Source organism: Electrona antarctica, assembly GCF_951216825.1.
Source record: "Electrona antarctica genome assembly, chromosome: 10".
Lineage (NCBI taxonomy): Eukaryota > Metazoa > Chordata > Actinopteri > Myctophiformes > Myctophidae > Electrona > Electrona antarctica.
The window spans coordinates 15945128-16006075 of NC_136791.1; the positions used below are offsets into that span (position 1 = coordinate 15945128).

At 43.2% G+C, this 60948-nt stretch overlaps 3 protein-coding genes across 4 annotated transcripts in view; 2 read left to right on the plus strand and 1 right to left on the minus strand.

Annotated features, from left to right (window-relative positions):
• LOC306930676 (uncharacterized protein) overlaps positions 1–26722 on the plus strand; it is a 42202-nt gene extending 15480 nt beyond the window's left edge. For both annotated transcript variants that reach the window (XM_079511766.1, XM_079511767.1), the window contains exons 13-26: positions 122–322; positions 1362–1487; positions 2827–3120; positions 4802–4906; positions 5531–5668; positions 6087–6194; positions 6365–6417; positions 6972–8992; positions 9406–9625; positions 11097–11435; positions 14023–14245; positions 18116–18379; positions 18621–18744; positions 25978–26722. In XM_079511766.1, the coding sequence (XP_079367892.1) occupies positions 122–322; positions 1362–1487; positions 2827–3120; positions 4802–4906; positions 5531–5668; positions 6087–6194; positions 6365–6417; positions 6972–8992; positions 9406–9625; positions 11097–11435; positions 14023–14245; positions 18116–18379; positions 18621–18744; positions 25978–26564 (4803 nt within the window). In that variant the 3' untranslated portion in view covers positions 26565–26722. The remainder of the gene's footprint in view (positions 1–121; positions 323–1361; positions 1488–2826; positions 3121–4801; positions 4907–5530; positions 5669–6086; positions 6195–6364; positions 6418–6971; positions 8993–9405; positions 9626–11096; positions 11436–14022; positions 14246–18115; positions 18380–18620; positions 18745–25977) is intronic.
• A 5110-nt stretch (positions 26723–31832) lies between these two features.
• LOC306931605 (glycogen phosphorylase, brain form) lies at positions 31833–55601 on the plus strand. The gene is made up of 21 exons (XM_079513048.1): positions 31833–32232; positions 34329–34430; positions 35052–35130; positions 35447–35550; positions 37545–37676; positions 37782–37893; positions 39388–39470; positions 40227–40370; positions 40987–41079; positions 41550–41696; positions 42496–42659; positions 43036–43150; positions 43495–43596; positions 44155–44302; positions 45177–45235; positions 45752–45893; positions 46259–46472; positions 47624–47758; positions 51286–51352; positions 52084–52267; positions 55050–55601. The coding sequence occupies exons 1-20, from the start codon at positions 31987–31989 to the stop codon at positions 52249–52251; spliced, it is 2556 nt and encodes an 851-aa protein (XP_079369174.1). The 5' UTR covers positions 31833–31986; the 3' UTR covers positions 52252–52267; positions 55050–55601.
• On the minus strand, positions 53473–59981 carry LOC306930726 (GTPase IMAP family member 7-like; the record flags this gene model as incomplete). The annotated part of the gene is made up of 3 exons (XM_079511821.1): positions 53473–53497; positions 59029–59862; positions 59944–59981. The coding sequence occupies 3 exons, from the start codon at positions 59979–59981 to the stop codon at positions 53473–53475; spliced, it is 897 nt and encodes a 298-aa protein (XP_079367947.1).
• Between the last annotated feature and the right edge of the window lie 967 nt (positions 59982–60948).

Here is a 60948-nt window from a genome sequence, read left to right on the forward strand (position 1 = left end):
GGTTCACTTTAAGAAAAAAGTATATTTAAAAGATTTGCACAAATGTTTCAAATTGTTTTACATTTGAGGCGCGGTGGAACCCCATTGTTCCTGGTTAATGTTACAATGTGTTGTCTTCCAGGTGAAGCAGAAGAAGAGAGCCATCAGGCTGCGGAGGATGGAGAAGGACAAGATCCAGGCGGAGCTGAAGAGACGAGAGGACGAGGCGAGGAAGGTGATAGAAGAGAAGGAGAGGCAGAGACAGGAGCAACTCAAACGGGAGGACGAGGAGAAACAGAAGAAGGCAGAGGTGGCTGCCGCACTGGCTGCTGCTAAGGTTAAGGTACGCATGGATGCATTTTAATTAATTAATGAATGTATTAATTCATTCATTTTTGATTATTTTTGTGTCTTGTCATAAAAACCCATCCCTTATGGGATTATAAAACGCTAAAAACATAAACAATATCACGTTCACTTCCTGAACACAGACTGCACAAAAAAAAATATTTGGTTAATAATACCCCAAAACCGACTTCAAATCAATATCACAACGTTTGCTTAGATTACGATTAATGAGCGATTAGCATATTTCTTTGTTAACCCATTTTGATAGATGGGGTGGCTGTAACCTGACTCCGCCAGATGGGGCAGCAGAGAGTACACTGGGTTCCCCCCTCCTGCTCCCATCTGGGAACTCTCAGGCAGACTTGATGCCCGGCCACAAAACGGCCTGGCCAATCAGCAGCAGCTATCCCGCCTCTAGCTGCTGCTGATTGGCCAGGCCGTTTTGGAAGGATGGATGGGTGGATGAATTGATGTTAGTCGTTTTAGATTTGAGCGTTGGCTATTCAAAAATAGCAGACATGCTGCAAGCTTATACACCTGTTATTTTTGAGCATTTTTGACAAATCTTGATAGTGTGAGAACTTTAAAATCGGGCTCGGGTCTTAATGTGTTAGAGATAATCAATGACAAAAATAGATGTCACACTATCCGGGTTCCCCAATAGGTGGCCCGTGGGCCATTTGCGGCCCGCGCAGCGCCCCCTTGCGGCCCGCGGGAGAATTTCCAAAAAATTTCCAAGAATTTTCAGGGCAAGACCTCGACCTCACGTGTGCGGACTCGGCCCCCAGCCTGGTACCCTAGTCAAAATATGGCCCTCGAGGAAAATTAATTGGGGAACCCTGCACTATCGTATTGATATTCATTACTTGTGTGTGTGTGTGTGTGTGTGTGTGTGTGTGTGTGTGTGTGTGTGTGTGTGTGTGTGTGTGTGTGTGTGTGTGTGTGTGTGTGTGTGTGTGTGTGTGTGTGTGTGTGTGTGTGTGTGTGTGTGTGTGTGTGTGTGTGTGTGCACGTGCGTGTGCGTGTGCGCGCAGTGGACTCCACTGGGTTTCAAGTTCACATGCCCAGACTCCATGGATGAAATCAGCAAGGAGAGGTTTGAGGGTACGGTGCTCAAAGCCATCCCCAAATCCTACGACAAAGACCCTGAGGAGCAAAAGGTTTGGAACGGAGCCCACCATGACACATTTGGATCCTTTGTCCTTTTTGTCGTGACACGCACCCCCCTCTGAAACTCAACATTACATTTCTCCCCTGAGCAAGCAAGCGAGGTGCTTATTGAGCCTGCTCACCTCAGTGGTTAGTAATAGGGATGTGACTAACTCAGTGTTTTGCTTGTCTACGTGTTGGGGCATTTATTGATGTTGTATCGATTTATTTATTTACAGCCTTCATGCTTAGAATTTGCGTCAAAGCCCTAATGAATGCAGACTTTATTTTGTATACATGTTTTTACTAACAATGAACATTTTGTTTAATCCGTAGGCTACAGAAGCCTATTACATTTTGTAACCGCAAACCAGCGACGCTTTAGTTATGAACTGTCAATAAAGCTTGTTTTGATCATAAACGCAATCTGGGAAAATAATCGGAGATACATGGATTAAAAAACATTGAAGCGGACGGAGGCAGTCTTTTTCACTCCTGGTTAATTTCCTGTTTATCGATCGCCTAGCAATTCATACAGTGGTGAAGAGCACAATCTGACTTATTTCAATAAAAACCTAAAAACATTTTAAGGCGGGCCATTGGAAAACAACATGTCTAACTCGTCCTTGGCAGTCAAGGAGTTTTAACATCCCTAGTTAGTAAACATAGGCTATTAACAATGCCACTATGTTACCATGTAAAGGTTCTGTATTACAAATTGTGCTGGATGAAATGGATTGCTTTTATTAAAAGAGAAGTCTGACCCCAAGTGGTCAAAGTTGCTTATTACCTATCAAATTGGTTTGGACTTAACCACTTTAAAAATAGGAAGTCCCTGCCCACCACTCTGTTTTTTAAATATATTTTTGGGGCGTTATTTGCCTTTATTGATAGGGTACAGTAATTAGACAGGAAAGGGGGATAGAGATGGGAGGACATGGGGGAAAGGGCGACGGGCTCGGGACTCGAACCCGCGACACGCCGTCAGGCTGGATTACTGGCCTAGGTGCCTGGACCACTCAGCCGCGGCCCAGGCTTGAAGCATCATATTTGAAAACAAAGTTAACTAAGTAAAGAACAACTCTGTACTTGAATCTGTACACTGCAGATTCAAGTACAGAGTTGGCGAGTGGAGGAGTCCTCCCGGTGGGGGCTCCTCACTGGTAGGTGAGTCAGTAGGATACAACAGCAGGGACAACACAAATGTGTGTGGGGACTGGGGAGGAATAAATTGGGGATAAAAAGGGGTAAATTGGCTGCTCTAAATTAATAAAAAGAAAAGTAAATGGCCAATCTACAAGCTTGCGAGCTTGTAGATTGTCTTTATAAATTTGTGTTTTCTTTTATCAGCCAGTTGAAGTGAAGCAAGAGAAGATGGAAGACAAAGGAGACGAGGAGAAAATGAAAGAGGCGGGAGGAGAGGAAAAGGTGGAGGTGAAACCAGATGTAGAGAAAATCCTTTTGGTGCAGGTGAAAAAGGAAAATGAAGAGGTCTCCATAGACGATAAGAAGCCAAACGTATCGGAGAAGAGCAAAGACGCAGACGTGGGTCGGCTGGTCATGACGGTTGCCGGGGAACAGAAGCAGCTGGCGTTTAGGCGACGTGACCTCCTCTGCATAGCAACCATGATGGTCGGAGACAAGGTGAACCGACTTATATTTCAGATTATCTACAAAATATAGATTTTCTATAAATATTGGTTTTTGATTGATATATATCATACTGATATTAATAAGGGTTGTAAGTGATATTTATTTGTTAAATAAGTGTTTAATAGCTCTATATTCTTTGGGGGGAGGGGGGGGGGGGGGGTATTAGCTGCCTAGGTGCCCAGACGGCTACGCCACCCGTCCGGGCCAATAGCTCTCTATTCTGATAGTAATCGATAGACCCTCCTGTCGGACCACATACACACTCATATGGCGCAGGCATGCGTGTGCAGGCTGGCTGCAAAATAACCTGAAAACGTGCAAACAAAAAACGTTTTGTTTTATCCAAAGGATATCACTTACAGCACCATATTCATTTATTTTTTTATGATGTCAATATTTGTATCGTTACATTTAATTATACAAGTATACAGGATAGAACAACCTTTTCCCCTGTTGTGTTCTGTTGGAATTGGGCCACACCCCCTATTTGACACCATTTGTTTATGCCTGGGAACACAATCCACACTGTAAAATCCTCTTAACTGCTGTATTTTGTTAAAAGTTTTCTTTATTTTGTCTGTTCATCATAAATATGTGAATTGGAGATAGTTATACTTTCAGTTTGGTATGCATGCGCCTTGGGGTTCTTTTTCATCTGTTTATTGTGATGAAAAACGAAAAGACTGACACAATAATTGCATTGTGGAGATTTCAATTTACCGTGAAAATTGTCCTCCATCATACACTAGAATGAATTAACTTTTATTTTGTTGAGCTGCAAATTCAGTACCACTTAAACCCTCTATACGGACAAGTAAAGAGCGCATTTGGTACACTCTTATTTCACACTACACAAATTGATTGGACAAAAATAGCAGATCTACAAGCGCACACATGTTGTAGCTTGTAGATCGGCTATTTTTTAAGGGTGTAGTGAAAGTTTTAAAGGTGTAGTGAAATGAAAAATACGGTTTTCACACTTTTAGACCATATCCGTGGTCATCATATAGGCAAATTCAATTTTTTTTGTGTTTTTATATCAAAAGTCAATTTTTTATTACTTCCTGAAAACGAAAACGTGCTGCGTGATGACGTGTCGAGGCCCACATCGATAAAAGCCAATAAAAATGAAGCTCACCCGTTTAATTCCCCATTTGTGCGCATCCGTGCAGCACAGCTGCTATTGATTACAGAAATCCTCCGTTTTTATTTCCATTCAAGATAACATCCAGACAGTGTATTACTCGGTTTCAACTTAATCATCACGCTAAAATATGTATCTGAAAACATTATAGGGTAGAAATAAGCCACATAACAGTAAACTGGTACAGCTGGCCGTCTATCGGATTTGTAAACAAACACACAGCATGCTGCTGCGTATAGCTTAGCAACCGTCCCTAGCTACCGTCCCATCGCCTGAAGGGATGCGACGCTCTGATTGGTTCAGAAACTTCAGACCGGTGTTGCAACTTGAAACCGTCCATTTCCGTTGCACTGCACCTTTAAGCATTTTTTAATTATCACGATATTATTGCTAATCGCAATTATTTTTTCCACAATAATCGTGGAAACATGTGATTTTCATGTCGTCGCATTCCTATTTATGCATTTTATCTGATCAGAATCACACAGTAAAGCAGTAAACTAACTGAGTTGATTTAACATACTGTAGGTGCGGTTCAACATCGCCACTCACCGGGGAAGCAAAGAGGAACGGGCGACGTACGTCGAGATTCTCCCTGACTCCTTTGAAGAATCCACAGAACAACGGAGACACGTACGTTTTTATGCAACTTTACAGAAAAACAAGCCCAAAGTTGCTTATAATAAGCAGATATGTCAACATCGAATGGGTACGATATACGACCTGGCAACTGATTGATCGATAACACACATCCCTTCACATGTACAGACGACCCCCGAACTGCTCTGTTAAGCTCTTAAACCCTATAGTGTCCCTATTAGAGTTGTACCGATACTGGTATCGGCTACTCGGTCCGATACCACCCTCAAGTACTCGGTACCGGCCCCGATACTTTGACTCGAGTACCAAAACATCAAATTGACACTAGGCTGAACGAATGCCTAGTGTCAATTTGACCCAATTTGACCCAACACTGCAGCAAATTGCCAAAAACAGCCGATCTACAAGCATAAATGACAACTGAGAAGTGTAGATCGGAGGTCCATCTGCATCTATGAGAAAAAGGGGGTAAAATAAGTGGTTACTCAACAACAGTACTCGTATCGGTACTCGTATCGGCGAGTACTGAAAATGAAGTACTCGGTCTGAAAAAAATGGTATTGGGACAACTAGTTCCTATTCCTATTCTAAAAAAACGTGGGGTATTGTAAACTGAAACGTCAAGCGTGTAAAATTAACAGCTGTTTTCTCTCAAAGGGTATCGTAATTGAGTTTGCTGAGGATTCCGGCTACATCAAGTGTACCCAGAATCCCCAGCTCTACTTCCACATGACGGAGGTGATTGAAAGGAAGAAACTAGAACTCAACGAGAAGGTGGAGTTCAGTGTTGTGCCGGTAAGATCGCTCAACACCATAATTGTGGGATCGCTAAGGCACATTAGATCACACTAATGGTATAATCCCCATTCCCCACACACTATTTCTTTATTCCACCCTATTTCTTGGCCCCTAACTAGTCCATACTTTTAGCAACAAGAACACCATCCTCCATTTAGCTACAGTGGAGCCTGGCTACTGCTTATTAAGACCCTAGCAACAACATATTTAACCCTAGCAACCCCATATTAGACCCTAGCAACCACCTACTAGACCCTAGCAGTCAATATATGTAATACTATCAACAGTCTCTTGATATTTTCCTGCTGTTATGGTTCTCTTCAGTATATATTTTTACTGTTTTATGTAACATCCATATTTGAGATAATTTAAATGGGCGTTTTATTTCTATATATTTTATCATGGTTTCCTCTAGCATGAAACAGCCGAGGGAGGACTCCAAGCCATCAGGATAAAACGTTTCACTGAGAAGGTGTTTCTCCCTGTTCGTAAACTGGGAGGAGTGGGAGCCACAAAAGCAAAGGTGACAATTAAAATAATAACTTTGATCACGTTTAGATGATGTGTTAAAAAATAAATAATAATAATGATCACTGATCTGTTTGTTGTAGCTAGCGGGGCTAAGTAAATGTAATCAAATATTAAAATTTAAATTAATGAATTGGATTTGACATAAATGTGTGTTCTTTAAAGATGACCATCAAGCTGTCTAAAGAGCCTGATACCAAGGACACTGCAGACTCTAGGTGAGTTGCTAAAACGTAATTGTACAAATATCTCTTGTGTGTTAAGCCATGGTAAATGGTGCATTTATATAGCGCCTTTATCCAAGGCGCTTTACATAGATTGTGCATTACATTCACCCATTCACACACCGATGGCGGCGGAAACCATGCAAGGCACCAACCAGCACATCAGGAGCAATTAGGGGTTCAGAGTCTTGCTCAAGGACACTTCGACACTAATTCTGGGGGAGCCCGGGTTCGAGCTGGCAACCTTGCGGTTACCATCCAGCCACTCTACCCCTGAGCCACCGCCGCCCCATTTATATGTATTGCTGTACAATACATCAAAAGCTCTTTACTTCTGTCTTTAACCAACAACTATTATATTGTCGCTGTCGGGCGGAAATGTCCAGAAAGTCATTATGCGAAAATCGCATACTGTTTTGAAAATAGCCATACAACAAAGATTCAAATAGGGCATTGATCTTATTTTTTTTAAATGAATAAAGAAAGAAAAACAAAGTGAAATAGGGAACCAATTAATAAACTTGCCGTTGTTTGTTTCAATTCTGCAGTAAGGACAAACCACAGAGTGACAAGCTGAAGGCAGTCGTTAAAAACCTGCGGGCACAGGACAGCAAAACGAGCGCTGTACACAGGGGCTACAGCTACACCGGGCGCTATCGAAGCAGCCGCAGCAAGAGTCCGCCCAGGGACAAGTTTGGACGTTACTTGGGCCCTGTCGGCCCCAGCCCCGACAGGGCCAGCAGCAGCAGGTACAAGAGCAGAGACCGGGACAGGTCTCACCGGAGGACCAGGAGTCGTAGCAGGAGCCGTAGCAGGAGTCGCGGGAGGACCAGGAGTCGTAGCAGGAGCGGTAGCAGGAGTCGCGGTAGGAGGAGCCGTAGCAGGAGCGGTAGCAGGAGTCGCGGTAGGAGGAGCCGCAGCAGGAGTCACAGCCGAAGCAGAAGTCGGAGCAAGGAGCGAAGCAAGGACTATGCCGACAAGAAGAAAAGACGCAACGGCAGCCCCGAGCGAGAGCCGAGCAGGAAGAGGCCCCGGGAGGAGCCGAGGCGGGGTAGTATGGTGGAGGATGAGCTGGCCAGGAAGAAGAGAGAACTGGACGAGCTGAACCAGATGATCGCCTACAAGAAGGCCTTGGTGGAGCCAGCAGACCCAAGCCGGGGGACCTGCATCGACTACGGCCATGGGCGGCTGCCTGTGCCGGTTACCGAATACAAGCCGCCTCGGTCTATTCTGAAGAAACGACCCGACAGTCCCGATTATGGCCGGTACCCCCCATCCACAATGGACCCTAGAAGACCCTACGACGAGCGGGACAGGCCAAATTATAACGATCCGTATGGCGGGCCCTATCGGGAACGGGAACGGCCGCACGACGATCCCTATGGTGACCGCTACAGAGACCGCCCCTACGGCGAACGTCCCTTTGACACCCGCTACTATGACGATCGTCCCTATAATGATGACCGTCCTTATGCCGAGCGCCCCTACAATGACCGCCCCTACGCCAGTGGCCCTGGCCCGTCCCCCAGTGGCCCAGGCCCGGCCCCCGGCCCCGTTCCTCCCCCTTACACCGATCGGTACGATGTTTACGACGACCCCTACGAAGACAGGCAGTACGATCGGCCGTACGGGGATCAACCAAAGTATGCCAGTCAGTATGACCCACCTCCGTCGGAGCGGCACCAAGATCCCTCACAGCCTCCTCCTCAGCATGCTCTTCCTCCTCAACCTACTCAGTCTTCTGTCCCCACCGCCGCCTCCTATCCTGCTGAACCTCCTTCCAGCACCTCCTACACTAATGCTCCTTCCAATAGCTCCTACACTCAGGCTCCTTCAAGCAGCTCCTACCCAAATGCTCCTTCCAATAGCTCCTACACTCAGGCTCCCTCAAGCAGCTCCTACCCCAATGCTCCTTCCAATAGCTCCTACACTCAGGCTCCCTCAAGCAGCTCCTACCCCGATACTCCCTCCAGCACCTCCTACACCAATGCTCCCTCCAGCACCTCCTACACCAATGCTCCCTCAAGCAGCTCCTACCCAGATGCTCCCTCTAGCACCTCCTACACCAATGCCCCCTCCAGCACCTCCTACACCAATGCCCCCTCGAGCACCTCCTACACCAATGCCCCCTCCAGCACCTCCTACACCAATGCTCCTTCCAGCACCTCCTACACCAATGCTCCTTCCAGCACGTCCTACACCCATGCTTCCTCCAGTAGCTCCTACACCCAGAGCTCCTACACCCATGCCGCCGCGCCTCACTTGCACCAGCAGTCCCCTCCCTTTAGGCCGCCTTCTCCAAAAGAACCTCCGCCTAGAAGCCCCTCCCCGAGACGTCCCAACAACCCCAATCCTTTTCAGATGACCTCAGATCGTCGGTCGTCGTCTGTCGGTCAGACAGCGCCGGAGTCCTATGATCCGCCGAGTCCCATGATCCCCGACGACGGCCTGTTGCCCCACGAGCGAGCCGTCCAGGACGGCAGCGGCTTCTCTCGACTCTTCTCGCAAGATCACTCGAACAGCAACACTCCATCCCGCGACGGGGACAGGAGGATGCCATTAAGCCCCAGTAGGCCTTTCACAGTTATTACATAATCGTCGAATTTCAATTATTTTAGATAATCGCAATTATTTTGTCAATCGTTTCAATGTTGAAAGATTTTCATGCATAAAAATAAAAAGCTGAAAGAGCTGATATACAAGCTTACAATGCGTCACGACACGTAAGCGTGTAGATCAGCTAATTCCGTATTTTGTTTACATTTCTTGAAGTATATTCATATTGAATGTCAGACTCAGTAATGTATTTGTATATTTCAGTTTTTCAATTTGTCATATCTGCCCTGTACATTTTTGGATATCCAGGCAAACAGAAATGTATTCTTCATTCATAATTATGTTCCAACGTTCAATGCCACAAACACAATTTAAATTCATTTGTGTGAAAATTAATCGTCAACTTAAATGTTTTAATCGTGACAGCCCGGAGCCCCAGGAGGTTCTCCGCAGAGCGGGCTGGCAGCGAGGAAGCTAAGACGGAGGAGCCTTACGACAAGATCCAGTCTCTGCTCAGGAGCATCGGGCTGAAACTGTCCACCGGGGACGTCTCCAAGCTGGCCAGCAAAGCCCAGGAGAAACACCACGCCAAGAGTGACCGCTCGTCTGTGTCGTCCGAACGGGAGCTGAGACATTCATCTCTTGGGTAAATAAGCCTGTCACAATAGGCTGTGTCCATGCACACAGAATAACTCTTTCTACTTCCAGGCCCCTTCCCTACTTCCTTCACCGATGGTGCTACCAATGATACTAATGAAGGCTGTTCCGTTCTGGTCAAACGGAGTCGGGGTGCTGCTATTGTGCTCACTGAAAACACTCTGCTACACCAGTGGGTCTCAAAGTGTCCTTGAGTGGGTTCCAAATGGCTAGTCTGGCTTTGGCCAGACACATAATGTGGATTCACCGACCTCCCCGCTATTATTCGGCCCATTGGCAGAAAGTATGCGGAAGCTGGAGAAATCAGAAAATGATCGGGGTCAACCAGTGACTGCGTTTCAGCTGATGTGCCGTAGAACAGTGAAAAGCAGCCTCTGATTAGTCCACGTGTATGTGGTGACGTAACATACATGCTGCGGTACTTTCAAAACAACAATGAATAATAACAATGAAGGAAGTGGGGAAGGGGCCCGGAAGTATGAATAGTTATTCTGTGCTGTGTACTTGCACTGCTGTATTGTTGTATTTTTTATGTATAGGACCCCCTCTAAAACGAGATGCGACATCTCAAGGGGCCATCCTCTCAATAAAGTTCAAAGTTCAAAGTGCATAGATCCTATTGTAATCATAAACGCCTGATTACATTCTGCGATAATTATTATTTTGCATAATTTTCAGAATAGTTTCTATTCCTCTAGTATGATTTTTTCTGTTGAGAAATAGTGGAAAATAGCTGATCTTTGAGCTAAAGTGTTGGCGATTCGACATGCTATTTTCACTATTTGTTTTTGAAAGTATGAAATTATTAAATGTGTGGCCTGTTTTGGCCATAGAACGTTATTTAATTAGTCCAGTCATTGTCAGTCATTTCTTTGTAGACAGTACTTAAAGGAGCATTCAGTGATTTGGGTGATTTGGAAAAAAACCCGGTCCACCCGGTAACAAGATGTGCACATGCACACGCTCTACAGTGGGGGAAGTACAACAGACCAACAGCACGTGCACCAATGCCCGCCCCACTCGATCATGATTGGAAGAAGGCCCCTCTCATCCTGATTGGATGAAGGCTTTGCCGCCCAAACCGAAACTAGGGTTATTGTGATTTAGAAGGAATATGTAGAATCGGCCTCAACTTGTTCACGATCGTGACCAGAGACCGAAATCTCTAGAGGACTACGATTCGATTATCGATTACACATGAATCACGATGCATCTCGATTCCAATACATGATTTATTTCCCCCCTCACTGTGTTACTAATGATCAAAGTGATTTGTAATGATCCATAACAAAAACAGATTAATTTTCTTCCATTATATTTTATTACACTACCAACAAACGCAAACATCAAGCAGCTTTCTAACAAACATACAAACAAAAAATTCCATTGATTCCTAATCGTCCATGTCCACATCGCAATTGATCTATGACATTTCTTTTCCACCCCTAATCGTGACACAGCCCTACCTTCGGGGACGAGCGGCGATCCAGCCGCTCCTCGGACCGCTTCCACTCCCCGTCGCCCTCCGTGCACTCCCCGTCCCCTGGCCTGGAGCCGCTCGGCAGGGGCCAGCAGGGCATGTCGGAGTACGAGGGCTTCCTGGACCAACTGGAGATGGAGGCCTTTAAGAGAGCCAGAGAGATGCAGCAGAGCCTCACCAGCTCCATGGGAGGAGGAGGAGGCACGCCGGAGCGCCGCGCCACTCCTCACACTGCCAGCACCCCTCCTCCAGACCACAACCAGCCCCAGCCCATAGCCGCACACTACGGCTGGGCTTCCCACTACTCATCTTCATCAAGGTTAGTCATAGTGTTTGACATTTTCTTCTTATTGTGGGCTTGAGTAGCGAGCCCACAATTGCTATCGTACATCTTTATCCCATTCTGGGCGGGAACCCCTTTTGGTGTTCTAACCCTTCTGGACGGGAACCCCTCTTGGGGTTCTGTACAGTATTAAAAAATTACAAAAAAAATATTCTGCTATATAAATATTTGAAGTATTTCAGAAAGCTTAGGTCAGGTTTTAGAAGGCATTTTTAGAATCGGCCTCAGTCCAAAATGGGTTATTCCCGGGCACGTTTTCCTGCATATGGGTCAACCAATAGATGAGGGCTCGTACTCTCATTGGCTCCCAGTCACTGCCCGCACAGAATACAAAACTCTGATGCTGGCATTCAAAGCAATCAAAGGTATTGCACACCCATATCTTGCAAGTCTGATCGAACCCTACAAACCCTCCCGTGCTCTCAGATCAGCCAACGCAGGGAAGCTGGAAGTACCTTCACTAAAAACGCCGGGACAACACTCCACACGTCCCAAACTCTTCTCCCTTCTGTCTCACCTAGACACAGGATCTGACACGAATTTTGACCTGATGGTCAAGATTCAGTTTATCCTGTGAGCAAGCAGGCAGGCTCTGTTAGCTCAATGGTAAAACCTGTCGGCACTTGCGCAGGAAACCGGGTTCAAATCCAGGGATAGAAGAGGAAAGTTACCATAATGCAGCTTTAACTGAAAACATTTTTTTTGAGTGGTGTAAACCACTCCTACAACTGGCTTTGTTAGTTTGTCTGTCTGTCTGTTCGTACCAAAAAATGAGCATGGTTGCTATGGTCACCCAGTTCACACGGGTGTGATTTCATTACGTCAGACATTACGTCAGACCACAGCTGATCAGTCTATATAAGACCTTACACCACTCAGTTCACACGGGTGTGATTTTTTGAGTGGTGTAAACCACTCCTACAACTGCCTTTGTTAGTTTGTCTGTCTGTCTGTTCGTACCAAAAAATGAGCATGGTTGCTATGGTCACCCAGTTCACACGGGTGTGATTTCATTACGTCAGACATTACGTCAGACCACAGCTGATCAGTCTATATAAGACCTTACACCACTCAGTTCACACGGGTGTGATTTTTTTGAGTATATCCAGCTTTTCATCACAACACGTGTCACATTTACCATTGACAATGAAAGGAGAATTTACGTCATATGTGTCTGAACAAATCATCTTTTTGTGGCAACACAAACATTATACAACAGGTTGTTTCGAGGAATCTGATTGGTTGAAACAGCTTCTAGCTGTTCCGCAAAGGAACACCTAATCAAAACAAAAAATTCAGCTGTGTTTTTCTCCCAGAGATCAGCAGACTCGGTGGCTAGGCTAGATAGTTTCTTGGGACATTTGTGGTCGTAGTGACTACATCTGTCATTAAAAAAATATCATTTTTACCACGATTAAGATATCTTAGGGTAACTTATCTTAAGGATGAAGGTCATTACACACTGGCGAATTAGCGACGCGATTTATTCGTGCGAATAATTCGCCTTTTTTTAAAACCAATTGAAGTCAATGCAAGCTTCCACATCAGTGGCGAATGTGCGAAAATGCGACCGTTTTCGCTCTTTTTTTTTTCGCTCCGGTGTTCGCTCCGGTGTCGAATTTTTAATTCGCGTCGCTAATTCGCCAGTGTGTAATGACCTTGACTGTTGCATAATTGCAATATTACACGCTAGGGCATTAAGCAACTAGTCGACTAGTTTACTAGTCGACTAGTAAATCCACTAGTCGACCTTGCTGGTACTAGTTGACTAGTTGATAAAAAAAAATATATATATTTTTTTCCCCCCGATTTTGTAGGCCTCAAGATCCGGTAGATTATAGTTATAGTCACCAATGTACACCGTTTTTAAATGCACAAATATTTTTTTTTTTGACATAATAGGTGGTTAAACAACTAGTCGACTAGTAAACTAGGCAACTAGTCAACTAGTCAACTAGTAAAAATGACTAGAAGTGAATGCCCTATTACACGCCTGTGGTGCCGTAGGAACTCACCCGGAGGGCGAGTTCCGAAAGTTATCGCAGAAGAACACCCCCTTGTGTAATATTGCTTAATTAAATGCCATTGACAATGAAAGGATTATGTATGTAATGTATGTGGGCGTATGGGCGGCTGTGGCTCAGGAGGTAGAGCAGGTCGTCCAATGATCCCTGGGTCGGCGGTTCGAATCCCGGCTCCTCCTGTCCACATGTCGTAGTGTCCTTGGGCAAGACACTGAACCCTACATTGCCTCCAATGAGTTGGTCGATGTGAGCTTGCCTCCATTGGTGTGTGAATGTGGGAAGTGAGGACGCTGGCGTCGACTGTTCGCCGCTTCACCTCCCAATGTATGAATGAATTAACCATTGGAAAGCACTTTAAGCACTTGGAAAAGCGCTATAAAAATGCAATTAATTATTATGTGTATGTTATGTATATATAACATAAATTCAGTTGTCATCTTACATTTCATATATCTTTATATAATATATGATTGATAAGAGCGCCCCTCACTTCACACGGGTGTGATTTTTAGTTAACTATGCCCTTGTTCTCTGCACAGCTCCACCAACAACGCCAACGTGGCTGCTGCTACAACCTCACCTCCTGCCGGTCAGGGGACCCCACGGTTTGTGACTCCCCCCGGTCCCCCTCCAGGACCCCCTCCGAGGCGAACCACTCCCGGGGTTCCACGTTTCGCTCCCCCGCCGACCTCCTCCGATGTAAACCTTCCCTTTTTAGGGCAGCCCGAGAATCCACTCCTCAGGCCGACTCCACCGCCTCAGGTCAGTGTTCATTCCGTCCAATAAAACTATGACAAATGTTTTGCCGACTGGCAGTTAAATGTTTTTTAACTGGCAAAAACGACATAAAAACTATGGTATGATGGCAAAAACCTATGACTAGATATATTGATACTTGTGTCAACAAATAACAATTAGACGAAGGTTTTAGGGAGAGACTAGTAGTTCAGGGATCCAGTAGAACTAAAACGGGTCAATCTGAATTTCACACAAAGGTGAGCACACAAGTTATTTTACATTAAACTTGAAATACAATGCAAGTAAAGAAACCACCTGATTTGAGTGAATGATCCACTGTTGCTTTAATATCTTTGTAGCAAAAGGCAGATGCACACATCAAAAGGCTAGTGACAGGTGTGTAGGGCAATAGAGCATATATTAACCCTCTTATGGCCCTTCACGCTATTGACGTAATGAATCATAACATCCCTCATTACCCTTGACGTAATTGTTTTATTCCCTATAATCTGGGGCTTAATGTAGCAAAATGTAGCAACTTTTGGCTAGTTTGGCTAACGGCCGAAATCCTTTTTGTGCATAGCTGCGTAACATGCGATATTCGGGGCTTGATTAGATTTGACTTAGATATTAAAATAAACGATGATCGCATAGCATCGGGGACAGATCACTGTAACACAGTTCAGAAAGCTAGCAGATGTTGTGATCCGTTTAACCGGAAATGACATCGCCAGATTCATTGGTCAAAATCGGCATAATGGTGAAGTTACCGCCACCATCAGGACTCTGTGTCTAATACTATAGTCTTGCCCCGTGAAAATGAGATATAGTGTGTATATCACAGATTTTTCTATTGGCATTAAAATTATGAATTCAAAATATGAATAGTGCAGGTAGAAGGCACAATCCACTGTTAGTTAGGGTGGCCATAAGGGGTTAAAAAGGGTATCTTTGAAGAAGTGTCTGACAGTGTGCGGGACCTCTTCTTTGTTTTTCAAAGCTACCCTTTTTAATATCCTTATGAAAAATAAATGTAATAACACGCTGAATGAGTGTAAAGTTTCATTGTCCTCAATTGAAACAAATATGTACTAAAAAGAAAAATGCACTTTTTGAGAATCCTTTAAAACAAGGCATTTCACTTTAACCGTTTCCGTCCGTAGGACGGCTCCACACGTCCTAGGGAACCCAATCGACGCGTTCATAGGACGTGTGTACACGTCCTAGCGCATCCTCAATGATATCAGGCGATTCTGAATTTTTGACTGAGACTCTAAGGCACCCGTAGCTTCGCTCTGCCTTCATATTAGCTTACCGTTCGTTTAGCTGTTAGCGCGGCAGAAAGAATGCCTCGTCTCTCCTAATCCAGGGCGCTCTCCGTGGTTTTGATCTGATGGATATACTACGCGCTTCATTTCTGACTTCAACATGCCTCTCGTTCAAAATATGAATGCTTTGGAGCTTCTAGCGATATAATAGACTCGAGACGAAGGTAAGCTAACAAAATATTTCTCCGGTTTTCTTCCGGATTGTTTCTGGGGGGGGAAGGGGGGCTTCAGAGTAAAATCGGCCATGTCTTTCCGGCACCCCAGAGCTCCTATTTTGAATGTGTTAACCCATTTAGACCTGTTGTAACCTATCTCAGTGGTTCCCAAACTGTGGTGTGTGCACCCCTTGTGGTGCGCGAGCGCCTTCTAGGGGGTGCGCGACATGAAAGGTCTAATGGTGGTGCTATGGTTTAATTTTAAATATATTAACATATTATGCCAATTATGGCAAGCAATGCAGAATATAGCCTATGCTGCATATATTATGCCATATTCTAGTTTAGTTTAGTTTATTTGATCATCCTTCAGTTTCAGATACAATATTTAAAGGAGCATTCAGTGATTTGGGTGATTTGAAAACCACCCAGTCTGCCCCGGTAACAAAATGTGCACATGCACACGTACTACAGTGAGGGGAAGTGCAACAGGCCAACAGCATGTGCACCAAGGCCACCCCACTCGATCATGATTGGAGGAAGGCCCCTCTCATCCTGATTGGATGAAGGCTTTGCCACCCGCCACCAATACTGAAACTAGGGTTTTTTGACCCCAGGGGCTCACTGGGGACAGGGAGGAACTCCTCATATGGTCAGCACACTCTATAGTAGGGAGGATTATCAAAAAAAGTGATATTTGAATGAAGTGAAATCACTGAATATACCTTTAAAGACAATGAATGGAAGCTGTTACAAAAACAAAACATGAAGACATTCATGTTCATATATGTGGATAAAAAGGAAATATATGTCTATATAGCTTATGCAATTTATATTTCCATGTGGGGGGTGCATCAGCTAGGTCGGGAGGTAACATGGGGTGCATCAGCTAGGTCGGGAGGTAACAGGGGGTGCATCAGCTAGGTCGGGAGGTAACAGGGGGTGCATCAGCTAGGTCGGGAGGTAACGGGGTGGATCAGCTAGGTCGGGAGGTAACGGGGTGGATCAGCTAGGTCGGGAGGTAACGGGGTGCATCAGCTAGGTCGGGAGGTAACAGGGGGTGCATCAGCTAGGTCGGGAGGTAACGGGGTGCATCAGCTAGGTCGGGAGGTAACAGGGGGTGCATCAGCTAGGTCGGGAGGTAACGGGGTGGATCAGCTAGGTCGGGAGGTAACAGGGGGTGGATCAGCTAGGTCGGGAGGTAACAGGGGGTGCATCAGCTAGGTCGGGAGGTACCGGGGTGCATCAGCTAGGTCGGGAGGTAACAGGGGGTGCATCAGCTAGGTCGGGAGGTAACAGGGGGTGCATCAGCTAGGTCGGGAGGTAACGGGGTGGATCAGCTAGGTCGGGAGGTAACAGGGGGTGCATCAGCTAGGTCGGGAGGTAACAGGGGGTGCATCAGCTAGGTCGGGAGGTAACAGGGGGTGCTGCATGCATGGCCAAAAAGGTTTGGGAACCACTGCTATATGTTATACCTTTCAATCCTGGATCTGCATCATTAGTTGTTGCTATGTTAGTCCAGTAATAATGTAATTTGACCTCAATCTAATTGCAAAAAAAAAAAACTCAGCTGATTTTGCATCTTCAATATATCCTGAATAACAGAAAAAAGGTTGCCTGGAATTGTCTGAGGGGAAAGTGTTGAAAATGACCTGTACAGTATAGCCACCATTGACATCCTATAAGGCAATATTTTCAAAATGTCCTTTAAGTAGCATGTGACATGTCAAACTAGAGGGTTTTCATGATGCTGAATCCATTCCAAGCATTAGTTTTGCACAAAAACACTCATTGGGCTAGGTTTGGCCATAGCAACTTGCCCAAATGTGCTGACATCATCACATCCAACACTTTCCCCTCAGACAAGTCCAGGCAACTTGTTTTCTGTTATTCAGGATATATTGAAGATGCTAAATCAGCTGTTGGTTTTTTTTGCAATTTGTTTGAGGTTGATCCTGTATTTTCCATAGATTTCCTGTACTATGTAGCAACATATATCTTTTGTTGACTGAATCAACTGTAGAAGTAGTCCAGGGGTTCTCAACCCGGGGGTTGCGACCCCTCGGTGGTCCCCAGATATTTTTTTTAAAGTGACTGATTGGCCGGAAATGGAAATTAAGAGTTTACATGGCACATGCATAACCTTTCCTCAACGATGTATCTGATTTCAGTATTTATGATGTATTTTCTCTATTAAGGTTATTGTAGCCATCAATCTGTATTGGGGGTGGGGGTGTCGAGACATGGCTGAAGCATTTCTGGGGGTTCCCAGCCAAAAAGGTTGAGAACCCCTGATGTAGTCGACTACAATGTATGATATTTCTTTAGGCAGCTAAACTGAATTATATTAAAAAAGACTATGATGTAAAAACTAAACCAAAATGTGCTGTCAACAATGGACGCCGCCTCAGGTGTCACAGAAGTCTCCTAGTGAGCCCATGAGCAATCCGGCCATCGCCACGACCGTGGCTCGGTGTCTGAAGGTGATCGAGACGGTGAAGACTCTGGCCGAAGCGCCAGCCACTGCAACGCCCGCGGCAACACCCGCTGCAACGCCCAGATCATTTACCAAATCAGTTCGGTTCAGTGGGTGTCCACTGAACTGGACTGAACCGGCATCCCGTTCTGACGGGAAGGACGACCCTGACGACGTCCAGACCAAACAGAAAGAAAAGGTACTTGGGACTAGATTCAATTTATTTTCTTTTTTTAGTAGCTTCAGTGTAGGAATGTGTGTGACTGGGTGAATGTAATGCACTTGGATAAAAGGTGCTGTATAAATGCACCATTTTCCATTTATAGAAATTCAAACATACTCCAGTAAAGCAAAAGTACAGTACTTGAGTACTTTCCGCCAAGGTGTAGACTAATGTGTGTGTGTGTGTGTGTGTGTGTGTGCGCGTGTGTGCTTTGCAGTTGGACCAGTACAACCAGCGCCAACTGGAAAAGAAAGAGCAGCGCACCCAGAAAATGAATTTTCGCATAGAAAAATACAGACAAGGCAAGAAAATACCAGCAGAGGACAACGCTACCCAAACAGGTATCAAAACATACTGAAATACAGCAGTTTAAATCAGTGAACCGTCTAGCAAGAAAATGTCATTAAGAAATAGGAAAAGTTCATAGGAGGATTTGGGCGTCAAGGGTTCAGTCATAGCTGGGATTTAGGCCAGTGTTTGCCAAACAGTGGGTCGGGGCCCATTTGCGGGTTGAGTAAATACCTATTTTTCTGCTACCTACATTTTGCTTTTAATTATTATTGACAATCGAAAGATTTGAAAACACTTTTCAAAAATAATCTCATAAATGAATTGAAAACAGATCTAAGAAATTAAGTACAGTGAAAATGGCAGATCTACAACCACAGAATGTGAGTGAGGGGACCCAAACTACAACATTTACACTAGTTTGGTTCCCGGGAAGCCACAGCATTACTCTTTTGGGTCTCGAGCCAACAAGATTGGGAAGCACTGATTTAGGATGCCAATTAAATACAGTTAGAATTAAAGACAAGGTGTTGCGCAGCCATGTAGACCAGGGTTTCTAAAAGTGGGTGCCGAGACACAAGTCCAGGGGTGTCTCAGAATAGTTATATTTGGAATTTATCAATATCATTTCAGTTTAACCACTTAGACTCTATATACTGAGTAAAACCGACCACATGTGTTTTTCAAACTTTGTGACCACGTCACACAATGAATAGGCAAGTCAAAGCTTGCCTACCTTTTTTGCATAAAGCAAATAGCAGATCTACAAGCGCATGGTGTGTTGTGTGAGGTCACGAAATAGCAAGGCAAACCTGGACCATGTCTCACGGCAACGTTTGGGAACCACTAGTTTAAACATTACATTTCAACTGAAAAAAAATATATTGTAAAACATGAAAGAATTATCCTTTAGAATCTTACATCAGCTGCTGTGGCCTAACGGTAGTCATGTGAAGGAGTTTGCGTGGGTGGTATCATGACATAACTCATCAAACCGTTTGTTTTTGTTTTTTTTACTGAAGAGGCTGAGGATTTAAGGCTAATTATTAAGCCCAGTCCATTGATTGATTGATTGTTTTAAATAGCCAGGCGATTTAAAAGGCTATACAGGGAGTTAAAATCAGCCTAAATAAGTTGCATTAGCTAGGTTTCCACTGCAGGGTCAAATGGCGGTTCTTGGTTTAACTCTGTTATTGAACTGCAAAAAGGATGAATTGTTGGTGGAATTAATGATTAGAAAGCCACATTGGTCCCCACAGTGGAATCCAGGCTATTGACTTGGCCAGGCTAACAGCAGCTAGTGCTCAGTCATACAGAACAGCAGGAGGTGTGTGAAATGTGTGCTTCAGAATGTGCCTTAGCCCAAGCAATAGAGGTCCATCTCATCTAAGAAGACAAGAAGACTGCTGCCAGTGACTACACAGTGTAACTTAACTTCTTTTCTTGTTCATGCCAGGTAGTCTTTGAGTTTGATCAATTAATTGAATACTTGTATTAGACGGTATGCAAACAGTATGTGGTACAGTCAGATATTAAGACTAAAAGGATAACACAACAATGTCCCCATGTATTCATAAACTCGATAGCAGCACCTCTGGTTTGCTCCATGAGGATGCTATGCAATGTATTCACTTTTCCCCAAGTAGTCAGACCTGTATAATGACATTAATCTATTTAGCATTGTGTATGGTGTATTCGCAGCTTAGTTACTCTTATTGCTATTACAGCTAGCTTACAAATAACCGCTATTGCCATTGTATAGCTTTCAAATCAGAGCTGAGCCGTTAGATCTTTCCAACCATAGTTGAGTCAGAAGAATGCCTCCATGAAGAATGTGCTGCCGAGCATTGTTGTGCTAAATAAAGCTAGCAGTTTCCAGGAGCCCAGGCATTGAGAATGAAGGCCCGAGACGTTGCTCACAGTAACATCTAGATGCCTACAGTCATTTACGGTCACGTCAAGATCACCATTTACTAGGTGGAGCGCCTGTAGTAACCTAGTTTCGATGTTGGGACGATAACGGGGCTTGGTTTGGACGCCTCCCTCCACAGATCTACGGTTGACATTAGACCTACAACAACAGCTGATTCTGATGTCCCAGAACCTCTCCTCTTCCACGTCCGACATTCCATCACTGACCTGTTCCACACTCGTCTTACGTTGCTTAATGAACAGGTTAATTTCACATAAGTCATACGAGATCGGAAGAAATTGCTGTTTTATTTTTTAGCTATTGTGCAATAGTGTAGGCCGCAGCCAAAGGCTATGGCTATATGGGGTCCTTGGCAGCCCCTCGGTTATCGTTTCCATCGGTGTCAGTACCTGTAGTTAAGGCTGTCACGATTATGACATTATAATACTGTACTTATAATATAATAATTGTGATTAACGATTTAATCGTGTTTCTGTTGTAATAATGGCATTTCTGTTCGGCCTTGTTCGTAAACAAAAGTTGCACAGGGTGGATATGACAAATAACTGACATAATTTTATACTTGAAAATAGATTGTGGAAATAGCTGATCTACAAGCTCAAAACATGTCTCATCACAACACATTTTGACTTTTGAGCTTGTAGATCTTCTATTTCCACAGTGTTCGAAAATGTGTGAAAAGTGTTCCGTATGGAAATGATTGACAATCTAATGTCATATAAATCGATTAGACGATTATGTAACAATTGCGATGGGCCTACTTTATACTTGCTACAGCCTAGAGCTTTTTATTAAAGGGTAATTTCTCCCTAACCCTTTTTTTACAAAAGTAAGTTGATAATGATGTATATTGGAAAAAAAAATGAAAAAAAGATATACTGGAGCTGGAGCTGCTCCTGGAGGGGTCTAACATCAGCTCACGTAGACCAGCAAGAGTGCAGTGTCAACAATTCATGGAGTGTTGCTCTCACATCATCTAGAACAGATGTAAACAAAAAACAATTGCGCGATTGAATAGGAGTTCTAGCGTTAGACCCCTCCAGAAGCAGCTGAAGGACCAGCTCCAGCTTCAGCTCCCCTAAATCTTTATTTATTTTTTAATATTTATTTTTGTCAATATACATAATTATCAACTTACTTTTGTAAAAAAAGGGTTAGGGAGAAATTCCCCTTTAAGTATACAGCAGGGCGTTGCTGAAAATGAGCACTTGTGCTCAGCTACTACCCTGGGTAAATAAAGTATAAGGAAAAAAAACAAACAGTAAGTGTATTACATTGTTCACATCACGTAGGTTAGGACTGATTGCACCACAATGGATCCAGTGTCCAATAGTCCATGACTGCCATTTCAAGTAGGATAAACCATAGATATAAAAACCTAGATACCTCAATCACCGCTGCAGTTCATTGGAGTGACCTGTATCGCAGGGAAGGCGGAAGAGCGTCAGAAGTGTGGTAGGCACGCTGCCAAATGACTTCTGGCCAATCACAACGCGGCTTTTCCGGGACTTATCACATTCAATTCAAAGGAGATGTATTGGCATGTGAAAACAAACGCTTACATTGCCAAAGCAAGTGTCTCTGATTGGCCTACCGAACGCCCCCTTCTGTGACGCACGCAGAAGGTGTCTACCTTTCTGTCTATGGGAGAAACTCCTATATAGCTTGAGGAACCGTTCAATAGAGTTCAATGGACAGGTGGCGCCATCTTGAGAGATTTTCAGCTATTACTTTGAATCGGGTGACGTCACGTTCTCTTTCTAAATTGGCTTTCACAGACATGGCTTACGATAGAAAATATTTATTGTAGTTAACATTGTTCCTTAGACGTTGAATAGGAATTAGTCTAGACAAAAGTTGGCATTAGTTTATTTTACAAAGAGTTTAAAGTTAATCCGTTTTAGAAATACTTAAAGCTGCAATCAGTAAGTTTCATCTACTAACTGGGATTTGAATGTGTTCCCTGTGCAAACTGCAACGTTTTTACTGTTTTGGCGTTAAGCATCCTTGGGTTTCTTGAAACGTGCTATACAAATCTAAGATTGTTATCATCATTGCTATTGTTACTGTTGAGCTATAATAGCAAGCATGTTGTTTTGATTTGAGCTCCATGCAGTTGTTAGCCAGTAGATGTCCTACCCAACCGCGGGACCCTCCAACCCCCTCAGATATGTGATATTGTATTAACATTCTCTACCATATTTTATTCACACAAAAAAAGGTTATGGATTGCAGCTTTAAATTGCCAACTAAAATAAATGTAACGTCATTTTTTTTGTGATAGTGATGTAATGCTCACTGCCACTATCATTCTGATATGTTTTTGTTAGAAACATCAAGCCTAGATTCAGTTATCTTTAGTAATGTATTTCATATTCCCTTAGCAAGATGACAAAATCTAAGCCATGTTCAAGAAAGCCATGTTAAGGCCTATTCCTGACTTGAATTCCCTGTTTTGTTCCCTGTTTGGCGAGGGAGAATGTACTCGATTGATTCATTTAATTGTGGGTAAGTCATTTTCTTTTAATGAGTATCTGCTGGAGGGACTGTCAGGCAGTGTTGCCAGATGTACGATAATTATCTTATTTGTACCCTTATTTGTTACCCTCTGTATGACGTGCGATCAATAAAAGTGCCCAAATGTACGACAATTTAGCCATATCACAAAAAGTCCTGGATGCTGATTCGAGATCCGGTTTGGCTTTTCAAAATCTGTAGATCTGTAGATCTGTAGATCTGTACTTGAAGGCATAGAAAACACCGGCCACGTCTTTACAGTCCAGATTCAGCCTTTTGTGTAAGATCCATGAAGTAGCCTACTTCCACGCAGCGTATGTGATGCATTTTTGTATCATAGCCAGGAGTCTCAAACAAGGTTGTTTCTTACACTAAATATGTATTGTTTTGCTAAAATTACTTATTTACATGTGACTTTTCTTTTTTGGCCGATAGTTTTCTTTCAAATACGATAATTGTAAGCCTCCGGTATGATAATTCAACATTTCCCATCTGGCAACACTGCCTTTATATCACACTGTCAGAGCTGCTATGTGGACTTCACGTCTGCTATACAATTGCAATATCGGTGGTTTGCAAACCTTTAATTTCAAGGACCACCATAACTCAGAGTTACACACCTGTAAGGGTCCATTTGGAACCCCCTATAGGAATCGTTAAATGGAACCGCTAAGGAATCGGATCGTTAAGAGGGGTTATAAGGAGTCCTACAGTAAAGGATCCCAACCCTAGACACCAAGTGATATTATGAATAACTAATGATGCAGTTGTCTGGTTTTCAAGGGCTTGGAGTTAAGAACCACTGCATCTGAATTATACTGTAAGCCTTTGAGCTTAGAAAATGATGTGGTTCGGCAGCCATTTTGATCTGCACTTATTGTGTAAGAGTAGCCGTTCATATCCCTGTTTCCATGAAAAGAGACCATTTATTGGAAGACCAAGAAGAGTAAAATAAAGCCTACTTTGGTGCTAGTTTGCATTGATAGACGGTATTTTGATTATTTGAATAATTCACAAGAAATCCTCGAATCCCAACAAATACTTTCCCTGTGCAATACACCTCTACAGTCAGGGTGATATCTGACTTAAGTTTATAATGTATTGAATGTTTTATTTTTAAACATCACATTAGCTAGGGATTATTCTACATTGCTGTATTCTCCTCAAAATGAAGTGAATTATATTTCATTCCAAAATTTGTTGTGTTCATAGAGTTTAAATATTGGACAATGTAAATTACCATGACTTGTAAAACGCTTATATTTAGTATAGTATATATTGTATGTATAGGTAGGTACGTACCAGCGTGGAAGATTGTTATATGTAGCTAGTTTATAATGGAAATCATTGCTTTTGGTCCAAAAAGGATTTGTAAAGGTCTGTATTAAAGTTACATTTTTACTCTTTTAAATTTGTATTTAGGCATTTAGCAGCATTTATCTAGAGCAACGTAATACCATTTCATAGCATTTTCTAGATTGAGAACAGACGTGTTTCTGCATGCTAAGATAAATAAGTAAATGTTAGCTAATAAGTCCTGATGTTGCTCTGCATACTGCACTCATGCAGTAGATTTCCTGTTGAACAGGGGTTCCCATTTGACTACTAGGGTTCCCATTTGACTACTTTCACTCAGCGAGCCTCATCTGTACACAGTTCTCTGGTTCAGGTAACCCACGTTAACATTGGCTAGTTACTATAATATTACTGGATGGATAAGCAGCCTAGACGAGCTCCACTCTGTAGTCGGAAAATAAATGGAAAAGAATGCATAAATAATCTGTTATTAATAATTGTGGGCCATGGATTGCCCTGCTTGCTGGTGGTAATTTACCAAATGATTAAATAGTGATGTTGTATAATTACAACATAACAAGTTAACGTTGGCTTACAATTTTATTTTCGGGTATGAACTTTGAATTCCATTTTATTTCTCCACACTACATGTTGGACTCTGAATGTATTTCAGTTTAGTCAAAGTATAAAGGAGCGCACAGCCGTACACGACCAGTTGAGAATATAATCATGTTTTTTTTTTAATTATTGAAATGAAATATTTGGATTTGAAATGTTGTATTCATTGCATCATGTTTAAACTGTGTAGTTAATGCTATGGTTGACACATGACATGGCATACTGTTAACAGCTAGGGATGTTTAAATGCATAACTTCAAATGTATAGCCCTATTTATCTGAGGAAGAAAAGCTTACAGCGATCAAATTCTAACCTTAATTTGGAAATATGTCATCAGTAGTTAAAAGTTTTGTTGTCAGTGTTGGTGGGCAGATTGAAGAATTGATAATTGCATTTATATGGCCATACTGATTTGAAGTAAATGGCGATATTAGGCCTTGAAGATAAAGGTAGGTCATTTTGATATTCCCACTGTTATATTGAGTACACAAACGTATAATTTGGGGAATGGTGTCAACGCGACGGGTAGACCCAGTTAAACCCAACTACATTTGAAATAAATATGCAATAATGTATAATAATGTATCGGCAGGACATTAGAATTGCTTATTAACCAGTAGTTCATATTGAAACAACACATGTACAACATATTTTACTTGCATTTAGTTACAACCAAGGTTCAGTAGATTGTAGAAAGAAACCTTTTCTGTCCTCTCCCCAAGCTGATCTCTTTAGCTTTAACTAAAGTTCTCTACCAAACCATTGTTTTGTGTGTTCGTTGGTGTATTCATGCAATGGGTCCTGATCGCAAGGACACACAAGCGTCGGTTTTGCAGGTTGAAACAGGTTAAGAGCCACTGTTGTGGACCAAAAATGAGGAGCATTGTAACTCAGACGTTGTCCTCTCAACTTCTCCTCCAGGGCCCAAGAACGTGTGGATCTGCGGCCACTCGCTCGTGTACTGGGCAGAGTCCAGGGCCAAGTCCCCCGAGGTAGGTATGCAGCTGGGCATGAACCCCAACAACGTGTTGATCTCGTGGAAGGGCACGCAGGGCATGACTTGGCCCCAGCTCCTGCCCCTGCTCCACCAGCAAAAAGTGAAGTGGCCCAACCCTGACGTGCTGATCATCCACCTGGGGGGCAACGACATGAGCACTGACAGCCCCACGGACCTCCTGGCCTCGGTCAAGAAGGACCTGACCTCCATGAGGAGCATCTTCCCGCAGTGTCTGCTGGTGTGGTCCAACATCCTGCCCCGCAGGGTGTGGCGCCACTCGCCTGACGCCCACGACGTGGACCTGGTCAGGACCACGGTGAACCGCCGCATCCACAGCATCATCACCGAGCTGGGCGGCACCTCCCTGACGCACGACAACATCCGCTGCGGCACCAACACGGGACTGTACCGCGCGGACGGAGTGCACTTGTCGTCGAAGGGGATCGACACGTTCAACTTGAACCTGCAGGATTTCCTGGAGAAGTGGGAGATGGAGGTTAACAAGGGGTAGAGTTAAAGGTCTGTCTTAGACTTCACAATTAAGTGTCCTTTTTTATTTTAAAATGCTGTCAGATAGTCTACTCTCCGCTGTACTTTTCTTTACTTAATTTTAGACGTGAAAGGTTTAACAGACAAAGATGGAATGAGCAAGGTAAGGAGGATGTGTAGGTCTAATCCAGTTGGCTGGTGAGGTGTAGAAAATGGATCTTAAACTTGTAGCGAGAATTCTTCTTTTATGTGTGCATATATCTCATTTAGTTATTTTTGTTGTTGTGATCGGTAGACTGCAATGAGCTGGTTTAATTTGTTGATGAGTAATGCCCCATAAATACAACATCAGTTCTATTAAAGTATTCCTGAATTGTCGGTCTTAGCTCATCATTCAGAGACATATGTAGTTCTGCAGTGAATCATGTCGCCATGATTTACTGTACTTAAATGTACTTAGTAAAAGTATGTGCTTCAATTTTGTCTCAATAAACTACATATAAATACTGTATTTGTTTTACTATAACAGCCTACAATTGATTTTGAAATGATGTACAAAGATGATGCCATGACTAACATACATGCATGTAACGTATTTATTCACTTTCGATTTTCATGTGATGTTTTATGAGAGAGTAAATAATCTAACATTATTTTTTTTCATGAAAAGATATACAGATGAATATTAATATTATAATTATTTGATAATGATTGTATATAATTGTACTTATAATGCATGCACTGGGCTGAAGGCAATTTGAAGTAGCAGTTCTAAACTCTGGTCCTGGGGAGTCTTAAACCTAACGCTAGATCTGTTATATTCTAACAGGCAGCAACATCAAAATAGTGGTTCTACAAGCTCACTGCAATGTGACACCTTGCGGGGGGTTCCTGGCACGAACTCTTTTCAGACAGAGGTCTGTGGCCGAATGCTGGTCCATTTTGCTTCCTTGACATGAAGATGTTTGAGAACCACTGGCGCCCCAGGACGAGAATTAACCCATTTAGACCTGGTGTTACCATATACGTCGTTTTACCTTAAACTTAAATGTAGGCTGCACCCTCTGTGTCACATACACCTCTGTCTCATATAGCAACATATTTTATTTTTTTAGTAAGAATTTGAAGGTTTTCAGAAAACCTTAGGTTAGGTTTTAGGAGGCGTTTTTAGAATTGGCCTCAGGTCGATTTTTTGTATCATGGGTACTGGTTTAGATAGACATTTTATACAGTACAAAGCACATTTTTTAGTGTCCGTTTTCATTAGATGACATTCTGTTGAAATGTTCTCCACTTGGATGTTTGGCCATGTTGTAGCCATCAGGTGGAAACAACGGGCTGAATGAAATGAACACAGGTGAGCAGTTTCTCTTGCAGGTTGGTGATCCTCCAGGATGAGTCCATGACTTCACAGGTATTGACGTCATTAAAAAAGTAATGTTATTAATTTAACAAACAAAACAAAAAAAATCTAGGTATGAAAACATTTTGGTTAACTCAAATGAAAATGCATCTACATGTAAAGGAAGAAACGCACAACTTGTATACAAAGAATGTTTTTGTCGTTATGGCGTAGTCTACAACATGACAGTCACCTGCCTTCACAAAGTGATTTATTGAAATTAGTATTGTATTACATATCGATATCGTCTGTCGCGTGGAAACCTTATATGTCAAACAAGCTCTCGACCTTGCAGATCTGTTACTTTTGATGCGTTTGTGTGAAGAAAAACGCAAAACTTTTGATGCGTTTGTGTGAAGAAAAACAGAAAACGTTTGAATATGGAGATAAGAGGTTTCTGCCTGACAACGATCAGCTGAACTGCTTGAATCTTGCCCCTGGCAAATAACCCTAAAACTAACCCTAATACTGGAATTAAAATAGGACTGCTTTTGATATAGCCCATTTGGTCATTCTATGTGCTCAGACTAAATTAAATTCATGCATTTTCATTTGGGAAATGTAGACAGATCTGACTATGTTTGGTATTTATACAGATAAATTACAATTTAATACTTGGAGTGGTTTCTAGCCAGTAGCCACTATCAATCGATGTGATGGAAGAACCATATGTTCATATTAAGCAAGACTGAAGAGGACTGGACTGGTTTGACTGTGTGTGTGTGTGTGTGTGTGTGTGCGTGTGCGTGTGCGCGCGTGCGCGCGCGCGCAGATCAAAAGATTAACTGTCTTGTCTATTTGTGTAACTTACATTTTTGTCCTGTGTTGTAACAGTTGTTTGGAGTCTTAAAACAGCATTGTTTAATTTGTTTATATACGCCTACAGTAGTTGAATCCCCTGCATTCAGGTGTGGTGTACAGTAGCCTATCTACGTGAGGCCCATAGGCTGATGGAGCTGTGACTGAGGCTGGATAATGCTGACTCAGGTTGATCATTTTGTTTACACACATGCATAAGCTTATTTATTAACAAAGTGAAGAGAATGGATAAAATCTCATTGCTGAATAAATAATGAACATTGCCACCCACTGTGATGTCCCACAGTATGTAGCCGCTGTTGGTAAAATATGACAGGTGTTGCTCACGTCTGGCCATGGACATTTTAATTTGCCTCCCCTTTTGAAAGAAACCAACACATCCTTTATGGATGATGATGTAGTAGGGCATTCACATTTTAGTGGCAGAGAGAGCAGTAGAATGAGAACTTTCCCATGTATGTTCCGTAATAATATATACCATAGCATTTATTTATATATTATAGATTGTCCATCAAACCTGATTTGGAGATCTTTAAGTGCATTTTCATACTACATGCAATAAGCCTATCTCACAATCTCCCCGCCCCCCTTAATACGCCCCCTTTTGGGGTTAGTGGTGATAGCGTGACGTCACTCCATAGACGCTACATGTTAACAGAGGTAATTTAAGAAGTCTACAACTTTTGTTTTCTCAAGGTAAGGTTTGTTCTATCTGTTCGAGCTGATTTACCATCTTGTTTGCTTCATAATAATATTGGTCTGTCACATTTTTACATTAGAAAATGTACTTAGATTCTCCAGAGAAAAAAACGTGTAAATGCTAATGTTAAAGACACCACTATTTACCGGAAGTGGGCGTGAAAAGCGGGCTGTGAGATAGGCCTATTGGGACTAGAACATTCGACATTTTGTGTGTGGTTGCACACATGAAGTAGCTCGCCAAGTACAGTATGATAATGTATTGACCCACATGAGGTCACGGGGTGGACTAAGGGCCAGGGGCAACCACACTAATTACTTTTAATGGTGTTTGTATGTTGTAGTTGGGCTACTATCCACTGTCATGTGAAGACCAACATGAAAATAATAAACATTAAAACATGATCATCTTCATCTAGTCATTTTTTTTCCTGGTCATGTTCATGTAGGCTTATATAAGCTATAGTACAGAGGTTCTCAAACTAGAGTCCGGGAGACCCCCGGGTGTCCTTGAGTGGGTTACAGGAGGTCCCCAGCAAAATCGTACAAATGTACCTGTAACTACCATGTATGTAAATATAAACTAACTAAAAAACTAAAATGTTCTTTCACTCAAAAATGTAAAATTTGTAATACAATAAATCATTGTCTTCGTGTAAGTACTCAATTGGGGAAGTTTAATGGTGATAACAATCTAATATAGGTATGGTTTTGCCCACTCTATTCATAATTAACGTTTCAATTTTGGAGCTCTGGCTCATGGACTAAAAACCAAAAAGAACTGAACCGGTTCCCATTGGGAACCAACCGGTGGAAAAGGGGCCTCAGTGATTTTCCTCGGAAGAGTCCAAGAGACTTTTTCTTGTATAGTAGGCCTACGTAGGAAAGAAGAAAGAAAAGACGAATAAATAATATTTAGAGCTAGCGTGGGGTACAAACTGGAGTTTGTTTAAATTAAAGGACCACTTCACCACTTTTCTACTTATTTTGATATAATTGGTCCTCACTAATGATCATGATAAAATACCGCAAAACAATTTCTACTCGGTCTGTGTCTCAAAGGAGGGCTGTGGGCAGTTCAAAAACATCATCGTTAGGCAGATTTTTGAGTGGTGTAAACCACTCCTACAACTGGCTTTTGTGTGCAGAAAAAAATGAGCATGGTTGCTATGTTCAAAATAATTTCTGACGTAATTAAATCACACCCGGGTGAACTGGATGACCGTAGCAACCATGCTCATTTTTTCTGCACAAAAAAAGCCAGTTGTGAAATCACATCCGGGTGTGATTTCATTACGTCAGACATTACGTCAGACCACAGCTGATCATGCTATATAAAACCTTACACCACTCAGTTCACACGGGTGTGATTATTTTTTAAACATAGGCCTATTTAGATTAGTATTATCATGAGAACGATGGCTTCCATTATCACATTGTGACTTCACGAATAGTAAGCCTGCAGTTTCTATTAGCTTGAATTCACCATCGATGTCACTGGTGGACAGGTTTCTGAACTGCCCACAGCCCTCCTATGAGACACAGACCAGAGTAGAAAAAAATTGTAGTATTTTATCATGAACATTAGTGAGGAAATTGGTCCTCACTGAGGACCAATTATATGAAAGCAGGTTGAAAAGTGGTGAAGTGGTCCTTTAAGAGTCACCTTAGAAGTCTATTTCTAACTGTTATGTTTCTCAGGCCTCTCATACTCATGTTCCTATTTCTTTATTTCTTTATATATTATATGATTGATTGATTGAAAATGTTATTCACAATATGTAGAATGGGGTTGGGTAGCCTACAACGAAAGCACAAGTCAATACAAAAATTGTTGAGGATGCATGAAACCAGAAAAGTACGAAGACTTGTTTACATCAGGGTCCTCTCCAAGAACTTAAACAGCGACCAAAAATGAACAGATCTACAAGTCAGCGCGTCGCATCACTAGACGCCTTGGCCTTGCTACTTTGCTAGTTTGTATGTCTGTTCCTTTTGCCTAACGCCACATCAGACCACGCCCCGTTCTTCTCTCTACCCCTTCGCTGTCAAAATAAGAGGCGTTGTCTCTCCAGTCTAGTCAGTGTTGCCATCTTCGCTTATTATAAGCGACTTCGTTTTTTTTGAGGGGGCTTGTTTCTAATCTAAAGTGTAGCGGCAGCCTAGTTTCTTAGGCTTTTCTCTCACAAAACACAATAAAGCCTATGGCTTTCTGGGTCCTTTGTACTATATATATCTGCTATTTTCAAATAGCCGGTTACCGGTTTAAATAATAGGTTTTAAAGTTTTGGCTTGTTTTCATAGACCTGATTGCTTGTTTCTCTCAAATCCTGGCAACTCTGGTCTGTCCACAACAGTTCCACCTCCAACAACACAAACACAATACTGTAGTGCACTGCACGCACACATACATTCAACAACAAACAAACAACACCCAAAGCTCATAACAACAACAAAACAGCTTTATTATTATTATTATCATCATAAGGTTTGTTGTTGCTGTGGGGGGGATCTATCAAAGATCATGGCGACGCCGCCTCTGAGCGACCAGGACAAGAGGAAGCAGATCAGCGTGCGGGGCATCGCCGGGCTGGGCGACGTGGGCGAGATCAAGAAGAGCTTCAACAGACACCTCCACTTCACCCTGGTGAAGGACAGGAACGTCGCGACCCCCAGGGACTACTACTTCGCCCTGGCGCACACCGTTAGGGACCACCTGGTGGGGCGCTGGATCCGCACGCAGCAGTACTACTACGAGAAGGACCCCAAGGTAACTGGGAGTCGACGACATCAAGGCAATAACCTGGCTTAAAGAAAGGCATTCACTTTCTTTTAAAGTCATTTTATCGTCTACTCGGGCTTTTGTCAACACCCCAGACCCCCTAAAAAAATAGAATATTGTGTAAAAGTTCATTTTCTTACGTTAAAAAAGTGAAACTTTCATATATTCTCAATTCATTGCGCATAACGTGAAGTATGTAAAACAATTTAATCGTGATGATAATGATAATGGCATACAGCTCATGAAAATCTAAAAATCCTATATCAATCCAATCCTATCAATATTTTTAATCGGGAAATGTCGACCATCTGAATCCTTGGCCTGGGCTACTTTTGAACAAATTATTTCATCAATGGGGCGTGTCATGGAGGTGATCAGCCTGTCACCTATGGCACTGTTGAGGTGTTATGGAAGCCCACGTTTTCTTTTAGGCTCATTTGTATTGTTGAATCTAGTGTCTCATCTCACTGACTCTCAGTCACACCTTCCTCTTGACAATAGCCTACAACCTAGATTATCTGTGGGGTCCAGGCCAGTTGGCAGTTAAGCACAGCAATACCATGGTCAGTACACCAATTACTAGTCGTTTTGGCACTGTGGTCACTGCAGTGCCAAATTGAGCTGGAAAGGAAAATCAGCATCTCTATAAAGCTTGTCGACATACTGAAGCACAAAGTAGTGCGATCAGTTGAAGCCAGTGTTAAGTTTTCACTGTCAGTGGACCAACACCAGCCGATAACATGGGCTAAATCATCACTGTTTTATCAAAGTCCAGACTGTCCAGAGTGTCAACACAACCGTCTATGATGATGATATTTTACAGCACTGTGTGCTTCCGTATGTTGACAAGCTTTATGTTGATGCTGATTTAAACTCCATTTGATTTCAACTCAATTTTAACCATCATATAATACATTAATTGACAACTGGTGACTGATTAGCCCCTTTTGGGACCCTTCTATCACACCCGTGTGAAGTGAGGGGCACTCTTATCATTATACATCATCATCTCATGAACAACTGAATGTATGTGATTGGTTGGTTAAATTTACGTCATATTTGGCGGACATTTTACCTAATTTCTCCTTTCATTGTCAATGGCAAATATTGAGACGTGTGGGGACAAAAGCTGTATATAGGAGGGGCTAGCGTCCCTCAAAAACTAGATTGTAAACACAAATGTCGTTTGGCTACCACCACGGCACCTATGACTAGTTTTGAGTGTTTGTGTAAAAAAACTAGAGAATAAACATTGAAGACGCAAATTGTGATTGGCCAAAATGAGATGATGTATTATGATGATAAGAGCACCCCTCACTTCATATGGGAATGTGAATTTGTTCATTCAAGTGGAATATCCCTTTAACCCAGTAACCTACCCTACTGCTGCTGGATGCCAAGAGACTCTATAACAAGAGAGAAACTCAAACATCAACTTATATTTTTGGAATCACCACTAGATGGTGCATCACTCCAAGATGGCAGCATGTGCACATACAGATATGCAGAAGTATTGTGTTAATGTAACATGATGTAACACCTCAAACATGCACATGAACATGCATGGTCGCCCGAGTGCATGTGCATACATGCACCCTGAAATTCTGAAAGAATAAGTTGCTCATTTCTACTTTGATCCATTCATAATAAATAAATGAGTAAATAGTTATAGTAGTATGCATATTTTTCTCTGTTCAACACAGAACAATTCTGTAGAAGCATTAAATATATGATAGTAGAATAAAACACGTTGTACAGCATGACTTTTTAATATTTTTAAAGCAACCAGAAGTTGTGTCATAACCCCAAAATGTCGGATGGACTGGGTGCTGGTTGTTACTATGGGAGTGTCGTCTCTTGTTATAGAATCTCTTTGGCCAAGAGTAAGCATTCAGAAAGTGCAGTGGTGCATGGATGAATTCTATTCATGTTATACCCTATACCGTAATAGCACAATTAATGGAAATGCTATATGTTACAAGTTAACCCTAGCTCTGCTCCATAGCCTTAAAGGACAACTTTTGTTTTTTTCAACCATGGTTGTTATTAGAGAAATTAAAAGATGAGTGTTAATTTTGTTTCAGAGAGTTCACTACCTGTCCCTGGAGTTCTACATGGGCAGAACTCTCCAGAACACCATGATAAATCTGGGTTTGCAGAACGCCTGTGATGAGGCCATTTATCAGGTGTGTGTGTGTGTGTGTGTGTGTGTGTGTGTGTGTGTGTGTGTGTGTGTGTGTGTGTGTGTGTGTGTGTGTGTGTGTGTGTGTGTGTGTGTGTGTGTGTGTGTGTGTGTGTGTGTGTGTGTGTGTGTGTGTGTGTGTGTGTGTGTGTGTGTGTGTGTGTGTGTGTGTGTGTTTGCAATTTGTAATAATGAAGCCTAAAAAAGCAAACAAAAATACAAATTGTAATGTTCCAATGTTCAATGCAAAAAAATATACAATTAAGTTGTTAACTGCAATTATTTGTGTGACAATCATCAACTTAAATGTGTAATCGTAACAGCCCTATTAGACATGAGGTTTCCACCTGACAGAGACGATTATGCAAATATTGATGGATTGTGACTTGTATTGTTTCAACAGTGTCGAATCATTTGCTCTGTGTCCTTAAGCTGTTATTCACAAGTCTTACTCCATTTAATAAACACCTGGAGCAATATTGTTGAATTATGCCATTAAGAAACTTTAATGAAAACGATACATACAATTGAATATTGATGTTTGCTCCATAAATATCATCATCAACAACTTGTTTATCTGTGACGTACCTGCTGTATGCTTGTGTGTGCGTGCATGTGTGTGTAGTTGGGGTTAGACATTGAGGAGCTGGAAGAGATCGAGGAGGATGCTGGATTGGGAAACGGAGGACTCGGTCGACTCGCAGGTACATGTTCACACAATACAGACATTGCATTCACTTACGACAGCTCAGTGGCATTGTGGTTAAGCAAGACGATCACGCAAAAAACTAATAAGAAAGAAAGACAATATGAAAATAATTTCAGAGACAGTCGCACTGAGGAAAAGACAAGAAGCAGAGACTAAAATGTTGAGGTTCTCTATGGGAATAACAAGGATGGATAGGATCTGGAACGAGTACATCAGAGGGACAGTCCATGTCAGATGTTGGCCCATGGCTACACTGATTAAAAGCACCAATAGAAGGAGTCTTTCTGTCTGTCTGCCCCCCCCCTACGCAGCTTGTTTCCTGGACTCCATGGCCACGCTGGGCCTGGCAGCCTACGGCTACGGGATCCGATACGAGTTTGGGATCTTCAACCAGAGAATCACCAATGGATGGCAGGTACAATACACATGAATAAAAGCCTGCACGGCCCCCAGACTAGAACATGGCTTCCCAAACTTTTCAGCCCGACCCCAAAATAATGCTGTCATTGACTCACGCGACACCACTGTCAGTGCCCCGTGACCCTAACTTTGGGAACCCCTGGCCTAGATGGTCTTCCTCAGGGACTACATACGTACACGCTCACACTCACACAAACTTAAGTTTAGGACATGAACAATAGAAAGAAGAATGGAGAAATCACCTGTCAAGGGCTTCTGCCAGAAATATGGGATGGGAAGCCTCGACTCTAAGGGGTGGGGCTTCTGGCCGGGTTTCTTTCTTTTTACAGAAGTTTGGTGTTGTCATATTCTAATACAGACCGAATGCCCCATCTCGGCACTCTCAGTGGCTTTTTTTTCTTCTTTTTTTCTTCCGATAAAGTAAAGTTTCAGACCGGCACGGAGGGGCGCCGTCTCAAGTGAACTTGAGCAACAAGAGCCACCACCAAGCGAGCTAAAGTGAGCACGTTGCGAAGTTCGCTTGAGCCGACTCCGAGTTGCAACCCGATCGGCACAGAATAGTAAACTAGAAAAAGTGCCCTTCTGGGCACAGGTCTCCACCAGGAGGATAGGAGTGTGTGTGTGATGTTTGGCAAAATGTTTAGGAGCAATATAAACGTGTGTGTGTGTGACGCGGCTTGGCCTGTTGTAGCGCCACCATGAGGCTGATTTGAAAACTGTCAAGTGACATTTCTTCCAAAGCCTAGTGGGAATATGCATGGACAGTTTCACCACAATCGGACGCTGCGTTGAGTAGTTGTGGCGATTTGTACAAAACGGGTACAAAGCGGGCTACTCCTGAAAGGTTTAGAAGCCAATCGTAGCCAATGAGGGTGGATTATGAGAAAGCAAACAAACCCGTGTTGATCACATGACTATGAAGAGCATGTGTACCGATTTGCGTGAAATGTGGATACAATCTGAAGGAGTAATATTAGAAAATGTGTTTTACATAGGTCGGCCTCCTGGTGGCGCTATAAAGAGCAGATGTGAAAAATTCCAGGCAAAGGTTTTTCCTTGGCCTCTAGGGAGTTGGCATACAAAGTTATCCACAGATCCGTGCAGTTAGATGTAAAAACACTTTTCGGCCAGTTATAGCGCCACCATGAGGCTGAGTTGAAAATGTTCATGTGGCATTTCTTCCTCGGCCTAGTGGGAATGTGCGTGCACAATTTCACGGAAATCACACAATGTGTTCATGATTTGCAGCATTTAGTTAGAATCTGAGCACTCCTGCGAACTTTGGAAGCCAATCTTAGCCAATCAGGATGGAGTCTGAGAAATCTGAAAGACCCGTTTCGTTGAATGGCTCTAGAGAGACTGTGTACCAATTTGCGTGATGTTTGGACAAAATCTGTAGGTGTACTGTCCAAAAACTTGTTTTGCACAAAGCGGCCTCCTGGTGGCGCTATAACAGGCCGTTCTGGAAAGTTTGGGGCAGAGGTTCATCGTTGGCATCCAGGGAGTGTGTGTGCAGAATGTGGCATCGACCGGGTTAACGGTGCCGGAGATTAGCTGTTCACAGACGGAAGGACGGACGGACGGACACACACACACACACACACACGGACGGACGGACGGAGTGCAAAACATACTCTCTCCCCATGCCTTCGGCCTGGTGGAGACAATAATGTTGTGGGAACTGCTGTGACTACTGGGTCGGGCTGCTGGATGCAAGGTGTTGGGCTACTATGTCTGGCAGATATAGTTGAAGGGTGATTTCTCCCGCGTGCCGATTTAAAACAGTTCAGTTCCTCTAGAAGTTTTTCTCAAATGGGTGGTACGTGTACCCCTAGCTGTATGCAGAGGTAAGTGTAAAATGGAAACATGCCCTATTTACACATACTGTACATGCATGCAGTCATACAGTACATGCATACAAACACAAAGTCAGATGTAGAAGCGGCTAGCACCGCTTAAAATGGTAAAACTCTACTTTTCCTCTCCCAGGTGGAGGAGGCCGATGATTGGCTGCGCTATGGCAACCCCTGGGAGAAGGCGCGGCCTGAATACATGCTGCCCGTGCACTTCTATGGCCACGTGCAACACACAGAGCATGGAGTCAAATGGATGGACACACAGGTGTGTGACACAAATACACTCACACACCCACCCATCACGTTATTTTGAATACGACCAACTAATTTACTTAGAGTGTGCGTGTGTGCGTGCGTGCGTGCGTGCCAGGTGGTCTTAGCGATGCCGTACGACACTCCGGTCCCCGGATACAAGAACAACACTGTGAACACCATGAGACTGTGGTCTGCTAAAGCTCCCAACGACTTCAACCTCCAGAACTGTACGTTCGTTCAATTTGTTTCATCTATGTGTTGTCTATTTCAGTGGTTCTCAACCTTTTCACAAGGATGGGGGGGCACCCAGTGCCCGCACTCAGTACAAAACGTCAGTGGTGTAAAGTAACTATGTATATGTACACAATCATTTTTACTTTACTGGAATATTTCCAACTATTTTTCTTCTACTCCACTAGCTGTCAGAGCCATTTTCAAAATGTATGAAATTGAAAACTTGAAACGGAGTACTTTTACTTTTGATACTTAACGCATTTTGGGCGGGAACCCCTTTTGGTGTTAGCATTATGTTATGCTTTAGCTATTGAAAAATAGCAGATCTACAAGCTCATAGCGCGCCACCGAGTGGTGCGCTACGAGCTTGTAGGTCTGCTATTTTTGAACGACTGACATAGAAACATAGCTTTTTCAGAATACTGTCAGGATGTAGAAGACATTTAAGTATGTTTTGATGCCAATAATCTTGTAATTTTACTCAAGTAAATTTTGATTACAGGACTTTTACTTTACGTATTTCTGCATGGCAGTATTGATACTTTTGTCAGTTATTTTTATACCACTTCCCCCTTTTCCGTTCTCTTGCCCGCACCCTGACCCAGTACAAAACGTGGTTGGTGTATAAGACAACTGAAGGCATAGCACTTAATTCAAGACACGATACAACCCTAAAACCCTTCCCACGCTCACTCAGTAGGAGTGCTGTCCGAGCCTTGCCTATAACACCCCGGAAAACGCTCTCTGACCTGGCTCTCAAACTCCCACCCCGGAAAACGCTCCACACGTCCTAGACTTTTCTCTGACCTGGCTCTCAAACTCCCCATTGCATTTGCAGTCATACATCGTCCTTGGCGGGACGAAACCTCCTATCTCCATATTGTTTTATTTGTTTTTTTCATAAATGAACTCCCTACTTCATCATACTACAGAGTCACACAAAAGCATCAAAAGCAGCAGATCCACTTTGTGCCACGTCTTGAGCTGGTAGATCTGCTACTTTTGCTATTTTTTAATTTGAATCCTGAAAAGTAACCGTTTTGGACAGGTTTCTTCGACGAAATTCCCTTCACTCCCAATTAACACTCATGCCTTCAAGTTCAGACTCCACCTCAACCCCTAGCACTTTACTCTCCTTGTATCTTCTTTATGCCACTTTGCTATGCAGACTGGCTATTGTTACTCATATGTTTCTCCACCACAAATGTTAAGAATGTTATCTATTTAGATTTAGAGCATGTTGATTTAAAACAGATGCTAGGTTCATTGTTTACCTGGTATCCAGGCTTCTTTGAGGGACTACATTGTTCTCTCTGCACTTTTATTGTGTGACTATATACCTTGTTTGTTGACTAGATCTCATGCTTACTCTGCTATTTATGATTTTGCACAGGCGTGTCGCTATTTGGTGTCTAGTTAACATTAGAATGTCATGTCGTTACTGTGTGTGTGTGTGCGTGCGTGTGTGTGTGTGTGTGTGTGTCTAGTTAACGTTGGAGATTACATTGAAGCTGTTTTAGATCGCAACTTGGCAGAGAACATCTCTAGAGTCCTCTACCCCAACGACAATGTGAGTCAAATCTATGTGTGTTTTTGTGTGTGTGATATATACAGATATTCATTCTTTGCAGGCCCATGTGGTGAAGACCAAATTGAGAGTATGCACATTTCCACCAGGACACGCCCCCAGTGGCAAAACATTAACCAGCATGGAGCAGTGGAGTTTGGATGTGCTTGTTGAAAATCACTGTCCTGCATACCACCTGTTTCTAAATGTCACATAATGCAGTAGGCAGTAAGACGTTGCGTCATTGAAAAGGAGCACTTCCAAACTCTGACACAAAAATAAGCAACTACTCAGATAAAGTGGCTCACAACATGTCTACAGTGGATTTTTATGGAACAAAAACTTTGTAGATAGAAAGAGGATAATTCAAGCTTTCCGTATAGCTGCAATGTTGGTGAGTTTAACATTGTTTAATGTTATGGTAACAGGCTATACCACACTATGCCAGGCTAGTACTCGTGCCCTTCTTTTTTCTCCTTTACACCAAACCTCATTGCTTGCCAATTTGTTTTTTTACAAACTCTTTATCCCGTGTGTGTGTGTGTGTGTGTGTGTGTGTGTGTGTGTGTGTGTGTGTGTGTGTGTGTGTGTGTGTGTGTGTGTGTGTGTGTGTGTGTGTGTGTGTGTGTGTGTGTGTGTGTGTGTGTGTGTGTGTGTGTGTGTGTGTGTGTGTGTGTGTGTGTGTGTGTGTGTGTGTGTGTGTGTGTGTGTGTGTGTGTGTGTGTGTGTGTGTGTGTGTGTGTGTGTGTGTGTATCCAGTTCTTCGAGGGCAAGGAGCTGCGCTTGAAGCAGGAGTACTTTGTGGTGGCTGCCACCCTGCAGGACATCATCCGCAGGTTCAAATCCTCCAAGTTCGGCTGCAGAGACCCCGTCAGGACGTCCTTCGACACCTTCCCTGACAAGGTCACACCGAGGGGGGGAAACTAATGAATACATCCCCTTTTTTAAGATATTTTTTAATTGTTAGGATGAAAGTAGACTGACAGGAAATGGGGAGAGAGATGGGGGAAGACACGCGGCAAAGGCCGTCAGGATCGTGAGTCGAACCCGCGGCACGCCGTCAGGCTGGCTCAGCAGCATCGGTGCCTGGACGGTTGTGTTAACTGTCCGGGCCTAATGAATACATCCTTACTAGGGATGTGTGACATGACTTCAAATCACAATTTTTTCCAACTTTTGCCACAAGCCACACAATCCTCCCAACATTTTGACACTAAATTAGCTTTTTTCATAGAGACAAATGAGGAGAAAATCAACGTTGTTTTAGTTATTTCTCTGTCCCAGTAACACACTCTCGCGAGATCTAGCAGCATTATACCTTTTTGCCATTTGCCGTCAGACGGCGCTCACTTACTGGACCATTTTGTATGCCATTTGTGCTCCATTTCGCCTCTAGTGGCTACAATAGGGATGGTGGATCTTCCTAAATATCCACCATCTTTGCAGATACAGCTGGCCCAGGGTTTCCTCTTCTTCTTCTGTGGTGGTTATAATGTGTGTACTTCCTGCGCTGTGCTAGGTGGCTATCCAGCTGAACGACACACATCCAGCGCTGGCCATCCCTGAGCTGATGAGAATACTACTGGACGTGGAGAAGCTGGACTGGGACAAGGTGCGCGCGACTGTGCAATGCATGGAATATACACATACGTAATAATAATAAACAACCTTTGTGCTTTACAGAGCAATACTTTACAGAGCAATACAGAAAACCTAAAACATTTAAATAATAGCAAAAAAGGCAGTGAATCAGGCAGAACAGTGAGGACATGAATAACAACACAATAAAGCTATATACAGAAGCTGCCAGTTTTCGGTGTAATGGGAGTTTGTTCCAGGCCGTGGAAGCAGAATGCTGCCTCACCGTGTTTTTTTTTATGGATGCTCCCGACCCATTGTGTATTTTTTATTAGGAAGTACATACAATTAACATTGTACTTGCACAGTGGGAACATTGTGTTTGTTATCCTGCAACCGTGTGTGTGTGTGTGTGTGTGTGTGTGTGTGTGTGTGTGTGTGTGTGTGTGTGTGTGTGTGCGCGCCTGCCTGCGTGTGCGTGTGTGTGTGCCTGTGCGCGTGCAGGCATGGGACATTACAGTGAAAACGTGTGCATACACCAACCACACAGTCCTGCCAGAGGCCTTGGAGAGATGGCCCGTCTGTTTGTTTGAGAAACTGCTCCCCCGACACCTCCACATCATTTATGAGATCAACCAGAGACACCTGGATGTAAGACACACACACACACACACACATATGTCTTAAAAATATATTGTGATCACTGTTTCCCAAACTGGGACCCGTTTATGGGTCTCAAGTAAACATCTAAAAAATATATATTTCAAAACATTGTTTTGTTATTTATTTTTTAAATATATATAGTTGTATTCATTGTAAAACAAATGGAAACAAGGACATTTCATTGAAATTCCATGAATTAAAAATAATGTAGTGAAAATAGCCGATCTACAGTACAAGTTCTGCGCTAGTTTGAGTCCCGGGCAAACGTAATCTCTCTTTTGGATCTCGACCTGAAAGGTTTGGGAACCACTGATCTACTGTATATTGTCTAAAGCAGGTGTCTGTGTCACACAAATGTGATCTATATTTCTGAAGTGTGTGTGTGTGTGTGTGTGTGTGTGTGTGTGTGTGTGTGTGTGTGTGTGTGTGTGTGTGTGTGTGTGTGTGTGTGTGTGTGTGTGTGTGTGTGTGTGTGTGTGTGTGTGTGTGTGTGTGTGTGTGTGTGTGTGTGTGTGTGTGTGTGTGTGTGTGTGTGTGTGTGTGTCTGTGTCACACAAATGTGATCTATATTTCTGAAGTGTGTGTGTGTGTGTGTGTGTGTGTGTGTGTGTGTGTGTGTGTGTGTGTGTGTGTGTGTGTGTGTGTGTGTGTGTGTGTGTGTGTGTGTGTGTGTGTGTGTGTGTGTGTGTGTGTGTGTGTGTGTGTGTGTGTGTGTGTGTGTGTGTGTGTGTGTGTGTGTGTGTGTGTGTGTGTGTGTGTGTGTGTGTGTGCGCGCGTGCGCGTGCAGAGGATCAGTTCCATGTTCCCAGGAGACGTGGAGCGTGTGAGGAGGATGTCCCTGATAGAGGAGGGCGATCCTAAACGCATCAACATGGCTCACCTGTGTGTGGTCGGCTCGCACACCGTCAACGGAGTGGCCCAGATCCACTCTGACATCGTCAAGAGCACCATGTGAGAACATAGAGTGTGTGGTTGTGTGTGTTTGGTGGGCTCCCACGCTGTCAACAGAGTGGCCCAGAGCCACACTGACATCATCAAGAAGCCCTCTATTCTTAACACCAAATGCTACCTCACCTACCCTTATGCATTTGTACACATTTGTCATTGCTACAACGTGCACGCGCCTTCGTTTTTTTAACATTGTAAGAGAGCTGTATGGCGCTTATAGACAGCTGTCTTGTTAAGTAGTGCATCTGACGTGCCTGCTTAGTAGGCCAGGCATAACATAGAACCAACCAGTATACCTAATTTTCGTTGCAGGCCAGCAACGATATACAGTATGTTTTGTACTGCATGTGATATTTACACGTTTGTGTTTGTTTTGCAGTTTTAAGGACTTCTTTGAGGTAGAGCCAGAGAAGTTTCAGAATAAAACCAACGGTATCACGCCTCGACGATGGTTACTGCTGTGTAACCCTGGACTGGCTGATGTTATAGTTGAGGTTGGTAAGACTTAGTAATACTAGCACTAGTACCAATACTAGGACTACTACCAGTACTCTTCTTACTACCGAAAATTAAGTTTGATTTGATCTCCTCTACCCAGGGGCATCATTTGGGGCATCAGGGGCTGGCAATTGCCACCTAAATGGTGAAAATAGTGGATCTCCAAGCTCTCAACGTGTGGTCAAGTGACACGTTGAGAGCTTGTGTAGATCCACTATTTTAGAAATGGGGCTGTATTATGGTAACTTTCCACCCCCTATTTCTTTTTTAAATGACGTCTGTAGCAGTACTAGTAGTAATGCTACTAAAGTGGTACAGTATTGGTGTGTTTGTGCTGCAGAGAATCGGAGAGGACTTCCTGACAGACATGTACCAGCTGAAGAAGCTTCTGGACTTCATCGATGACGAGGCTTTCATCAGAGACGTGGCCAAAGTTAAACAGGTGCACACCTTGTCTGTCTGTCTGTCTGTCTGTCTGTCTGTCTGTCTGTCTGTCTGTCTGTCTGTCTGTCTGTCTGTCTGTCTGTCTGTCTGTCTGTCTATACGTACACTATGCATGCCTACTCTACATGCCTGCCTGCCTATTTGTCTGTATGTCTGTCAGTGTGTGCCACAGCAGTTGTGATTGATTGAATACTGTATTAGCAGAATTGTTAATGTAGGTTATGCTGAAAGGATAACACTAAAAGCCACAGTGGGCTTGTTTTGTATCCATGATCCCAATGGTACCTGCTTGTACCATTGTGATCACACTGACTGCACTCCTCCAGTGTCACCTAGATACAACTAGTTCATCCTCTAGTCTAGTGTGTGCACAAGACGAGCACGAACGCAGGCGTTTTGCAGGAGTGTGCCCACTTGTGGCTCCGCCTGTCAGATTGGGCTGCACCTCCAAACCATCCCACTATTAAACCATCCTCGCATCTCATTGAAAATGGCTCCTTTCCCCATGCTGTTTCACAAATGTATTTTAATCCCTGTGCTCCTTCGTGATAACCAGGAGAACAAGCAGAAGTTTGCTGCCTACCTGGAGAAGGAGTACCAGGTGAAGATCAACCCAGAGTCCATCTTTGACGTTCAGGTGAAGAGGATCCACGAGTACAAGAGACAGCTGCTCAACTGCCTGCACATCATCACCCTGTACAACCGTAAGTACACGTCGGTTACATCATCACCCTGTACAACCGTAAGTACACGTCTGTTACATCATCACCCTGTACAACCGTAAGTACACGTCTGTTACATCATCAACCTGTACAACCGTAAGTACACGTCTGTTACATCATCACCCTGTACAACCGTAAGTACACGTCTGTTACATCATCACCCTGTACAACCGTAAGTACACGTCTGTTACATCATCACCCTGTACAACCTTAAGTACACGTCTGTTACATCATCACCCTGCACAACCGTAAGTACAGGTCTGTTACATCATCACCCTGTACAACCGTAAGTACACCTCGGTTACATCATCACCCTGTACAACCGTAAGTACACGTCTGTTACATCATCACCCTGTAAAACCGTAAGTACACGTCTGTTACATCATCACCCTGTACAACCGTAAGTACACGTCTGTTACATCATCACCCTGTACAACCGTAAGTACACGTCTGTTACATCATCACCCTGTACAACCTTAAGTACACGTCTGTTACATCATCACCCTGTACAACCGTAAGTACACGTCTGTTACATCATCACCCTGTACAACCGTAAGTACACGTCTGTTACATCATCACCCTGTACAACCTTAAGTACACGTCTGTTACATCATCACCCTGTACAACCGTAAGTACAGGTCTGTTACATCATCACCCTGTACAACCGTAAGTACACGTCTGTTACATCATCACCCTGTACAACCTTAAGTACACGTCTGTTACATCATCACCCTGTACAACCGTAAGTACACGTCTGTTACGCTCTCCAAACAAATAATCAAAATAACCAGTCTGTGCAGCACAGAACTACAGGTGATTTGCACAAAGCGAAACATTTTTTCTTGTTGTGGTTTAGGCATCAAGAAAGATCCCAGCAAGCACTTTGTTCCCAGGACAGTGATGATCGGAGGAAAGGTACAGTTATGTTGCGGGAGGAGATAGATTTGAACTGTTTTTCATATCATTCAAAATGGCCGGTGATCTAAAGGTCAGAGGTCAAAAGTTAGAGCACGAAAGTTGTAGTCTCATACGTGTATCAAAGTTTTATTTTATTTATTCTGTAAAACAGTTCATGAGCTATGCGTGGTCAAAGATTGCATTTTCAATTGAGTACTATAGCGCCACCCTTTGGCCAATGGCCGTGGGCTTTGCATAGTCACCGTTTGGCATGGCCCTCTACCATATTGCCACGTTTCGCGAAAACCGACTGCACAGTTCAGCCAGAACTGCTATTTTTGGCGGAAGAAGGAGAAGAAAAAAAAGACAAAAACAATAAGGGACCAACGTCCTTACTTGGTCCCTTAAAAAAAGCTATATTTTCAATAAAAATGGTATTATTTGGAGACCCATTAATTACAATATGTCATGGCCACACTGGTGGGTATGAGAACCACTGATGAATGACTTGTAATGAGACGTGTGCTCCACTAGGCGGCGCCAGGCTACCACATGGCCAAGATGATCATCAAGTTGATCACCTCTGTGGGTCAGGTGGTCAACAATGACCCCACCGTGGGTGACAGGCTGAAGGTCATCTACCTAGAGAACTACAGGGTGTCTCTGGCTGAGAAAGGTAGTGTGCGTGTGTGTGTGTGCGTGCGTGTGTGTTACCATACTTGTGAGGACCGCATTATAGTAGAAGTTGAGAAATGGACATTGTCAGGACAATTTTCTTTGTCCTTTAGCGATTACAAATAGAAAAAGATTCAGGTTTGGATTTGACATTTAGAAGTTAGGTTTAAGGATTTGATTTTCTCCCTGAAAATAAAATCGTCTGGGTTTCCGAGGCTAAGGTATTTGTGATTAACTAATTAAGTCTAAACAATAAAGATGCCAACAACTGGACTAAAACTAAATGGTGTGTTTTTCAAAAGACTGCGAACTAAATCAGAGCTTGCTGTCAAAATGAAATGAACACTGCGTGCGTGCGGCCCACAGTGATCCCGGCATCAGACCTGTCGGAGCAGATCTCCGTGGCGGGTACAGAGGCCTCGGGGACAGGCAACATGAAGTTCATGCTGAACGGAGCGCTGACCATCGGCACCATGGACGGAGCCACGGTGGAGATGGCCCAGGAGGCCGGGGAGGACAACCTGTTCATCTTCGGCATGAGGGTGGAGGACGTGGAGCGCATGGACCAGCAGCAGCACGGGTGAGTGAGAGGACTCATTCATCCATCATCTGCTTTTCATCAGCTTGCAGAGCTGATCATGTATCAAGCAGCTCATACTTCAACACTTCTTATTCAACTCAACTCTTCTTTTCACTTCTACGCTTTTTGACCATTGGCTATTTGGCTATCCGTCAAGCCAATGGGGAGACGTTCCCCCCACACACACTCTCTCCCCTAGCCTAGAATTAAGGACCACAAAAGAAGAATGATTGGAATGTTAATCTCTCTCTCACTCACAGCACACACACAGCTGCAAGCTGGTATAATATGACATTTCTTGTTTTATTTTATTTTTGTAACTAATTTTTCACCCGGTGCCAATTGCCTAAGTTGAAATCCTGTGCGCTACTCACCCTCTGCCAACCTGGGGAGAGCCCCGAACTGAACTCATGCTTCCTTCAATGCATGAGGAGTCCAAGCCGCTTCGCATCACCTGACAGGGGGAAGTTTCCCTGGTAGGACGTAGCACGTGGAAAGAACACATTTTTCCAACCAGGTCCTTTCCCCTCCATCAGGTGCCCCAGCTGACCAGGGGCAGGCAGTATAGAGACGAGGATTACTACATGTTTTTTTTGTGAGGGTACTTACTCTAGGGGACACGGAGAGAACATGCAAACTCCACACCGAAAGGCCCTTTCGCCAACCCCACCTAGTGTATATGGGCGCTGATGACGCGGAGGAGAGAACACGCCCCAGGTGCCCACAGTGTCCCTGGCGGGATTCGAACCCGTAACCTTCTAGCTGTGAGGCGACAACGTTACCGCCCGTGCCACCATCATCTGCTATGCAGAAGATGGTGTTTTACACCCTTGGGTTCTCAAACCTTTTCATGCCAAGGACCCCAAAATTGATATGTATTCGACCGCGGACTCAATGTCCTCACAAGTAAAGTAATACAACGTGTGTGTGTGTGTGTGTGTGTGTGTGTGTGTGTGTGTGTGTGTGTGTGTGTGTGTGTGTGTGTGTGTGTGTGTGTGTGTGTGTGTGTGTGTGTGTGTGTGTGTGTGTGTGTGTGTGTGTGTGTGTGTGTGTGTGTGTGTGTGTGTGTGTGTGTGTGTGTGTGTGTGTGTGTGTGTGTGTGTGTGTCTCTGTCTCTGTCTCTGTCTCTGTCTCTGTCTCTCTCTCTCCAGGTACAATGCCAGAGAGTACTATGACCGTCTACCAGAGCTGAGGCAGGTGATGGATCAGATGGAGAGCGGATGCTTTAGTCCTTCACAGCCGGACCTTTTTAAAGATGTGGTCCACATGCTCATGAACAACGACAGGTAAGAACAGCAGGGGCGGGGCCGCAGCAAGGTATTCTGGGACCGTAGGATGTGAAACCCTGGGTGGGAAATTAAATGGTCTTCATTTATCCCTTCAGGGACATTTTGATGGATGGATGGATGGATGGATGGATGGATGGATGGATGGATGAATGGATGGATGGATAGATAGATAGATATGGTGGCGTTGAAATGCGTGATTTATACTCAGCTGTGTGCCGAAAATTGTGAGCTTGTAGATATGCTATTTTCAGAGTGCAATACCCGAGCGCAGCTAGAGGGATAGAGTGGCCGGTATAGTGGCTGATGGGAACCGTGAGGTTCCCAGTTCGATCCCGGGCTCCCCCAGAGTTAGTGTTGAAGTGTCCTTGAGCAAGACTCTGAACCCCTAATTGGGCCTGATGAGCAGGTTGGCACCTTGCATGGTTTCCTCCGTCATCAGTGTATGAATGTGTGTGTGTGAATGTAATGCACAATCTATGTAAAGTGCTTTGGATAAAAGTGCTAGATAAATGCACCATTTACCATGTAGTCATCATACAGTAGTTTTTATTTCGTTTATTTTGTTTTCGTCCGTGAAAGAAGGTAGTTGAATAACTTTTGTCAACAGTGGATTGTTGTGTGTGTGTGTGTGTGTCTCCAAGTTCAAAGTGTTTGCTGACTATGATGCCCATATCGTGTGTGTGTGTGTGAGCTAACTCTCTGAAGTGGTGGGTCTTCTACATTCCAGTAAGGCCATAAAGGGGGGTTTTGGTGATAAGCCACCTTCCTGGAGTGTGAGGGGTCTACCAGACACCTCACAGAGGTGGGGGTGATGACTCACTGAATGGGCACATATAATGGCAGGGGAACAATGTGTAAACAAGTACCACTTTAATCCTGTCATAGGTGATCAATATGTGTTCTAGAGTCCATATTTAGATATTGGGTTACCAAACACCTTTATAATAATATCTAAGAGTCTACCGGTTAAGCTGGTCATAGAGAGTGCCAGGCTTGCAGCACAAGGAGTGTGATGCAAGCTAGCTGACAGGCAAGGGCTTAGAACAGCCTCTCTCAGGCGGAGAAGGGGCCATTGGGCTTTTGATTGGCCGGGGAGGAGTGACCCATCCAGGGCCTGCAGCTGTATCATGTGTGTAAGCTAGCAGGGGGGTAGATTCAAGGGTCCTCATTCACAACGGCGTTTACGCTCATAAAGTGACGTTACGTGAGCGGAGCGTGAGCGGACAGGCATTTACGTGGATTCCCACATTACGTGGGAATTCATGAACTTGAACGTGAACTTGACGGTGACGTGGGTTGGTCGGAAATTCCGCTGAAAGCTGCGCCACCTCTCATGGTCGTGTACGGCTTGCGTAGATTTATTAAGAAGGCTTTAGTCTTCATGCTGAATCAATTAAAAGTCCCCAAATCTCAGATAAAATATGTAGGCATGTGTCCCCAACATTGGTCGCACATAAAAAAATGATAGCCTATATAAAAGCCAAGTATCACTTGTATGCCTAAATGCATGCATTCTAGAGGCAGGTTAGCCTAGAGTGCCATACAGAAACTGCCCCTGCAAGCCCGACACCTTTTTTATTTATTTATTAGGATATTTCTAGCATTCGCGATTGCGCTGCTCACTTGACAGCTTTCTACTCGCAGTGCAACGCGCTGTGAGCTTGTAGATCGGCTCTCGCAGTCTCGCGGACTCGCGCTGCATGTTAAAAAACAAATTCACAATTATAATAAGAACATACACTTATCTGCATTCTGCACTGTACGAATCCAACATTGTTTAGTGTAGTAATGTCTGCAGTGGGGGGGGGGGGGGGGGGGGGGGATTAGCCCTATATAAAAAATAGAAGACCACATTAGCCTATTTGAATGAATGGCATCAGCGTGTTTGAAAGTCGGCCAGTCATATCATAGTTTTAAGCCAGCTCACCTCCACTCGCGCTTGTTCACAAACATGACGGACAGACATGAAGAAAGGCTGTTGATGATGATTATTATTACCACTGTAACTCGCTGATCAGCATGTTGACAGAGACTCAGCCAATTAAAGTTTCACGTAGGCCTAAATGCATTTGCTGCAAGCACCTATCTGCCTCCATTTGCGTCGTGGTATTAATTTATAATATGTATATTGATCACATGCGGACGCCACACAGAATAGCCAACTCTTACCTGCAGCTGAGGAAACATACAACGTAGTTGGATCGGATGAAATATAGCCTTAAGTCCAAATCCCACAAGAAAAAAAAGAAAGAAAATATGTCGTATGTCCATATATTTGCTTTCCAAATCCGACAGTGCAGGGCAGGGAATCAATCACCGCAGTAGACTAATCAATAGGGCCTTTTATCATTGCCGAGTTTTAATATAGCATTTGGTTGTGTGGTGAACAGTACAAATTAACTTCTTTCTCATTATGTGAAAGTAACTGTAACATCAGTTAACTTATTAACGTTCTGACATTTAACAAGGAGTGAAGCAATGCGTGCCAAGTTGGCAAGTTTCGTTTATAATTATATACAAAACTCGTGCTGTTTGCTTGAAGATCTGTCAGTGCAGAGACAGAGACCCGCCTGTCAAAATTAACTGCTCTACAAGCTCATCGCGGCTGTTGTATATAATTTAAAGCCCGGTGCAGGCTATGATGACGTATTTCGATATTTCCTGTTGCCTTATATGGTGTGGGATGGGCGTTCTAACCAGGCGACACCAGGCGAATCGCTTGGGAAAAATGCGGAAAGGCTACACTCTGCGATCCGCACAAATGAAGTGATTACACCAGCTTCCCTGAATAAGACGGGAGCAAATCGCAGCGTGATCGGACAGAGAAATACGATGATATTTAGTATCTGTATACGCTTCCGTTACACTCTGGCGTAAACGCCGTTGTGAATGAGGACCAAGGAGACCATCAGGGAGAGCAGGAAGGTGGGAGGCCAGTGGTAAATATAGATACAAGTGTGCTTAATTAATATCATGTGTTGTGTTGTGTGATGTTTAGATTATAACAATGTATGTATCTGTGCCTGTTGTTTGTCTCCCACGCAATCAGATTTAAAACCATAGGTATAACATCGGTGAACATAGGTTGTAGACTACCATGGGTGAACATAGTTGGTAGTGTTGAGCTAAATAGTACCAAGATCAACAGGGGCTAAACTCCTCATAGACAGCTAGGAGAGGAACAGGCTATTAGGCAAAGATCCGGAGTACTGTATCCACCTGTGTCAGGGGGAGGGAGAAACAAACCAGTGTGTATGTTGTATGTGTTTATATTGTATAATGAGCTAATAAAACCTTGTAAAAGCATGTTGAGTTTGTAAGGAGAAGCGATTATTGGAACATTTAGTTTAGCCTATGCGTGTTAATTCTTTAGTAAATCCCGCCTGTTGCTAGAGTTTGTCGGATACTCGGCTAATCTCCCGAAATCCGAACAGTGTGTGTACTATGAGGCCCACATCCACAGTGTGTGTGTGTTGTGTCTCCAGGTTCAAAGTGTTAACTATGAGGTTGTTGTGTGTCTCCAGGTTCAAAGTGTTTGCTGACTATGAGGCTTACATCCACAGCCAGGAGGCCGTCAGTGAGCTATACAAGGTAACACTTCTAGTTTCATCTCAATGTCAGCTTGTTCCCATAGTGGAAGAAGTACTTTACTTAATAACGATCTTTAAAGAACACGTCACCCATTTTCATCCTATCTTACAATAAATGCACCGCACTGAGTCTCTGTATGTGTGTGTAATACGTACTTCTGTAATCCACGTAACTTGAGATCTGTTCGCCCCACCGACTTTAAATTCGACACACGCGTTCCACACCACCACAGGGAGTGCAGTGCACCGCCTTGACTCGGTCGGATGCACGGTTGTCCAGAACGGCCAGAAAGGGCTCTGGTCAGGCTCTACCAGTGGACCAATGAGCCTAAGTCCCCACACTTGTCCAATTTTCAGGCTCTACCTGAGCCAATTGATTGCCATGGCAACCACAGCCTACAGCTGCCGAATTCCCCTCACCTGCCATTTGATTACTTAGTCAGTCCACTTTTCATATTTGTTTATATTATTTCAAAAGATTATTGTTTTTAATTAAAAAACAATTATATACATTTTAAAGCAAATAATTAAATTAATAAAAACAAAATAATTAAGAAGTACTGAAAATAGACTATCTTCATGCTTGCAATGCGGTGCAAAGTGATGTGTTGTGCACTTGTAGATCTGCTATTTTCACTGGTTTGGGTACCGGGCAAACGTCTAATCTCTCTTTTGTTTGTCGAAATGAAAAGTTTGGGAACCACTGGCTTACTGAGCGTCTGTCCTCACCAGAACCCCAAGGAATGGACCCGCATGGTGATCAGGAACATCGCGGGCTCGGGCAAGTTCTCCAGCGACCGGACCATCTCCCAGTACGCCACCGAGATCTGGGGGGTGGAGCCTTCCGACATCAAGATCCCGCCCCCTAACGAGCCGCTCTTCGAGTCCCGTGAGGCGTGAGGTGTTCGTTTACGCGGTGAGGCGACTCAACGTCGTCCTCGCTCATCGTTTTGTATGCAAGTCATCTGAAGATGATGATGCTGGCGGTAATATGATGTTTATGGACCAGAGGTCAATACTACAGCAACGTAAAGCTCAGATTTATACGTTGTCGCGTAACGGTGCAGAATAGCAGACTTTACAAGCTCGTTCACGTCGCATTTAGCCTGTAGGTCTGCTTGACGGATCATAAATTTAGCTTCAACGGTCATTGTTTCTCTAAACTTCCTCAAGTACGCAATTACTGGGATCACACAGAGGACGGTTGATTCTGGGGAATGTATGGGATGTGTCGAGGTTGAATGTTTAATATTCATCCGTTCATTAAAATCTGTCGTATTCTAGAATTCTGTATATATTATGTGACCCTGTTGCTGTGACTGCCTGATATAGATGTACAGTTATACGCACACGTTTATATTAGGGATGGGATGATACAAAAATCACAATTATTGTGGCTAACACAATCAGTGCCGGAAGTCCTTCAAAATAGGAGCTCTGGGGTGCCGGAACAACATGGCCGCTTTTACTCGGAAAGCCATGACCCGGAAACAATCTACTAAAAAAAGTTCACTTTACATAGCTGGCTTACATTGCAATCGTTTTAGTTTATACGATATATGATCCAAAAAGCGTTCATATTTTGCGGGAGAGACGGATGAGGAGCAGAGCGCCAGTATATCGATCCGTTCAACACCACGGAAAGCGCCCTGGATTAGGAGAGACGAGTCATTCTTTCCGCCGCGCTAATGGCTAACTCAATGATAAGCTAACATGGGGACAGAGCGGAGCATACGGTAGCCGAGAGGTGAACTGACAAATAGAAAATCACACCCGTGTGAACTGAGTGGTGTAAGGTCTTATATAGACTGATCAACTGTGGTCTGACATAATGTCTGACGTAATGAAATCACACCCGTGTGAACTGGGTGACCATAGCAACCATGCTCATTTTTTGGTACGAACAGACAGACAGACACGTAAACTAACAAAGTCGTAGGAGTGGTTTACACCACTCAAAAAAAGGGAAAAATTCAGAATATTCTTATCTATGATATTTTTTTATCACGATAACACCTATCATCGTCCCATCCCTAGTTTATGAACTATGAACTCCGAGGTATGATAAAGGTAAATTATTACTTTACAGATGACAAGCATTAAGTCACTGCTAGTGAAACGTTACGCCTGCATGTAAAAGGCACAGCTAAAATTGGCAACACAAAACCCCACAAAAGACACTCCTCTAGGGCTGGGCAATACTAGTGTTGATTTCGTCAACTAAAACTGGGATGAAAAATGTTTGTCGACTACCTTTTTTCACTGAGCAAAATTAAATAAAAACTAAGCTATGATGACTAAGACTAAATAAAAACTAGACCAAAATGTTAGGGAAAAACTAACTAGAGATCCAGAAGAACTAAAAGAGAAATCATTGTATGTTTGGTTGCATTCTGAAAATCGCAACAAAATCAGGCATTAAGACACCATCAAGGCCTGCCAAAATACATATTTTATTCAAATGACTGACTTAAACTAAATCAAAATTTGCTGTCAAAATCAACACTGGGCGATACAGACAAGATATGCCGAATGAGCAAAAAAACCTCTATCGATATTGTGATGGTAATCACAATATGTAATAGAGCCAATAGGACATCAATGGTCCAGGCACCTTGGCTGGTAATCCAGTCTGGCAATGTGCCACGGGTTCGACTCCCGATCCCGACGGCCTTTACTGCATGTCTTCCCCCCATCTCTCTCCCCATTTCCTGTCAGCCTACTGTTTGTCCCTCCATAAAGAAAATATAATATAAAGGCGAAAGCCACAAAAAAAAGATAAAAAAAAGAAAATAAATAGTTATGGGGGTTCGTGGCCTAATGCATGGCATACCAAACTGAACCACTGTTCCTGCCAAACAGTGTTTTGGAACAGGAATTGTGTTTTGTTTTTGTTGTTTTCCAATGTGCAAAAATAGGCTATGAACATGTCTGTAATGACTGTATAATATACAAATAACGTGCTTGAAGAACAAAATGTGTCCCATACAACACAAAAAGGCCTTCCGACCTTGGCATATGTACTCCTTCCACTTATGAATGCCAAGTTCTCAATTAGTCTAACGTTTTCATGTCAAGGACCCCCAAATTATTATGTATTTGGACGTCGACACCCATCTCTTTGTGCCAAAGATCTCCATACAAAATACAATTCAAAATTTGTGTTGCTAAAATGTTTCAAAAAAGATTAAAAAGTTTAAAATTGTATTTTTATTTTTTATACATGTATAGGGATGTTAGTAGTAGTTAAAAAAGAAAAAATCTTATGTTTATTTTTATTATTTTTGTAAGAGTAGCCAATAATTTTACCCCCTTCTCCCCAATGTATTCCTCCCCACACACATTTGTGTTGTCACTACTGTTGTATCCTACTGACTCAACACTCGCCAGGTGTGGTCCCTTTATATATATTGCCCTGCCCTACACTCCTCGCTTGCGTCGAAAACTAGTTTGGAATAGCAACGTGTCAAACTAGTGTCCCAGTATATACAGTATGAATGTAATATGGGATCCAGCACTACTATTTATCATGAAAGCCTTAAATGTTTGCTGTTGTTTACTACTGAGACATTTGGTTGTGCAAGTGTCTGTGCGTCGACACAGATAAATCCTCAGTCTTCATTTTACTATGGCATGTAAAAATTTACAAATTCGTCCTATGCAATATAAATGTTATTTTTTTATTTTCTTTCTAACAGGTTAAACAGAGGTGTTCTAAATACAAATTGTTCTAAATACAGAACTTCTGAATCTGATGGGAGGTCTCAGAACTTTCTCTCAGAACTCGTTGCACCCCAAGATGTCCTGACTCCGTCCGAAGCGGCAGTTGGAAATTGGAAATGCTCAAGTAAAGTACAAATACCTCAAAAAAAAGTACAGTACTTATGTAAATGTACTTAGTTACTTTCCACCACTGCAAATTATCTCTACTGTAGTCTGAACCCGAGCTTGCAACTGCAGTACAGTGTACCGTGATCCTGATGGTCAAAGGCGGTATTGAATGTATAATATCAAATATGCACATGTTGTGTAACATGCCTATAAAGTTTGACTGTTGAGTTAAATTAACACTGAGGATTTTACTGATATTATTTTTCCAGGCAGCTGGTTGTCCTGCATGTTGAACCATTTAGGGTTACATTTCACTTGTTCTACAACAGTGTTGTGTTGGCTCTATTCAAGTGCCTTGTTTGTTTTTGGACCATTAACGTCCTTAAATTAATAAAATAAATGTCCACTGTTGCCTTCAATTCACATGTGACATTTTTGAGGCCCATAGTTGGGCCTCTTATAGCGCCACAAGGAGGTACATTTACAGATTTTATCCAAACATCACGCAAGTGGCCTAAGATTGGCTTCCAAATTTTGCAGGAGTGCTCCGTTTTGAACAAAATGCCTCAAATCATCCGAGGTGGAAAGCCTGGTGACGCGAGGTTACTCAAATCATGACCACAGCGTGTGATATTTTGCACGCACATTCCCATTATAGTCAGGTTCACTATGTATTTTTGTTCAAAATATTTGGAGATCAGTAAAACTATACATTTTTGGAATCTTCAGAGCATGGGGAATCCAAAAATCTATGTTGCCATTTGCACAGACAATTGCATGGCTGCCATGTTGGACTTTCAAAATGGCCAACATAAATAAAATACATAATTGGTGCTTGGCTTCTAGACAACCTAGAAACTTAATTAAACATGACAATCCTATGTCTTCTGGGCCAAGGAATCAAATGTATACCAAGTAAATTGTGCTCCGGATCTTAGTGACGCCCCAAAGGGGTGGCATGGGAAATATTTATAATCATAAAATTGAGTGACAGAATCTGTCTGTGTCTATACTTACCAGTAAGACGCCCTGAGGGCGAGAAGCAACCTCGCCCCGTAAAGGGCGAAGCTAGGTAGCGTGCACGCATCCGCCTGGGTGATGGCAGACTGCTGTTTGGGCTTTTGAAATGTCTGCCTCTGTGTAGTACACAGTACAAAAAACATGTTTTTTGTATCATTAACAGCAAGTCCACAGCAAGCACTACGTCTATTGTATAATATATTTATAGTTGCTCTGTTGGAGTGCTTGTTGTGGAATGGCCCTTCATGGTACTTCACATGGGTATCCGGTACGGTCGCCCCTAAACCATCTCACCCCTCAATTTTTTCGCCGACCTTACGCCGACCGTTCAGTCCGACGGTTCTTTTAGTCTTTATTTTGTTTTACTGAGAATAAGGTTAGAAATAAGTTTAGGGTTAGGCATAGTTTTACTGGGGTTAAGTTTAGGAATAGGGTTCGGTTTGGGCATAGTTTAATGAGGTTAAGGTTAGGAATAAGGTTAAGTTTAACCGTTTAAGCATAATTTACTTAGGTTACTTTAGGAATACCAGGCCGCACAGCCTTTTCTTTAAGATCATCACTAAATAGGGTTATAGAACAGGTCCTTTCAAGGAAGCAATCTGATTGGTTGAAGTGAACACCTAATAAATTAATTCATGACTGACATTCACCTGACAATGTGAAAAATATTTGTACAAAAATAACATTACAGGCAGGCAGACGGACAGACAGCTCTGACAGTGCTGTAGATAAAACCCGGTTAAGGAATCGGTTCCATTAAATGGTTCGTCTGATTCCTCCGGTTCCGGATCTCGGCCATAGTTTATATCTGTCAACCTGAAGTTAAATAAATATGAAATATTAAAATCCACACAGAGAGACAACAGCTGCTTGTAGTTTAGTTTATGTTTCATATTTCATACACATTGTGTCAAAGAATATGAAACTCATTGTTGCATGTTGTTGTTTTACAGTAAATGTATTACACTTTATTACATCTTCAACAGGTACTTTCTACATTTTGATACAATTTTTTTTTTTTTACTTTTACTCAAGTACATTTTTTATTCTGGGCTAGCACTTTTTCCACCACTGCATGTTTATGAGACAGCTGGCTGTGGGACTTATTTCAGCGCTGGCCTACTCCATGCTTGTCATTTGGCGCCCTCTGTTGCTGAAAAAGTGAAAGTGCAACATGACGTTGACGCTACCATAATTTGGAATAAAAACATAAAAAGATGACATCCATAAGCTGAAGTCTGGTGATATACAGGTAGGCCTAATATATTACAAACATACAGCCACGTCATAAAATGTCATGTCATTATTTAGTTCCGAAGGTCACATGACTAAAGAATACTCCTGTTTCGTCCGTTGTCACCACGGTCTCTGTGGCGCAACCGGTTAGCGCGTTCGGCTGTTAACCGAAAGGTTGGTGGTTCGAGTCCACCCAGGGACGATCATGTTTTTCACAAAAATCAAAACAATACCGTTTCAACTTTCAACAACCTAATATTATAATGGAATAGAGTTGTATTAGCCTTCAGATGGCTTACTATGCAGGAATGAGATGGATTCTATGAATGACTGTATCCTACTTTGGCATCAAAAAATCACACCCATGTGAAGTGAGGGGCGCTCTAATCATAGTACATCAGAATGGAGTTCCTTATTGGCCAAGGGTTCCCACTTACCACCGACATACATATACGTATGTCGATTTGCTCAGACATGACTCAGAAATTCTCCATTCATTGTCAATGGCATTTATGTTTGTGTTAAGACAGAATCTAGGCTACACTTGCTGTTTATAGAAGGGGCTAGTGAGTAGCGCCCTTAAAAAACCTCAAAAGAGGTTCCCATCCTTAATGGGTTAAGGCTAATAGGATAACACTTGTTATGACTTGTTTCCATTGTGGTCCTATGTAGGCTATTCAATTCACCCTTTGTCAGCCTTCTGATTGGTCCCTGACTGACTAACCAGCAGGCTCTTCTGCCTTGTTCCGCCCTGGTTCCGCCTTGTTTATGTTGAATTTGCTAAAACATTTTTGGAAAAAACTAAAAACAAACATGATATGCAGAGTCACCGTGCTGCACCTTTTTACTGACACAAAGTTTAAAATAACAATCGAGTGCACAGAATATCAATATGAAGCAACTGAAAAACATGTTATTTCAATGGTAGTGGATGGAGAGAGGGGATATTTGTCCAACCACGAAACTGCAACCAATGGGTGAGAAGAGGGTCACAACCACGGGCGGAACTTGACAAAGGGTGAATTCATCAAAATAGCATAATAACAACCACATGTGGAAGCCAAGGGGTAAGAATGCCACTTTGTTTCCCGACAAATGGTACCATGTTTTAATGAGCATTACTGAGGACCAATTATATGAAGAGAGGTTGAAAATGGGTGAAGTGGTCCTCGAAGAGAATGTATTGATATGATACATGTCTTATCGACATCAGGGATCTACATATGGGCATAAAAGGGACAGACATTAGAATAGCGACTCTAGCATTTACATATTTGGGAATTATATTTTGAGAATTGCTGATTTGATCGACTTCCCACTGGGCACTTTTGGTTGAACAGATACAAAAAGGACAGACAGAGATCAAGTGAATTTATAGATAGGCCTATAAATATACTAGTGGTCAGCAGCTCGGCGGGGTGCCTCACAGCATGTCATTCAAACATGTATTTTAAGCATTCATGGCCTTCAGTGATTCCCAGGTATGCACCTAGAGACACTAACATAGTGGAGGACAAATATGCCCCTCCTCCGATTAATCCCTTAGCGATTAATCCCAGACTGGCAAAATATGTCATTTTACACCAAGACCTTCTTTTCTCCCCTTTAATCCTGTCCTCCTCTTCTTTCTTCTGTCTAAGGTCCTCCTGCTCCTTCCTCTTCCTCTCCTCCTGGAGCTTCCGCTGTGCTTCCTGGTACATGTCGTTGGTGTAATGTCTTCCTCCGTTGTACTGTACCATTCCCTCTATCTTCTCTAGCAGCTCCTCGACCTGGCCGTGAGGCGTGGCAGCCGTCGGGCTGTTGACGAGCGAATGGTACCTCCCCCCGCACGAGTGAATCAGCCTCCTCAGCTCTTCGCTCTCTCTCAGATAGTCTTCCACCGACTTGTGCCGCAGCAGGTCTGCGTGTGTGAAAAGAACGACGGTGTACATGGAAGCGTCGACGCCAAAGTTGTCCCGGATCCATCCGACGGTGTTCCTCTCCTCCTCAGTGAACCTCGCCTTCAGGGTGATCACCAGCAGGAACGCGTGGGGTCCCGGCACGGAGAGCACGACGCACTCCTCAATCCGTTTCTTTAACTCCTCCTTGGTCATGTTGGTGTCGTAAAGGCCCGGCGTGTCGACGACCTTGAGTCTCCTTCCGCCCGTTGTCACCCCCTCTTCCTTCTGGCAATGCGCCGTCACCGACTCCGGTGAAACGTCCTCTTTGAAGACGTTCTTCCCCAGGATGGTGTTTCCAGAGGCACTCTTTCCCACTCCAGTCTTTCCTATTAGAATAAGTATCAGGTCCTTGGGGTGCGCAGGATCTACTACTCTGCCTGGGTGCGTAGAATCCACTACGCCCCGTACCTCGATCTCAACCGCGAAGATATGACTACATAATGTGGCCAGCATGAGCAGCCTCCAGAATGGGTGCCAACCATTACTGTGAGAGCATGATTGGCTGAGAGGTACTGTCAACATCTGAAAATATAGAGGTACAAAATGAAGAACACACCTTATTTACCTGCACCTGTATTCCAGCAGCGACGTCACGCCGGTCATTTCCATATGTGGGCATAAAAGAACACAGATTCCTGGGGTTCGATCCTCGGCCGGGTCATACCAAAAAATGGGAACCAGTGCCTCCCTTCTTGGCACTGAGCATCAAATCAAATCAAATCAAATCAAATCAAACTTTATTTATAGAGCACATTTACAAAGACCAGAAGGTCAACCAAAGTGCTGTACATGAACATATAACAAGCATACAATCAACACAAACAATATAGTAAAACAACATTGAAGCAACACAAGTATTTAGACAGGGTAACTAGGTCAAACAACATTGAATGCCAGGGAGAAAAGATGTGTTTTAAGCAAAGCCTCTAAGGGGCGGGCAGACTTAATGTGTAGGGGCAAACGTTCGGTCGCCTCTGGACCTGTAATTAGAATTTGGCACGGTCAGGAGCCGCTGGTCAGCTGACCTCAGGGCCCTGGCTGGGGAGTATGGGTCCATTAGGACCCATACTCCATTTGTTGTTTGATGATTAATCTAATCAATTAATTCATCTAAATAACTGAATTGTTCAAAAAATTCAGATTACTGGAGGTTCCCACGCGGTCTGTGCCTGCACAGCCCTCGCCGGGATTGCCTAGTTGAATATCCGATTGACATTTTTGTTTGATGATTAATCTAATTAATTAGTTAATCTAAATAACTTAAATTGTTTAAGGACAATTCAGATTACTGGAGGTTCCCACGCGGTCTGTGCCTGCACAGTCCTCGCTGGGATTGCCGAGTTAAAAGATCTGATTGACATTTTTGTTTGATTAATTTAATTAATTAATCAATTTAAAAAAAAGAGAGAAAAAAAAAAAACCTTTGGTTACTGGAGGTTCCCACGCATTCTGTGGTTGCACAGCTCTCGCGGGGATTGCCCAGTTAAGTGTCAAATTGACATTAAGCTAACAGCAGGCCATCTTAGCCTGACGGGTTAGCTACTCTGTTTGCTGGAGGTTACTGACGCGT

Coding starts and splice junctions, on each gene's coding strand:
- LOC306931605 (XM_079513048.1), top strand. CDS start 31,987: ATGGCGACGCCGCCTCTGAGCGACCAGGACAAGAGGAAGCAGATCAGC. Junction 34,431..35,051: donor GTGATGAGGCCATTTATCAG/GTGTGTGTGTGT, acceptor ATGTGTGTGTAG/TTGGGGTTAGACATTGAGGA. Junction 45,236..45,751: donor CAGTGATGATCGGAGGAAAG/GTACAGTTATGT, acceptor GTGCTCCACTAG/GCGGCGCCAGGCTACCACAT.